We start from the raw sequence: 72,089 nt of genomic DNA, 5'->3' as shown, positions 1-72,089 counted from the left end.
TCAAGTGATACCCCTCACTTGAGAAAATTCCTCTCAAAGATATACAAAGATTGATCTCACAAAAATCCTAGTAATAGAACTTTAGGCTCAAAGATACAAGAAAAACTAGGATTGAATGGTGCACTAAAGATATGCAAGTTATGAAACAATGGTGCACTAAAAAACACTCTTCCAAGGCTCAAATATATTCAAGAATGATTTGGGAAGGTTAAGCTCATGAAACAATGAAGATTGGAGCCTTTTTATAGAAGAAAAAAGTCAAACTAGCCGTTGGGGGTTCGACCGGTCGAGATAGGGGTCGACAGGTTGACTAGCCGTTAGAAAAAGTGACCGTTGGGCCTCAACCGGGCCTCAACTGGACCTCAACCGGTTGAGGTTCAACCTTGACCGGGAAGAGAAGGCCACTGGGAAAGAGATAAACTTTTTGGCCTCCTTCAACCGGTTGAGCCATTTTTTTGGCTCAACACTCAACCTTTTTCAACTTAAAACCTTTTAACACAAGTTTGAAAATCATTTTAACACAAAGTTTTAGTTGAAAACATGAAATCATCCAATTCTTAAGATATTTAAAACAATATTACTCTTGGATGATTTTGGTGCATAAATAAAGAATGAAATGCATGAAAGTCCTAGTGCACCAACAACCTTACAAAGAGATCTTAAGAAGCTTTGGTCTTGAAAAACTCTTCTCTTTGAGGTGGCCTTCTTCTTCATGATTTCTCCTTGGCTTGATTTGTCTTTGGATTGCCACTTTGGAAGTCGTCTTGCCTAATCACACTTGAAATATGATCATTAGTTCTAAACCTTGTTTTGTTATCATCAAAATCAAGATTAACCAAACCTTGGTTTCATAGTAGGTTATATTATTCATACCTAATATATTATTTGTAATTTAGTATAAGGTCACATTTTTGTACCTTAATAATTAGGTCACTTTTTTTAGTATGTGGATCACAATTTTTGTACATTAATAACCAGTCACCTTTTTGTATCTTAGTACCTAAATCATTTTATTCGTATCTTAGTAGCTAGTAACATCTTTTGTACCTTAACACCTAGGTTAATTTTTTTATATCTGAATACCTAGGTCACATTATTTATACCTACATCACATTATTCAAACATTAATACTTAGATTATCTTTTTCATACATTAATAATTAGATCATATTTTCATAGCTAGGTTACTTTTTTCATGCCCAAGTCACATTATTCGTACCTTATTACATAGATCACCTTCAAGATTTGCATAAAGAAATAAAATATGTAAATGGATAAAATCATAACAATCAATATTCAATAATAAATACTCTTCCTATAAAAATATAAAATTGATCTTCAAATTAATAACTAACTTTTTAAAATAAATTACTCAAATTCTTAACTTATAGTATTTATTTAGCAATAGTAAGTGCAAAAATACCCTCTATTATTTTAGTCTTAATACTTCTTTATATTATAATTAATTTTTAAAATATTATAAATTTATACTAAATAATTGCATCATTAAAAATATTTAAAATTAACAATATGTTTAAAAATATTATTAAGGTTATATATATGAGATACACTTCAATTTTTTTTTTTTTTTAAGTAGAAGGAAATGTAAGTAGTTTCCATTTGAAGAAAAAATTATAGTATCAAATGTATTTAAAAAAATTTGCATAATTTTGAAAGACTTGTCTTGAGTTAACTTTCTTCTTATAATAATTTATTTTTATATCAATCATCTTATAGTAATTCATTAGTTTGTGAGTTCTTCTTAAGTTTATCAACAAAACTCTTTTTGCTAGTATTTATATAATTGTTTTTCTCTTAGAGTTTTTTCCCCCTAGATTTATAGAGTTAAGGCCATGTTTGGGACATGGAATGAGCATCCCATTCCTTTTCTTATATAACTCAAGTGTGGATATGAATGGAATTATTTTTTATTCCAAAAGAAACAAAATTTCATTTCATCCCTACTCCAATTTTCTAATACATATTATTTTTAAAAATAATTTTTATTTAAAATTTTTAAAAAATATTTTAAAATTAAAGAAAACAAATATGTTAATTTGATGACTTGAAATAACTCTTAAATTAAATTTACCAAACAACCTTACTACTTAAGTAAAAAAAATAAGTAATAAATTTTAATGTAACAACTTAAGAACAATTTAACTTAAAGTCATAAGTAAAAAGTATTGAGTTTTATCAAACATTCTCTTTTAAGCATTGATATGCACTATTTTGGTAAAAAAAAAAAAAAAAAAAAAAAATTGTGACTTTCTTTGACTAAAATTGACAACCGAGGTTAATGCCAAACTGGATTACTATTTAGCTTCTGTCGTTTTGTTAATCCATTGAATCCATCTGCATTAAGTTACATCAATATTATACTTGGATAAGCATTGATCTACACATTCATACTTTCTGTTGTCATGAGTAGTAGCGCCAATACATTATTTGAGAGGATCTACATATATAAAAGACTGAAAACACAAGTTCTTGATGTCTCTTACCAGCTATGATAGGTTATAACTAAGCCATTGATATGAAATCCATTTCACATTCTCACTTTTAGGTACCCTGAAGGAACATCTATAGTTTGTAAACACTTCTGTTACTATTGGATGCACCAGGGCCCTGTTATAAGCAATGCAAGAAATAATTTGCATACTTGCATACTTAGGAGAAAATTTAACTAAGCTCAGACATTATAGCCTTACAAACTGGTTATTCTGGAAATGATACTGGTACACCTAAAAGACTTTATAGAGGAACAAACCCCTTTATCCATGAGCATACCTTTTGATCAAGATCATTGCAACCAAGATTATCTTCCTACATTGAGTATCCACTCCACATTGTGGAACATTTTAGTTTTAGTCTCACACTGTTCAACCCCAATTTTATATGGTTAGCTTCAAAACCATCCAAGGGGAGATTGTGTGGCTTTGAACTTGAGGGAAAAGCAAAACCCTCCTGAACATATGGATTTGTGATGAAAGTCTAGGATATGGTTTCTTAATTGGAGACTTCATTGATGATAATGGTAATGGTAATGGTAATGCGAAGTTACATTGAGAGATCTTGTTAGAGTACCATCTCCTAACTCGGATGATGCATTCGGTCAAGTAGTTTCTTGTGACTTGCCTTCCATAGTGGAATTTTGGAGAGGGATATTTTTACACCCTATGCATATAACACATAACATACAATAAACACAGTTAGAAAAATATTTATGGAATTGTTAAAATATTCTTATGGCTTCAGAGTTTATTAATATGTTATTTCACTATTGGTTCGGTTAAAATACTAAAGGAAAAGATGGAGAGTGTCATGAAATATGGGATGAAAAATAATAAGTTTTGAATATTAAATCGACTATACACACAGTTTATAGAGGATACTACAAGAGAAGAAATAGGAAATTAACTTATTCCTAAATCAGAAAACTATCTAACTAAATCCTTCAATTTAAGGGATTTTAAAATAATTCTCTTATCCTATTTACAGCTCAATTACAGCCTATTTACAGCTCGACACTCCCCCTCAAGCTGAAGAATAGATGTCTTCCATTCCCAGCTTAAATACAAGATTGTGAAACATTGAACTATTCAACCCTTTTGTTAGGATATCAACTAATTGATGTTCTGATGGAACATAGGACATACACACTACTTCTTCTTCTAATTTTTCTTTGATGAAATGCCTATCAATCTCAATATGTTTTGTCCTATCGTGTTGTATAGAGTTATGAGCAACATTGATAGCTGACTTGCTATCACAATAGAGCTTCATAGGACCATTCCACTTGATTCTCAAATCATCTAGAATAATCTTCAGCCAAAGTAGTTCACACAACCCTTGAACAATGGCCCTAAACTCTGATTCTGCAGACAACCTTGCTACCGCATTCTGCTTTTTACTTCTCTATGTTAACATATTTCCTCCAAGAAAAGTACAATACCATGTAGTTGATCTTCAATCCACTAGGGAACTTGCATAATCAGCGTTGGTGTATGCTTCTAGAGCAAGAGTATTGTTCTTCTTGAACAAAATTCCTTTCCTGGGGTTGCCTTTTAAGTAATGCAGCACCCTGTAAGCAACTTGAAGATGAGGTTCTCTTGGATCATGCATGAATTGACTAATCACGCTCATCGAGTAGGTGATATCTGGTTGAGTGTGAGCAAAGTATATGAGCCTACCAACCAGCCTCTAGTACATTCTTTTATCCACCACTAGTTCTTCTTTAGCTTCTCCCAACTTGTGGTTTGGATCCATTGGGGTAGAGACTGGTTTACACTCAATCTTCCCTATTTCTGCCAATAAATTAGTCACATACTTTTGTTGAGATATGAAAATCCCTTGTGTGGAATATGCCACCTCAATATCGAGGAAGTACTTCAGTTTCCCTAGTTTCTTTATCTCAAACTCTGTTGCTAATCTTTGCTTCACTTCATGCTTTTCTCTCTCATCATTTTCAATCACTATGATGTCGTCAACATGGACTAGAAAAGCAGTTACTCCCCCTGTAGCCGAGTGCTTAATGAAGAGAGTGTGGTCACTTTGGCTTTGTTTTACCCAGACTCTTTCATGACTTTTGAAAATCTCCCAAACCAAGCACTAGGAGATTGTTTTAGCCCATAAAGGGCCTTTTTCAACTTGCACACCTGTTACTTGTGTTTCCCTTAAATCCCAGTAGAATGTTCATGTAAATCTCTTCATCTAAATCACCATGAAGAAAAGCATTCTTAACATCATACTGTAGGAGTTGCCAATTGTAGTGGGCAGCTAGTGATAGTAGGATTCTTACAATATTCATTTTTGCAATTGGAGCAAAAGTTTCCTGATAATCAACTCCCTAAGTTTGAGTGTACCCTTTGGCTATCAATCTCGCTTTATGTCTCTCAAGAGATCCATCAGCCTTATATTTCAGTGTGAAAATCCACTTGCAATCAATAATGTTTTCCCTTTCGGTCTTTCAACAATCTCCCATGTTTTTTCTCTTCTAATGCACTCATCTTCTCTCTCATAGTGTCCTTCCATTCCCTTTTTGTCAATGCCTCAGAAATAGTGTTAGGGACGATAGTGGTGTTTAGACTCACAATGAAATTCTTGTGGGTTGGTGATAGGTGCTTAAGAGACACATAGTGTGATAGTGGATAGAGTGGTCAATTAGTGCATTCTTTGTACCTTTTTTTATAGCAATGGGAAAGTCTAGGTCTAGGTTGTCTGTTGAGTCAGTGGAAGTTTCACTTGGTTGTGTATGTAAAGGTGGGTATGATCTTACTGAGATTTCATTCCCAAGGTCTGAGTTAGATTCTTAGACCTGTTTTTGATCTAGAATGGCCTTTTCCCTTGAATACACCTTAGGAAACTGTGGAAAATTGCAAGGAGTGACACTGGCTGGAACAGGGGATGACACGGGTTCAGTGGTAAAATTGGGTGACTCAGATGTGATTGGCTCGGATGACTCAGGTTCTTCATCACCATGGGTTGAGACATGAGGAAGGTCGAGAAGTTCAAATGACTCATAAGGACTATCTTCCATCATTGAAATCTTCCCCTGAAGAGAGGACTTGGGGAAAAAAATATTTATTTTTTGTGAAGGTGACATCTATAGAGATGTAAAAATTTTTGGCTGAGGAATTGTAACACTTGTATCCTTTTTTACTGAATGAGTAACCAAGGAAGACACATTTTATGGCTCAGGGGTCTAGCTTATCTCTACGTTGGCCATGAACATGAACAAATGCAGTGCACCCAAATACCTTAGGAGTTAGCCCATTTGAGTTCTGAAGAGTAGATAAAAACTCTTAAGTATCTTTATAGGGTTTTTGTTGTCTAACACTCATGAGGGAATTCTATTTATCATGTATGTGTGTAAACCCTTATTTTGGTCTAGGTTTTTTTATTTATTTTGGGACCATATTTGGACAACTTTTGAGGGTTTTTTTTTTGGCAGACGATATAAGAGAGTGGTTGGGGGGAGCAATGGCTTTTTCTGTAAGCAATCAGAGAGTGACACGTTGCCATGGGAATATTTTGAAACGGTTATGGAAAAGCGGGGTTGTTGCTGGAGAAGGAGATCTTGGGAAGATAGCTTGGGGGCAAGCTATGAGAGGGCATTGGAGGGACAACAACTGAGGAGAAGGATAGCTGAAAAACGAGGCATTAGCAAGGTGATTTAGGAGCAGAGGAGAGAAGGAATAAAAGGATTTTTGTTGTGAACTTCCAGGTAAGGTCACTATGAGCTTGATATTTTCTCATTTTTCTTAAGATTCTATTTTATTTTTTATTTTTTGTTGGCCTATGAGCATTGTTTTGTTGTTCAACTTGGATATCAAAAGTTTTTTTGGTTATTTTGGTTGAATCTCATTGTTTGCATGTAATGCTCTGTTTTGGTCCCTTTTTGTATTCTTGATTTTCCTCTGTAAATAGTCGAATTCATCTTTGGGTTTGGTGTTTTGATAGTCATGTTGTTGCTTTTAGTTTGTCCCACTAGTTTTCAGCCCATTTATCACTCATAAAACGAGTTTTTGCCTAATAAATCTTCAGGTCTCTCGTTCTTGCTTTGTTTTTAGCAATTTTCTTTCTTCATACTTTTTTTTTTGCTCCTATTTATCTAGTTGTGGAAATGCATTGGTCTGTGTACCACCATCTGAGAGTTCCAATTTAAAGAATAGCTCAAGCATGTGGTTTTATAAGTTTAGAACCCTCAAAGATTGTAGAGATCCTCAAAGATCGTCTATCTTAGTTCCGGGACTGTCGGAGCCTTGAAGTCTTTACCATGTTTCCAGCCGGAAATGGAGGGACTGTAGAACTCTTATACACAGATATATGCCCCAACTATGTTGGCTTCTGCACGAGAATCATGCATCCTTAGCCACCCTTCATACACACCATACCCACCATACCTATCATCATGTCCACATCCTCATATCAACCATACCCACCATTAACAACCCTTACACCCACCCCTCCCAAATCCAAATCTCTCATTTTATTTTTTCAGAGAGATAACGTTATGTTTAAGAGAGAGATGAACAACAAACCTCCTCCAGAGCTAGAAATTTTAATTTTGCAAGGAACTTTGGAGGTGGTGGAAATCTCGAGACCAAGAAAATATTTGTTGGAGGGTTGTCTCTTGCCTTGACTGAAGAAGGATTTCGTCAATATTTTGAAGCTTTTGGTCATGTGACCGATGTAGTAGTAATGTATGACCAGAGTATCCTGCGGCCTCGTGGGTTTGGATTCGTTTCCTTTGACACAGAAAATGCAGTTAATGGGGTTTTATACAAAACTTTTCCTGATTTGAATGGTAAGTAATTGGAAGTTAAGCAGGCCCTTCCTAAATATGCCAACCCTGGTGAGGGAATTGTTCCATGGGTGGTGGAGGATGAGGTGGTTTTCCACCTTATGGTTCTTCTGGGTACAGTGCATCTGGCTATGGATATGGTCCTACCAATAGTGGTATGGGATATGATGGCTATGGTGGTAAAAGGTATGGAAAATAGGTTTATGGTATTTTTTTATTATTTGTTTATTCCTGAAGGATATGCCTGTACACGTTTGGCCAATGATGCTAAGGCCATATTTCTTTTGTTTTATTATTTTCTTATTTTTCTTCAACTTTTCATGCCAAAAATTTAATTTTCAAAATTTTAATCTTAAGATAATTTTCCAAAACTCCAATTTTAATTTAATTTTTCAAAACTCCAATTTTTAAGTTTAATTTTCAAAACTTTAACTTCCCAAACTTTAATTATTTTCAAATTTAATTTTCAAAATTTCCATTTTCCAAATAATTTTCCAAAGTTCCAATTTCCAAATTTAATTTTTTTAAAGATTCCAATTCTTAAATTTATTTTTCAAAACTCTAACTCTCAAATAATTTTTAAAATTCCAATTTCTTTCAAATTTAATTTCCAAAATTCAAATTCTTAAATTTAACTTTCAAAATTCCATTTCAAATAATTTTCCAAAACTCCAACTTTCAAATTTAATGTTAAAAGTTTCATTCTCAAATAATTTTCAAAATTCCAATTTCTTTCAAATTTAATTTCCAAAATTCCAATTCTTAAATTTAATTTTCAAAACTCCAATTTTCAAATAATTTTCGAGATTTCAATATTCAAATTCCAGTTTTTCAAATAATTTTAATTTCACTTCAATTTTCAATTTTTTTTTAATTCTACCACTTTTCATCTTTCATTAGGGTTTTAAGTCACTAAAAATCCCGTTTTAAATAAACTTGTTACATTTCCTTTCAAGTAAGTACTTTCACAAATTTTCTTTGATTTTAAAATGATTTTCATGTTTTCCTTGATTTTTAATAAGCATGAAGACAATTCTCATAATTCCAAAACAATGGAATTTGTGGGATTAATTCATGCAAAATAAATTAGGCTTTGGTGGGAGCCCTACGTATGAGTTTTCTCTTTTGACTGTCAACTGCTATACTTAATGAATATTGCTTGATTGTTGTCCTGATCTTTGACATACATGTGATAATTTTATGCTTGAGCTAACCTTGTTTCCATGATAGCGCACTATTATTTGCTGCTAAGGTATGATCGCACTCTCGCTTTGCTTATTCTCATACATGTTTCATTTTATTATTTGATAATTTCATTGGTATTTATTGACTTCCTAGTTAATTGTCATGCTTGCTTCACCTTACTTAGTAGAAACCCATTTTTAGGGATTTAAAGGGGTGTTATGGCTTACTATCGTACCTTCACAATAAGTAACCTGACCCCCGGACCTAACTCGATTTTTCAAAGACCTGCTTTTTCAAATAAAGAGTCACACTTAGGGTTTTTTTTTCTTATTTTGTTTTTCCTTTAAAAATAAAACGAAAATAAGTGGCGACTTCAAGTCTTTTATAAAAATCATATTTTCACCAAATAAATGAAAAGCGAGTTGAGCCATTGAATGGGAACGCATTGAGCAAAAATACGGGGTCCACAAAATGGTGATTCCACTAAGGACGTTTTGAGGGTCAAACTTGAACTTAAGTTGAGGCAAATGTGGCGTTTGATTAGTTAGTTGATGGATACCTTCACTTTGTGTTTTTCTATGCTTTAGTGATCATAGCACTTTGAGGATTTTGATGTGGTGATTTTCTATGCTTGATTGCTATATCCATTAGCGACATTGACATGCTGATGATATTGAGTGATTATCTTGCTTGTCTTAGTGCATCGAAGCTGCTCTTGCCATGATTATCTTGCTCACTTTGACATGTATGTTCACATTGTTGTATGTCTTATTTATCCTAGTGTTGGCTCTCTTGCTTATATATTATCTTGATCATCTTGGAGTATGCTATCCTTACTAGATATTCATCTCAATTATCATATTTCTTGCTTAGCTTGTGCATAGATTTGGATGATATACATGTGTTTTGCATGACTGTCTGTTGCATGACTACTCTTCTTTTGTGTGATTGCATGTTGCTTGTCTATGTGGGTCACACACCTATCCCCTTACCTCCAACCCTCTGGTTTTGGTCATTTCCTTCATTTCAGCTTTTACTTTTGCAAATGTGAGGCCTTGTGTGTGTTTGTTTCTCTAACCAAGCTAGAGGTTAGGAGTAGGGTTTAGTGATGGGCTATATCTATGTTTGGGAGCATTCTGGACTTGTCTGACACATTGATGCTGATTGGAGTCCGACCTTTGAAGACCTGTATAGCCCGAAGCTAGGTTTCGAGATATTTGTGTGGCCAATGTGTTTTCTTTTAGTTTCATAGGATTTTCGGATGCACCTACACCGTTCACTGTGCACCTTAGATTACCACTGAGTGTTGAGAGTTGTGAAAGCTTTCATCATAAGAAACCCTTTGGGATGTCGAGGCAATGCATGTGTGGAGGTGATGACTACCTTGCATGGAAACGTCCCATCTCTTTGAAGGCATGCAGAGGGTTGCGTACCACCGGATGGTATGATCACTTCGACTAGGGATCTTTTAAAGTCCACCCTCCTTTTAAGGTCACCTTGACCTTGTAAGATGAGCTTAAATCCTTTTATTAGGATTCCTTCCTCACACGTGGGTGCATCTGAAAGCCTTCAGAGCCGCTTTAGTCACCATTTTGATCCAATGTTTTTTTTTTTTGGTTTCCAGTTAAGAGTGCTCAAAGATCAGTATAAGTTTGAGTATCGGTTAGATCACCTTTTGTCATGTCGCCTAAGATTATTTTTTCATTTGATGAGTTTAACATGTTTTCTCCTTAGGGCTTTCGTATTCCTTTCTTGGCTTGGCAGATCCTTTCTCTTTGTCGTCACTTACTTGATGTTTTGGGATATGTTCATTGATCATGATAATTTTTTTACACTTTGCACCTATCACGTGCTTAGTACCTCATTCTTCATTTGATCCTTGATTCAATTTTTGACTTGATGCTCATATTTTTATTACAGAAAGGTGAAAGGCACGTTTTTACATTCACGCTTTTTTTGAGAGATTCATCTTGACCACCTTATCATTTTTTCTCTTTTTGAAGCTCGAGTTGAAGGTTGAGTTAAGGATATGTGGTTATAGATGGAGTATCAATCTCATGATAGTGTGTTTCTCACAACTTTTTCATCTTGGATTATTGATAAGAATTCTCTAGTCACATTTGTAGCCATCTCATAGTGGACACCTTTATGACTCCAGAGTTCTCATCATACATCCAGCTTTCGGATTGCCACCCCAGGACCATGTACTTGCATGTTGTACGGTTGTCTTTTAGGGTTCTATCTAGTATCCTTCATCCATTTTGTTTGCATTGTAGGGAGTCAGTTTAGGAGTTGGTTGAGTCTAGAGTCACCTTCTTGAAAGAGAGTTAAGGGTCGATTGATCATAGCAAATTCACATCAGAGTTCAGATAGTTCAATTGAGATGTCAAACGAGCTAACTTCTTGATTCATGCCTAATTGGTGTCTCAGCTGATTCGTGTCCAGCTGGTGCTCCTTGATTGAGGGATTAATCAACAAAATTTATTACCTATTACACCATATACTAGGGTAGCAAAGACAAAGCTACTATAGCATAGTGGCTCTAGGATCGTTCATTGGGATGGGTTTTCACTTCACAAATGATATTAATTCAAAGCTGAATTGGTGCCTTTTCAATTCAAGGTTAGCTTTAAAAGAAAACATAAAGATGTTTGAAAAAGGATTGGTTTTAAGCTAACCAAAAATAGCAACTGATTTTACTTACAAAGAAAAGTGTTTCTTGGAGTTTCATATCACTAGGCTCAGATTCCTCATACAAAAATGAGAGTTCCGGTCACTTGTTTCTTTTCCTCGCATTAGAGAATTAACATATAGTTCTTTCTCCAACCGGTGTTATACAGATGCTTCCCATTAATGGGTTCAAACACTAAATCCCTCTCACTAATGCACCTTGCAATGACTCATACCTCTCACCTAGCACTTGCCATTCAAGGTGATCTTTAACCTTGGATTACCCGTCAAAAGCTCGCAAGAGATAACTAATAGATGTCTCCTTGGAGTCCAAAAGCTTACCAAGTGTTGGCTATTCTAGAAAATCCTACCTTCAAGTCACCTCCCAGAGGCTCGCAAGAGGTAAACTAGTGAATCTCCATGGACGGAGATCACTTGCCTTACCAAGTGTTGGCCCAGGTGATTTAAAAGCGTTTTAAGTTAACTAAAAAGATAAAAACCATTAACAGGTCACACTTTCTTTTCATTAAACACTAAAACAACAAAACTTCCAATTTATGCATGTGGAAACTTACCCGGTTACCTTAGCTCCAAGAGACGAAGAGCCTAGCCTCTCATCCTCTGAGGAAAAATCCTCAAAGTTTGATTGGCTAGAAAGAAAAAGAATGAGAAAACAAAAATATATATGAAAAACAGAGCAAGTGCTCTGTTCGTTGATTCTATATATGATATATTATATGATGGATTATATATTTTACAATGGATGCAAGGGAGTTTATATAGGAAGGTAATTTACCCTTCCTTGGATACTTCCTAGCTAAGGAATTACATGAGTGGCTGAATACAAGGAGAAAATGGAAATTTAGACACAAAAATATCAGAAGAAAAGATCTAAAAGAGTCGGTGCATAACTATCGGGAAGCTTCAGGACCGTTGCACTGTGCAAAATGAGGTCTGCGAGATTTCGCAGATGTACAAAAAGGGTTGCAAAATCATTTCGCAGCAAATGGCTGATTCCACACCGCTGCGAAATTAGCTTTCATCTTATGGTGTTTGGCCTCCATCGCGTCGTGAAACTTCAGGAGGAATTCCAAAGCATTGTGCAAAAAGGCTGCGAAATATCTCGCAACAAAAGGGTGATTTCGCAGCACTTTGCAAAATCTTCCTTCAACTTAGAGTGATCGGCTTCCAACGGCTGTAACTTCCTCATTTCAACTCCAAATTGTGCACCGTTTGAAGCATTGGATTGTTGACTTCCTAAGCTTTGAAATGGTATATAGCATGTAGAAAATGAACTTCGGGAAGTGCTCCAAAAGTGCAAAGGAAAACTGCAGTTGTTGTCCTCTGTTTTCTTCACTCTGTTTTTCCTCTCTCCTTGCTTCTCTCCTTTGTTCTTTCCATGCATACTTTGAACGACTTTGGCAAAGGGCTATGGAGCTCCAAAGCTTGGTTCTTCATGAATTTGAGCTCTTCATTGCTTTGCCATGGATTCCAAATAACTCTCCTCAATCTCATATTGCTTTGGTGATCAAAAAGCTATCAAAAACACCAAAACTTACACAATTTGATTAGAATTGATTGCAAGGGTCCTTAACATGTTAATTGGGTTAAAAGGCAATAACTACTACTCAAAAGTGGTTAAAAGAGTTAATTACAAGCTACGAAATAGCACTTTTTGAGTAGTAATCACTTCTACACTTTCTTCTATCCAGGAGTTCATGGTAGGAATCAGTAAACGCTTGGATCAGATAGAGAGTTCTCGCCAAGATCCTCATCTAGTTGGCATGGTCACTGAATAGACAGTTTCTCATGCATCTCAAACAACACATGCTCTTCCACCTGGGGCTTCACTTGGTATTCCATTCCATCTGGCAGATCATTATGAGACCACTCCACCACCTACTATCACAATACCACCTCTCATTGTTAATATTACTGACAATACTAGATTGACTAAGCAGGAGGCCAAGGTTGAGAGGCTTGAGTCTAGGATGAGACAGATCGGATTGTAGGAAGGAGGTTGACTTGGGATGATAGGGATGGCATACCAACGGCTAGCTTGCCTGCTAAGTTTCGCATGCCAGACATTGAGCGTTATAGTAGGATTGGTTGTCCCAAGATCCACTTGAGACTATATAGCACGGTCATGAGAGCACACGAGATAGATGATGCACAGTTGGTGGCCCTCTTTCCTATGTCTCTTAGTGAGGCGGCTTAGAGATGGTTTGCCTCGGTTGAGCTTTCGAGACTTCGCACCTAGAAGGATGTGGCTCATGAGTTCTTGACTTAGTTTGCTTTCAATGCTAATATTGATGTATTTAGACGAGAGTTGAAGGCCACCAGACAAAGGCCAGATGAGTCTATTTCTTCATTAGTCAGTCGTTTGAGGGCAAAGATGGTTGGTATGATAGATTGGCCTAAGGAGCAGGATCAGATTGATATGGTTCTTCAGAACCTACAGTCGAGGTTTGCTAAGCGTCTTGTGGGCACTCCATTTCAGGATCTTAAGAGTCTAGTTCATGCAGCTTTCAGTGTTGAGGAGGTCATTGCTCAAGGATTATGGATAGATATTGCTCCTTTCCCTAACAGTAAGGGGAAGAGGTCGGTTGGATCATCTAGTAGATATAGAGAGGTTGGCGCTATTAGCTATCAGCATTAGAGGCTCGCACATCACTCACCTTACAGGTCTCCTACAGTCAGAACTCATTTCTCTCATCCACAGTATTCGTATCATCTGGTTTATGTTCAACAGCCTTACATTGCTCAGATTAGCATGCAGCCATGACTACCACATTCGAGAGCCACTACTCTCCCGCCACCTAGACCATATGCACAGAGGCCCACGAGACAGTTCACTCCATAAGGCATGACTTTGACTAAAGCTTTTGAGAAGCTCATAGATGTTGGTTTGATTGTTCCTTTGGCACCACGCCCTTTTCCATGTCCTATTCCTTCTCATTTCCACTTACATGAGCATTTCTTATATCATCAGATTCAGGGGCTTGATACTAAGCGTTGTGCGGCACTCCATCATGCGATATAGGACTTGATTGATTTAGGGTTGGTCAACTTGTTTAAGCCAAGTGTGACCACCAATCCCCTGCCTACACATTCTACACATGCAATTCTTCCTTCTCCTAGTCTTCAGTAGATTAATTTGGATATTGATGGTATTGATGGTCATATGGTATTTTGAGATATTCTAGGTTGAGGACTTGGTCCAGTCGACATGGGTACATCACTTTGCAGCAGTTCAGCTCAGAGCACTTTTCATTTTGATTATAGTCGTCATCAAAGTCATTTTCACTTTGTTGAGTCTAGTTTTTAGTTCATTAGAGTCATTTTTGCCTTGTTGGGTTCGATTTTGGTTGAGTCGTGGTTTATGGTTCATGTTGAGAGTCCCATCGTTTGTATTCCTTTATCATTTCACACATGGTGTACTCATTGGTTCATTTAGTGATATGATATTTTTATTTTGAGTATGTGTTCTTCTCTTTCTCATGAGTATGCTTTACATATATTGTGTTGATGTGCGTTATGCTTTTGATATGAGACTTCTTTTCACTTATACATCATGATCACTTTGGCTTGACCTATCATGGAGGATATTGAGCCTATTGACCTAGGATTAGGAGATCGACCTAAAGAGTTCGAGACTGTGACCCATTTCATCTTTTGATTAGAGTAGCACTATATCCATATCCATATCCATACCCTGACTTTGTGGACTTGATGACCTACCCATTTTGAGCCTGACATGATACCACCCATTGGGACCATTATACGACTTTACTACCCTTGTTCACCTTAGCACACTACAGTACCATTGCCTATTCTTTCCATCATTTCCTTGATCTGACCAAGTAGAGTCTGAGATGGTTAAACCTGAGGTGGGCTTTGCATGATGATAGATGGATCATGATGAGAGAGTGGTTTGATTGCTTGATGATATTGTTGAGACAGAGGAGTTATCATGGAGCATCCAGATCTGAGCCATTGCACATGACTTCAGAGAGTCGGGACGACTAGAGATTGTGATCTTATGAGACGATGGTGAGTGGCTTATGATGATAGAGTGAGGTGATTGTCAAAGGGCTTTGATGATTATCACAAAGCATCAGTGGGTTGTGTTTGATGGATGCCAGTTTTTAGTTTGACCATGTGAGATCTTAAAAACACGATGTTCGAGGTTATGGTCAAATGATGGGTGGCCATCATTTCATGAGCCCATTTACCCTATCACCCTTATATATAGAGTTACCCGTTGCTAGCCTATTGAGCCTCACACGAGCACCATAGCCTTTTCTTATATCACCTCATTTACCTATTACATTGGGTTGGGGACCTTATAGTGCTTTCATGCTTTGACTAGATACGTCATGAAATCTAGACCTGACATACATGTTCAGGTCTCATCTCTCACTCTTCATTGTGATATTTTCCACTTTGACATCATCTCATCACTTTTTCCGGCATCACATATCACCACTTGTGATATCCTTGTTTCACTTTGAGTGATGGTTTTCACACATCACTATATGGAGGATTGCCATGTTCTTTCCCTCCGTTCATCCCATGGGTAGTGGTTCAAAGATCTCAGTTTGAGATATTGTCTTGTTAGTGAGGATTCATGTTACATCTATATGTGGAGGGGGTTTGATCATTTTGGTATATATTTTCATGGGAAGTCATTCATTATTGATCAGAGTATGCGCAAACAAAAAAAAAATAAACAAACAAACAAAAACACAAAAAAAAAATAGTGCATTCTTCATTGTATCATTTTCCATTGGGCATACGTATGGACACACCAGTTTGCTTCATTGAGTTTATGTGTTAAAGAGAGTTCGTATGAGGGCTTCTTTATGAGATTCTATCTTGGTATATATTTTGGGTAAGAGTATGAGTCGTCCATTCGATTTTTGTGAGAGATGCAAGCCGACCTTTCTTTAGGATTTCTGGATATTTGCTCTATTCATCATTACATCCATTTTTATGTGACTTATCTCTATGCTTTAATGCATGTTGACCATCACTCACTTTTTTATCTCTTCACCTTCTTCTATATTTATTTTATTCCTCCATTTCACTCTACCTTATCGGATTTCTTTCTTTTCTCATCCTGCATAATGTTTGACTTGGGTTTAGTATCCACACTTTATTCTTGATTATTCGATATGTCCATTCCTTTATCATCACTTTTCGTGTGGTAACCCCTAGGTCCGCGACTCGTGACGTTTTCTACACATTGCATCTCATGCATGAGGGGTATGGAGATTATATCATTGGGATCTTTGAGCTTAGTTTCCTTTCATTTCTTTCACCCTATGACCTTAGCTTATGTTACGTCCCATGTCTTAAGACCACCTTGAGGCCATGACTTCACATTATGTTTGACAGCTCACACATAGGCAATACTAGAGATTGGTTAGAGATGATTTCTAAGAGCATGATGGATGAGGAACTATGATATGATTTACACTAGGGCATACCCCTCTTATCAGTGATGGATTTCAGAAGTGATGTGATCTACACTGGGGGCATATCCCGCTCATCGATGACATTTTCTTTCAGGATGATGCCTTGCACTGAGGCATAGTCAGTTCTTTCTTCACTTGGATTATAATGGATTAGGAGTTGTGGGATGACCCTACACTGGAGTATAGCCATTTCAGAGGGTACTTTTATTGGAGATACAGTCACTTTACTTGATATTCTACATTAGGACACACTCCACTCATTGATGGTTGATTTTTGAGATGATGGTTTATTTTCAGACACAGTTGCTTCATAGATTGTACATGTTGAGACATAGCTCTCTCATTGACGATGGACTTTGGTTTATCTTGGAGCATAGTCACTTCAGATGGTTTATACTATGACATAGTCACTTCATTCACACTCATAGAGCACGGGGATTCTGATTCGTATGGATTATGTTGAGATGTTTCCATTTTTTGGCACTAGAAGTAGAGATTGATTGATTTGTTGACCTACACTAGACATGGTCTTCCTTAGCAGTTGTTGACTCAGATACACTAATTTATACTAGGGCATAGCCGGGGTAGAGAGCATTTTTCATTGGAGTATAGCCACCCTATCGGATCCTTTACACTGGGGCACATCCATCTTATGGAAGGAGATCAAATTGATTTTTTACAGTAGAGCATCCGACAAGTGATATAGAGATCATTGGATTGTTTCATGTTATCCTCATTACATACTTGGGCATAGCCACCTAGTCAACTGTTTTGGACATCAAGACTTGACTTTCTATTTATGATTGCTGCTTTCGATAGATTATGGAGCTATTAACACCTTGGGTTTAGTCTTCTCGACATACTTGGATGATCTCAGATACCTACCTACCTTTCATTTCATGCTCAAACATTTCACATTTGATACTTTCATGCTTTCTATCTTACCAGAGCTTGATAATTACCTTCTTTTATCCCACACATCTTACCATGACACATGACCTCACACGCCTCTCTCGATTAGGAGAAGATGTAGATCAGTCCTCGATTTCTTTTATTGTGCTTTTGTACATCTTTTGGACTTTAGGTTCAACATCTTCCATGATGGCAGGGCCTAACAGATTGTTGATTTATTAGTGATGATGTTTTCATTTTGGCAATTGGCATGTTGGGTGTCGATCTGCCCGCTCTTTGCATTTTGAGCACTGGTCATCATTGTTTTTATTCATCAGTTTGTTTTGTTTTGTTAGTATGGTATCATGATACATCTTATTTGACATTACCTATTCAAGGGTGGACATTTTCATCACATGATGGATGAGCATATTTCATAGCACAGTAGTTTTGAGGCATTTCATATCTCAATTTGTTCACCGTCACATACTAAGGTGTACCACATTTTCTGAGAGCACCAGACCTTTCAACAGACTTTAATTCACATTTTAACTTAGTTGTTGACCCTTGTGAGTTGCATATTGGGGCATACTCTCCTTCCCTCGGATCATCGGACCTTTCATAAACTTCATTATCTTTTGACCTAGTTGTAATACTAGGGTATATCCCCTCATGCCGAGTTTGCTTGCATCATTATCCTAAGTTATCATTTGGCTTTGAGCCACTTGATTAGATCATTCTTCTTGTCAATATGAGATTGAGTCGGGGTCGCATATATATCGATCAATCATTCATAATGTCAGTTCAGTTAGAGTTTTAGGATCGCACCTATATCGATCGGTCATCGTCTTGTCGGTTAGAGTTTGCATTTTTGGGGTCGCACCTATATCAATCGGATATTCATCTTGTCAGTATGAGTTTGAGTTTTTGGGACTGCACCTATATCTATCGGTCATTCATCATGTCAATTCAGTTAGAGTTTTGGGACTACACCTATATCGATTGGTCATCTTTCGTGTTAGTTTGATTTTTCGAGGTTGCACCTATATAGATCGCCTATCTTCCTATCAGTTTGAGTTCAGTTAAGGTTTTGGGACCGTACCTATATCGATCAATCATCTTCCGTGTCAGTTTAAGTTTTCGAGACCGCACCCATATCGATTGACCATTTTCCTATCAGTTTGAGTCTAGTTTGAGTTCTTTTTCTGTGCGTCGATCACTTTTTGTCTCAGTCATATTTATACTATTCATTGTATCACGGTCTAATGCTATTCATTGCAGATACACCCCTCGCATTGGTTGTATCTTTGGTTAGAGTCTCACCTCCCTAGTATGTGCCCTTGATCTCAAGATTATCATGTTATTGTGTTTAGACCAAAATTTGGGGTCTTTTCTATTCTTTGATATAGTTCACTTCATTCCATTCATCTCTCACATATTCGTGATCCATTCATCTCGTGATCTCTACCGAAGAGGGGCATATTTGTAGACCCTTATTTTGGTCTAGGTTTTTTATTTATTTTGGGAGCACATTTGGACCAATTTTAAGGGGTTTTTTTTTGCAGCCGATATGAGAGAGTGGGCTAGAGGGAGCAGTGGCTTTTTCTGTAAGCAACCAAAGAGTGACACGTTGCCATGGGAATATTCTGAAACGGTTATGGAGGAGCGGGGTTGTTGCTTGAGAAGGAGAGCTTGGGAAGATAGCTTGGGGGGCAATATATGATAGGGCATTGGAGGGGCAGTAGCTGAGAAGAAGGATAGCTGAAAAACAAGGCATTAGCAAGGTGATTTAGGAGTAGAGAAGAGGAGGAATAAAAGGATTTTTGTTGTGGACTTCCAGGTAAGGTCACTATGAGCTTGATATTTTCTCTTTTTTCTTAAGATTCTATTTCATTATTTTTTTTTCTAGCCTATGAGCATTGTTTTGTTTTTCAGTTTGGATATCAAAAGTTTCTTGGCTATTTTGGTTGAATCTCATTGTTTGCATGTAATGCTCTGTTTTGGTCCCCTTTTGTATTCTTGATTTTCCTCTGTAAATAATCAGATTCATCTTTGGGTTTAGTGTTTTGATAGTCATGTTATTGCTTTCAGTTTGTCCCACCAGTTTTCAGCCCGTTTATCACTCATAAAACGAGGTTTTGCCTAATAAATCTTTAGGTATCTCGTTCTTGCTTTGTTTTTAGCAATTTTCTATCTTCGTACTTTTTTTTTTGCTCTTGTTTGTCTAGTTATGGAAATGCATTGGTCTGTGTACCACCATCTGAGAGTTCCAATTTAAAGAATAGCTCAAGCATATGGTCTTGTAAGTTAGAACCCTTAAAGATTGTAGATATCCTCAAATATTGTCTATCTTGGTTCCAAGACTATCGGAGCCTTGAATTTTTTACCATGTTTCCAATCGGAAATGGAGGAACTGTAGAACTCTTATACACACATATAGATGCCCCAACTACTTTGGCTTCTGCACGAGAATCATGCATCCTTGGCCACCCTTCATACCCACCATATCTATCGTCATGTCCACATTCTCATATCCACCATACCCACCATTAACAACCGGCCTTACACCCACCCCTCCCAAATCCAAATCTCCCATTTTATTTTTTCAAAGAGATAACGTTAAGTTTTAGAGATAGATGAGCAATAAACCTCCTCCAAAGCTGGAAATTTTAATTCTGCAAGGAACTTTGGAGGTGGTGGAAATCTCGAGACCAAGAAAATATTTGTTGGAGGGTTGCCTCTCGCCCTAACTGAAGAAGGATTTCGTCAATATTTTGAAGCTTGTGGTCATGTGACCGATGTAGTAGTAATGTATGACCAGAGTATCCAATGGCCTCGTGGGTTTGGATTCATTTCATTTGACATAAAAAACGTAGTTGATAGGGTTTTATACAAAACTTTTCATAATTTGAATGGTAAGCAAGTGGAAGTTAAGTGGGCCCTTCCTAAAGAAGCCAACCCTGGTGGGGGAAGCCGTTCCATGGGTGGTGGAGTAGGCAGGGTTGCAGGAGGTGGTTTTCCACCTTATGGTTCTTCTGGGTACAATGAACCTGGCTATGGGTATGGTCCTGCCAATAGTGGTATGGGATATGATGGCTATGGTGGTAAAGGGAATGGAAAATGGGTCTGTGGTGTTTTTTTATTTATTGATTTGTTTATTCCTTAAGGATATTTCTGTACAGTTTGGCCAATGATGCTAAGGCCATATTTCCTTTGTTTTATTATTTTCTTATTTTTCTTCAACTTTTCATGCCAAAAATTTAATTTTCAAAATTTTAATCTTAAGATAATTTTCCAAAACTCCAATTTTAATTTAATTTTTCAAAACTCCAATTTTTAAGTTTAATTTTCAAAACTTTAAATTCCCAAAGTTTAATTATTTTCAAATTTAATTTTCAAAATTTCCATTTTCTAAATAATTTTCCAAAGTTCCAATTTCCAAGTTCAATTTTTTTAAAGATTCCAATTCTTAAATTTATTTTTCAAAACTCCAACTCTCAAATAATTTTTAAAATTCCGATTTCTTTCAAATTTAATTTCCAAAATTCCAATTCTTAAATTTAACTTTCAAAATTCTATTTTCAAATAATTTCCAAAACTCCAACTTTCAAATTTAATTTCCAAAATTCCAATTCTTAAATTTAACTTTCAAAATTCCAATTTCTTTCAAATTTAATTTCCAAAATTCCAATTCTTAAATTTAATTTTTAAAACACCAATTTTCAAATAATTTTTAAGACTTCAATTTTCAAATTCCAGTTTTCCAAATAATTTTAATTTCACTCAAATTTTCAAATATTTTTTAATTCTACCATTTTTCATCCTTCATTAGGGTTTTAAGTCACTAAAAAACTTGTTTTAAATAAACTTGCTACCTTTCATTTCAGGTAAGCACTTTCACGAATTTTCTTTGATTTTAAAATGATTTTCATGCTTTCCTTGATTTTTAATAAGCATGAAGACAATTCTCATAATTCTAAAACAATGGAATTTGTGGGTTTAATTCATGTAAAATAAATTGGGCTTTGGTGGGGGCCCTACATATGAGTTTTCTTTTCTGATTGTCAACTACTATACTTAATGAATATTGCTTAATTTTTGTCCTGATCTTTGACATGCATGTGATAATTTTATGCTTGAGCTAACCTTGTTTCCATGATAGCGCACTATTATTTGCTACTAACGTACAATTTCACTCTCGCTTTGCTTATTCTCATACATGATTCTTTTTATTATTTGATCATTTCATTGGTATCTATTGATTTCCTAGTTAATTTCCATGCTTGCTTTACCTTATTTAGTAAAGACCCGCTTTTAAGGACTTAGAGGGGTGTTACAGCTCACCACCGTACCTTCCTAATAGGTAACCTAACCCTCAAACCCGACTCAGTTTTTCACAGACCTGTTTTTCCAAATAAAGAGTCACACTTAGGGTTTTTCTTTCTTATTTTGTTTTCCCTTCAAAAATAAAACAAAAATAAGTGGTGACTCCAAGTCTTTTCTAACAATCATATTTTCACCAAATAAATGAAAAACAAGTTGCACCATCGAATGGGAACCCATCGAGCGAAAATACAGGGTCCACAATGTGGGAGTAAGAACAACTTCCCCCCAATAGGACTTAAGAACATTCCCTTGAAAGAGTAAGGTTCGAGTTGTGTTGAGTAAATGCCCATTTTTCCTCTTGGCTACCCCATTTTGTTGGGGTGTGTTAACACATGATGAGTCATGGAGAATGCCATGTTATTGAAAATAGGGTGACAAAATCCGGTTAAAGTAATCTCTTGCATTGTCTGTCCTAAAGCTTTTTATTTTAACCCCAAATTAGTTTTGAACCATTGAGTGAAAATTAGGTATAACAATGTTAACATCAGATTTTTGTTTAAGAAGAAAAATCCATGTAACCCGAGTGCAGTCATCAATTAAGGATACAAAACAACGAGCCCCAGAAACATTAGGTATAGTCGAAGGACCCCATATGTCACTATGAATCAAATGAAAAGCATAAGAACATCTTTTATTGCTAATAGGAAAAGATACACAAGTATGTTTTGCCAATTCACAAGTTTCGCAATGAAACTCAGAAATATCTAATTCTTGGAACAAATGAGGAAACATGACCTTTAAAACCCTAAAAGATGGCTGACCTAAACGTAGGTGATACAACCAAATGGTATCTTTATTTGAGGAACTGAGAAAAGACAACAACAAATTATTACTAGTTTTTTGAGATGATTCAAGGTGGTAAAGACCATTCCTTTCCTTAGCAAGTCCAATCCTCCTCCCCGAGCCTTGTTCCTGAAAAACATAATAAGAAGGGAAAAAAATAACATAACATTTAAGATCATGGGTAAGCTTTTGAATGGAAACAAGGTTGGCCGACAATTTTGGTACATGGAGGACATTTTTAAGAATAAGGGTAGGTGCGATGTATATGCCTCCAAAACCTGCAACAGTAGCTAAAGAGCCATTGGCCATTGCAATTTTCTTGTTACTTGGGCTTGGGGTATAGGTATGGAAAAGTTGAGATTTGGAGGTCATATGGTTTGTGGCATTGGAGTCTATTATCCAAGAGTCATCATAAACCCTGTGTGAGGCATTTATGTAAGAAGAGAATGAAGGTGTACCTGAAAGGGCCAAAGAACAAGTTCCAGTAGGTTTGTCAAGGGATCCCAACAAGTTTCTTAGCTTCTCAATTTCTTCACTATTGAACCCACCTATTACTGAATTTTCCTCAGTTTTGGGCTTCTATGCCATGTGTGCTTGAGGCCTTTGCTGCCCTCTACGGTTTCCTCATTCACGACTTGGTGGCTTACCATTCAGCTTCATTTCTCTTTTGTGTGCCTTGGTTTCTTGCAATAGGTGCATCAAAGATTGTCCTTGTTCTCCTTCCACTGATTGTCTCCACCTAAGTGCTTAGGCAGATCATTCTTTCCTTGCTTTAAATATTCTGTTTTCGCAATTAGGGTTGATCCATCTAAGGTTTGTGGTTCAAGCATAACACCCATTCGGCTTCCTCACCTCGAATCAATGCCACCACCTCATTAAAGCACGAAACCTCCTGCTTGCCAAGAATCCAAATTCTTACTTGATCAAATTCTGGGTTAAGCCCAACAAGAAAATCATATACTCTATCTTGTTCAATGAAATCCTTTAGAACAATGGCATCCTCAGGACATTTGGTTTTTATCACCCTATAATGATCAAGTTCTTGCCACAAAGCTTTCAATTGATTGGCATATTCAGTAACTGTTTTCCTTCCCTGTTTTGCAACAATCGTCTTCACCTTAACCTCATATACTTGAGCCGCATCTCTAGCTTTTGAATACGTCTGTTGGATTGCGTCCCAAATATCCTTAGTCGTAGCCAAGAACATACATGTGTCGCTAATCTCAAGAGTCATAGAATTCCACAGCCACGCCATAATCATAGAATCTTCTTCATCCCATGCTTCAAAACGGGGATCTCCTAGTTTTGGCCCTGTACCCATAAGATGGTTGATCTTCTCTTTCCCTTTCAGCATAGTGCGAACAAGTTAAGACCATTTAAGGTAATTTTTTCCATCCAGCCTATACGCAACCTGAATGTTTTGCAATTCCTCGGGTTGTTGAGATTGAACAGTCTCCTCTGATTGTGTTGTAGTAGTCGTATCTGCAACCTCCAACATCTTCAACAAAAAAACCTAATCTATTTGGAATTAAGGTAGATCTCCGACATCTTCAACGAAAAACCTAATCTATTTGGAATTAAGGTAGATCGTGAAACAAAAAACTAGTAGCAATGAATGCTAGTAAAAGAACATGTGAAATACTCCGTTTTGCCTTCAGAAAACAGAGCAAAACAAAGCAGAAAAAGAAAAAGTGAATAAAAAAATCCAGTTATGAAGGCTAGAAAAAATAGCGATGAAGACCAGAATGATGCCCAGGATTTAAAAACCTACTACTCTAATACCATATCACGAAATATGGGATGAAAAATAATAATTTTGTATATTAGATTGACTATACACAGTTTATATAGGAGATTACAAGAGAAAAAATAGGAAACTAACTTATTCCTAAATCAGAAAGCTATCTAGCTGAATCCCTTAATTTAAGGTATTTTAAAATAATTCTCCTATTCTATTTACAGCTCGACAAAGAGCATTAGCTCAAACGAATGACAAGATTTTGATTATTGTTTTCTAGTCAACTACACTTATCAGTATGTAAGCTATGTTATGTACAGTACTACAAAGTATGAACTCACTCTCTTGATCTCATGATGTAATTGATTTTAAGGAATGGGTTATATTTTGGTGATTTGATAGCTCGATAAATGGAAAGCTTTTGTAGTCATCAATTATATATTGTAAATATTTTCTTATTTAAATGAAAGAAAAAGAAAGGGAATGATTTATGAGAAGGAAAAAAAGACTTAATGAGCTAGTTCTCATTTTTGCACTTCTTGGAGTATAGGAGCAATTTTGCGAATAGCAGCATTGAATGAGTTCCTTGCCCCGCAAGGAGTGATTTATTCATCTTTGCTTTAAGACATTTCACATAAAATAAAGATATTTATGGAATCGTCTAAGGACTTTCTTCTATACTTATATGGCTTGTGGTTTACTAATATGTTATACCATCATTGATTTGGTCAAAATGAGAACCTAATCCATCCTAAGATAACTTGTTTTAGATCATCTACAATGTTATGATGTAGCATCCTACCTTTCATTTCCAGTTGTAATGCCTACAAGAACATGAACAATAAATTGCATGCCCCTAAAAACATTCAACGCAAGGGAATATAATGTCAAATTATAAACCAACGAGACATCAACTAGAACTTCCAACTAATACCATATCATCTATGTTTAACATGATCCAAAAATTATTCATCATAAGGGATTTTCTCTGAGATAGAACCTTTTTAAACTTCCCTGCAATATATATATAAATATATAATCAATTAAGAAGTGTTAGGATAACTCAATAAGATCAAAACTCAAATTAGCTCTCACATAATAATAAAAGGTGAAAACAAGTGAAACAAAAATAGAACATTCTATTGTTGTGAAAAATAATTAATATTCCAACCTTCCATTGGATCTCCTAGCTTAAAGTAAACCTTTGACAGATGGTTCTTTTACTTGGAAAGAGAATGTAGGCTTATAAGCTTAGTAGTTGGATTCTAGCAAGTTCTTGGAGACAAAAACTTTGGGCTCTATGGCTTAAAATGGGAGTAGAAATTTTAAACTTTTTCATAGGATGGCTAACATATAAGGCATGATTTCATGAGTAGATTGAGAAAGGACATAAAGTCACTTTCTGTTAGGTTAAAATTAAAAAGGGGAATCTATGGTTTTTCTTGAGTTAATTTTTAAAACCAGGGGTTAACCAACTTGTTATTGAGGATATGGTTTTCAAGCAATTAAATCAGTTTACAGAGTAGGCTTTGTGGGTGATCTTAGTGAAGAGTGGGCTTTGAAGGCCTTATATAATACAACCCTGAGCTGGACAAGTTGACTATTGCTTTTATGAAAATTTATTGGACCACAGATTTAGATGACATGATGCATTTTCACTTGATTTCCAGTGGTTTGGGGAATTCATTTGGAGCTTGAAGGCTATGTTTTTTAAGTTGGATGCAAGAGAGGCGAAGAGGGCATCAAGGAGTTTAGGCCCATTAGCTCAATGAGAGGCTTGTACAAACTTATATAAGGAAAAAATCTTGGCTAACAAGCTTAAGGAGGTTATTGAAATAGTGTTTTTTGAGTCATGAAATGCATTTGTCAAGGGGTGAAAGATTTTGGACGCAGTTCTAAATGTCCAAACATGAAAATAGATTAATGAACTTTTTAATTTTTAAAACAATTTGACAAAACTGAATAATAAAATTCTCATTCACCTTTAGCTTAGCATTTAAATGTTATACTCTTAATGATTAACAAAATTAAAAAAAAAATAATACATCTGCATTAGCATTTTATTCCTATTATAATTTAATCTATTAATATTAAAAATAAAATATATATATATATATATACTTTTAACATTTATTTTTAATTTGATAACATATATAGATTATATACTTATGATGTGATGCTAAATATTATAGTTCAACCATAGTTGAATCATTAATTCAATCAATAAATCCTAATTGGATGAGTAGTTCTGAAAGCATTGCACAAAACTTTAATTTCTATATGTATACATCTAAAATGATTATTTTGAATTGTTAATAGAAACAATCTATTAAAATAGTGTTTTTACAAATCCCTACCTTGATAAGTTAGATCGACCTAAAAGGAGAGGATGTGAGTTTCTCTTTTCAAACTTGAACCCTTCTACCAAATTCATAGATTAATCTAGTTAACCTGCTCCACCATTCCATTGCAACCCATAAAGCATAAAATTAGTAGCGAGCAAGATGCTAAAATTATGTGGAAACCCCCTTTTTAAGGCACCTACACATACTAGGAGAAAAAAACTAGAGACCTAGGACCACAAGAATTTCTAATAAAACAAACAAACAAAGATTAGAAGATTTTACTAATCATTGGGTACCTACATTCCAATCTTGGATGCAACTCAACTTCACATTTTGATCCTCAAATTTAGGACCCCACTAGAGCCTATGGCCTTGGAGCCTCCTTGGAACTCCAATAAAAACCTAACTCTTCTCCAAGAAGAACATTCATGAAGTACATTGTGATGATGAGATTGAGTGGGGTGAATTGTTTTTCAAAATCTAGAGAGGCACACACTAAAGAAGATTAGGTTTCAAGGGAATTAAACACATTTGGGCACATTAAAATCCTAAGGGAATTGGATTAGGAAATTTCATAAAGTTTCTATCATTGTTAAATTACTTTCTAAAATAAATGTGCTGAGAGTTGATCAATTGAAGACAAATTTTCGATCCATCAGGCACCTAACTTAGAAAAATATGGTTGGGTATTAACACTTTGATTGACCTCTAAGCTCAACCTAGTGTCATGGATTGTTTGTTTGGTGCCCGTGACAATGGTGGAAGTACTTATCAAGAAGAATGTTGGTTGGTCAGAGCATAATGAAGTAGGGATCATGCTCCATGGATTGGGCGTGTAGGCGTTATTGGAAGATTCTTCAAAGTTTAGGCATGCCAACCCAATTGAGTTTAGCGAGTTTGTCGCTAATCGAGGACTTAACAATGAAGAGGAGATTTGGCCACCTACACAAATTGGTCGAGGGTTGGAGTCGTTCCCCTACTGAGTCCATGGCATGACAAAACTAGTTAGCATAAAACCTTTGGAAAGTATGGCATGTAGGCTGAGCCCCTTGAATAGGCTTATAGGGGTTGCCACACAGGTCGTGCCACTACAACAAAACTCTAAGCCCGTGACAAGTGGTATCAAAGCAAGGCAGAAGTGGTGAACATGGTGATGTTCCCTTCTAATGATCTTGGTCGAAGAGTTATCTCCCTGATGGGAATATAAGTAACCAATGAAGCCTCACATTGCGACAATGCAATCAGGTGGACATTGTGGCGTGTATCAAAGCTACACTTATGGGGACCTGTGAGGGAATATGGGTGCCTTTGGATTGAAAAGGTTTCGTTTGTTGTTCTAGTAGCATGCAAGGTCTCCCCTACTAAGGCTAGAAGTTTGTGTCTAGGAGCACACTTCTGGGGTGTTACTGGGATAACACGACGAGTGGATGTTGCATCCTAGGGTGAGAAAATGTCATCTTTGGCCCATTGGGTGTCAACTACAAACCTTGGTGATTATTGGCTTATAGGGAGCAAGCAGTATTCGAAGGGCATCATTTGGTGAAGACAAGAAGCCTTGCACGGGGGCATGCAAGAGATTAGGTGGGGGAGAATGTCACAAACTATTTATATGGTGTTTGTGATAGTAGCGGAAGTGCTTACCAAGAAGAATATGTTGACTGGTTAGAGCAGAATGAAATGGGGATCATGCTTTAGGGATTAAGCGTGTAGGTGTTGTTGGAAGATTCTTCAGAGTTCAGACATGTCGACCCCATTGAGTTTAGGGAGCTTGTCACTAGTTGAGAACTTAACAATGAAAAGGAGACTTGGACACTCCTACACAAACTGATTGGGAGTTGGAGTCGTTCCTCTTATCAGCCCATGGCAAGGCGAAACCAATTAGCATGGAACCTTTGGAAAGCATGGGGTGCAGGTTAAGCCCCTTGAATAGTTTTATAAGGGTTGCGCATGGGCGGTGCCACTAGGACAAAACTCTAGGCCTATGATGCTAGGGTTTCATAAAAAAAATTTCAACACAAATTTTATAACATAAGCTTCAAAACACTTGGGCTATGTTTGGTTCCCAAAAAATGCTAAGGAAAGGAAAAAAAAATCATGTGGAAAATTATTTTCTTTAGTTTGGATGACATGAAAAATATAATGAAAAAAAAATATAAAGGAAAATATTAAAGAAAATATCATGATATTTTCCCTACCATTTTCCTTAAAAAATAATGAGGAAAATAAGAGAAAAAGAGAAGGGAAAAGTTGGGAGAAATTTTATCGGGCTCGTGTATTGTCCTCACCGAGCATCTCCTCCCTCTCCCCCACTCCCCTGGTTAGCTCCTCCACCTTGGCCTTTAGCTCCGCCTCGAACCGCTCTAGCTCCGCCACCTTGGCCCTCAGGCAGGCAATTTCCTCTGCGGCAGCGTAGATCTAGTCCACCATACACTTTTCCTCCCTGCGCCAGGCTTTGCGGTGGCCGACGAAGATTTCAACAACTCTGGCGTTTTTCAAATCAAGTTCCCATGGATGAAATGAATTCTTCAAAATAGATGGTTATTTTCTTTTCCAAATTTTCTCATCTCCCATTGTTTTTCCCATGCTTTTCTCAACAAAAAAAAGTACAGTGTTGGCCTAATTTACCAAACCCTCAATCCATTTAAGTTCATCACCATCATTTGGCTACCTGGAAATGAGAGGAAAAATCCTCTTTTTTTACATTTTTTCCCATTCTTCTTCTCCAAATCTCCTCACTCCCATTCTTTACCCTAACTTTTTCTCACGAGACAAACAAAGCATCAATACAGATATTTTAAAGAAGAGAGATACATGCTTCTTCGGTATAAGGGCTCAGGAAATTTCGCAAGGTTTCGAGCGAAACTTCTGAAACATCTCTAATGGGTGGTGTTATAAAACGAAAGTCGATGTGAAATCTCGAATATCAACGAGTGTTTTGAACGAAATGCTTTCATTTTCCGTTCGGTTTTTGGACAATCCAACAGTAAAATAGTTAAAAGCAAATTTGAATGGAAAAGCACATGCCCCCCTGTAAGCCCACTCTATTTGGCCTTCTTTTTTTTTTTTCTTTATATATATATATATATATATATATATATATATATATATATATATATATATATATATATATATATATATATTATTTGTACCGTATATTTTTTTCAATAAGGGTGTGTTTGCCAACTATTTTTTAAAACAGTTTTTAAAAACTATTTTTTAATGTTTTTGGAAAACAAAAATGGGTATGGAATTGTTTTAACCTACATTTGATGTTTTAAAATATATTTTAAAAATAAATTTATATTTAATATTTTATTTTTAATTATTTTTTATATTTATATAATTATTTTTTAAAACAATCAACTGAAAAAATTTAGATTAAATAAAAAAAATTAAATTAAATCATTAAGTCACTTTAAGTCATTATGCCATACTCTTATATGCCAATAGAGATTTTATCTGTTTCTTTATTTTATTTTTCATGTGGTTTGCATTTTCTGTTTCTTTGTTGATGTTGTTTTAACATTACTTCAATTCTCCACGACTATAATTTAACAATAATAAATGTAAATTCTGTACTAGGTCATGCTACTTCAATCTAGATATATCATATAGATTATCGAAACATTAATATAGCAACAGATTTTTAGAAAATAAGAGCACAAAATTTATTTTATTATTCAACAAATTGATAAGCATCTAAGACAAATTGTTGATTTTATTTTTCTTCCATTCTTCCTTGACTTTTTTTCATGATTAACCAAACAAAAGAAAATGAATTCTTTTTTTTTTTCCTTGAATTTTCCATGGATAACCAAACAAGTGAAAAAATTTATATTCATTTCCTTAAATTTTTCTTTCCTTCCATTTCTCCCAATTTTCTTTCTTTCGCATTTTCCTCCCAATTATCTTTCTTTTGCATTTTCCGGGAACCAAACATAGCCTTGGGTAAAATGTTTTTCCAATGTCCATCTACCATGAATTTTTCAATATTAGCCAAAGTTTTGAGAAATTTTTAGTTCAATGAGAAACAATTTTTATGAAGTTATGAACGCTATGAAATTAAAAAAAAAAAAATTAATCTCAACTCACTCTAACAGCCAACTTTAGAAAGAAGATGAACTTTTAGAACCTTGAAGGAGGACTACCAAATCATAATGACTTGAGACAAAATCCTTAACAATGCTTTTCAAATAACTCAAGTCAATTTTTAATATAGATTTTTCCGGAATGATTTTTATAATCATTTGAAAATATGGAGAAGAATTGAAAAAATAGACTTGGAAAGGTGGGTTATACTCTTTTCCATGAAAAGATAATAGAGAATAGAGAATATCTCTCAAACAATTTTTGAAAAATGGTCTTTAGAACATGAAAGAATTTTAGTGAAAAAGATGTACAGAACAAAAGAGTTCATAAAAAATAAAAATAAAAAAAATAAAAATAAAATAAAGAAAGAAAAAAGAACCCTTCAGACAAGCAAGTTTTCTTTAAAATAATGTAAGGTAGTGACTAATGAGATTAGTTTTTCATGGTGATGAAGTCTCAAAATGACAATCACTAATGCCGCATTATTTTAATACAAAACGTTAGAACGCATTAACAAAGAGTTTCTCTTTTCTACTTGAAAAGTTTTTTAACAGGTTCCTGTAACCTATTTTGTTTCACTATTTCATCCCACTAAACACTTGTTTTTGATCAAAAATCATAAAGATTATTTCATGGTCTCATTCTAGAAAATTGGTTTTGATAATATACAATCAAACATGCTCACACGATCTGTCCAGAAACTAACAGCTATTGACCCTCCACCTTGAGCTCTATCCATCTTTCCCCCACCAAAAGAGTTCAAAAATATAAAAATGCAACATATCTTGCAATTAAATTTAATATGGGCTTGACAAAAATAAATAAATAAATAAATAATCAGAATTTCTTATATCATTTATTTTCTTGAGCTAATAAATCTCTTCCAAAATCGTGGGAGGAATTGTTTTCGTCATGTGGAAGGACATAATTTCAAATTTTTGACAAGGTTCCTGTGACTTTGCTAAGCTTATTAGGGTAATCTAGTTGTAATTTTTCTTTTCATTTTTTCTAGTAGGCAAATTGGGATAATTCTATTAGTATTAGTGTCCAACAAAAGGGGGTTCAAGCCAAGTAATTTAATTTTTCTTATCATAAATCTTCCTAGGATATGGAAGGTTACTACAAATGTGAAACACAAGGCTATAGAAAAAATCATTTAAGCAACACAAAATGTGCTAGTCAATGTGGTACAAGTTATCAATATCTTGTAAATGTTCAAAAACCTTACTCTGGACATTGTGACACAATAGTGCATCCATCAGGCAATTTATACGACTATAATTCATAAAACTATACAAAGAATGCAAGGACATTACACCAACTTCGAATAGAATGATGTTTAGGCATATATCAAGAATCTACAAAAGCAAATTCAACGATTCATATACTTGCAATATTCGTAGAATATAGTAAGAAAATTACAAAGAATTACAAACTAACAGAAGAAAGCTCATCAACTGAGATTATGCAACTTCTGCAAACAAAATATAACATTCCTCATAAATATTTTCCATTCAAATAATATATGAAATTGTCAAAACTGATAATTTTCAGACTAAGCATTTTAGATTTCTCTATTGTAAAAGAAGCATAAGCAAGAAAAAGGACTGCTTGAGAAAAATAGTAAATACTATTTCGTAAGGTGGCAAGTTACTTTGATTTCTTGTTTCTCTGTAGAGATGAGGTTGGAGGAACTACTCGCTTCTTGCTAAATGATTTGGTTCTGCTCTCTAGATCCTCATCACTATCATCACTATTGTCACTTCCATTTCTTGCAGATAGAGTAGACTCCTTGCTACTTTTGGAAGATTTTCTTTTCCCAGCATCCAACTTAGCATATAATTTTCTTTCAATGGGATCATTTGAAGGCCCAATTTTGGATTGACGTGAAACTTTAGCACCCAGTCCAAGCCTGTAGAAATATATTCAATACATCTTTTGAAAAATAATAGGGAACCAAAATAATATCCAATGTGCAGTTACTAAAGGCAGATGACTCACCTAGAAGGTCGGGCTTCTAACTTAACTTCAGTTGGTTCATCCTCTAAAGGTGTGGACATATTCTTAACCCATTGCTCAGCCTGCATATACAAAAAGGCATAAAATCATGCACAAAGCACACTTTAAACCTAATAAGTAGGGGGAAAAGAAGTTGGTAGTGAATACTGGTACAATTGAGGCATCTAATATACCTTTAAAGAGTAGCTAGAGTAATTTTAATTTAAGCACACACACACTCTCCCTCTCTCTCTCTCTCTCTCTCTCTCTCTCTCTCTCTCTCTCTCACTCACACACACACACACACATACATATACACACACTTATGGGATTATGCCTACAAGGGCATGCGTATGAGAGAGAGAGAACAAAATGCATAACAAATTGATATAAAGAAATAAAGCAGCCATAAATGGAGCAAAGCAGTTTAGTGCTCAAAGCAATTTCAGTTAGAACACCAAAATTTTCAGATAGGCCTTCCTCTATCTTCCTTTCATTGTTATCAAAGTTATCAACACAAGCCACTATTATATCAGATTGGCGGGATAATAACCTTAGAAAATAGACACAATAACATACTTTAGGCCTTCAATCCAAGAATTGTTTGAATCATGATTCTCATAGCAGCACCATGGCAGTACAAGTTCAGGGAGGTCCAATCTTGCAGAGATTGGTTGGCAAGGTAGAGCCTCAGTTTTGTGCTGGTTTGTACCATGTTGAGGGATTCTCCCAAAGGGATTCATCCTCTTCTGCATAATGATATTAGCAGGTTACTTTGCCTTGTTTGAGCATGGAGACAACACCTCCATAGAAATAGATAGACACACAAATAACACACATACACAAAGTGATGTCCTTTTGATTCGTATGATGTGCAATCAGCTGATTCCCTCCCCTGTCATTAGAGACACGCCTAGTCTCACTTCTCTATATTGGCTAATACCAATTGATCCACACACCTTCAGATATTTCTTCCTTGTTTGGTTTCTCTTTTTCAAGTTTCAGTGAGGCGCTGAAGGTAGATGCTTGCAGAGAATAGAGGAATAAAGAACTGTAAAAGATGTCCATTGAAAAACCAAATTCACTTGTATCTTATCAGGCTTTAGCATCTTCTAACTTCAAGGATATCTTCTCCTCATCTCTTATACATGGGGATTCTTGCTTTCAGTTGTTAAAATGACTCTTTTTTTTTTTTTATGTTGTAGGCAACACCATTGAGAGGTCTCCTGAAAATATCCCATTTTCAGCAAATTTTTCCAATCAACCCAAAGACTTTTGTGCTAACTATAATTTTAAATGTTTTCAGAATAATAATAAAAAAAAAGGTGGGTGGGGGGGAGGGGGAGGGGTGGTGTGGGAATTTACCAATTTGAATGCCTTGTTTAAAACGACCAATTGAGAAGGACAAGTCTTCGGTGGAGTAGCCGTGCTCATTGAAATTTTTTTGTCGCCCTAAACAATCAACACAGGACAGAACTATGAGGGAGTATAATCAAACAAAGCCGTGAGATGTAATCAAACATCATTCATATTTCATGGAAGAAAGGAACAGGGAAAAAAAAAACCAAATAAGAAGAGTGTCATTGAAAAGCAAAAAGGAAAAAAAAAAACAAAATAATTTTCAGAATCAGATCTTCAAACATTTGGTGTGCAATTCAATCAGCCCCAACTCTAGGCCTTAAAGAATTAATGGGCATCATATTCATCTTAGGCACTTCAAACTAACCCTAACAGTAATCACTTTCATCAAATAACAACTACTACAAACAAGTGGACTACAGCGCACCAATTAGACAATCAGCACCAAGAAAGGCCCAAACCCAAACCTGGATCATCAATGTTCAGTTTTTCAAACCAATCTATATCTACACTAGATATAATAGTACAAAAAGTTTGTAGACTTTTTCTTTCCCAAAGTGTCCATAATATTATATTCATTATACTTATTTTGCACTTTAAAGTTCTTTATGTTCCTTTAAGATAAAGATTTTTTTTTTTTTGTTGCATTTTTTTTTTTCAAAGGCTTCCATTTACATGAGGTATCCATTTATGTTTCCATGGTAAAATTTGCCCCTTAGTGCTCTTGTATACATCTTGTGCACTTTGTGCACCCTTCTTTTGGTGCTTTTTAATATATTGTTTCCTTATCAAAAAAATTTTTCCATGTTAAAATTAGTGAACGTCAGTTCAACCTAATTTTTTTATATACAATGGTACAAGATAATGTTCCCAAAATTATAGCCTGAGCAGTAGTCCAAAATGAAATCCTAGAATTCAAAATTTTTAGCAATAAAATTGAGGAGTTAAAAGCATTCAAAAAGAAACCCTAACCCTATGTTTGGTTTCCAAGAAAATAGGGCCAAAAAAGAAAACAACATCTTCATTATTTTGCTATCTCTTATCTTTTGCTTCGAAAAAATAATAATAAAAAATAAATAAATAAACCCATTTCAACAAGGCCAAATAGTACGTGTGAGTTTTGAGTAAGAGGCACTTTTTCTATATTCCCTAATTCTAAGTGGTGAAAAATTCCCAATCAAAACTTTAATTACTTTTCTCATATTTTCTCTGCATCTAAACTGAATCTATTTTTTCAGAAGAAAATATTCCCAAACAGCAAATACCCTCAATCTAACAAAAATTTCAGTCTTAGCTATGATCCAAACCACGTCTGTTCAACCTTAGATTTCAAAACTTCCAGCAATAGCATTCCCAAGTCATAAATCTCTAAGAATGAAATCTGACCCTCTGCTCGGGTACTAAGAAAAGGAAGAAAAATAAAACAAAACCACATTTTTATTCCTCTGTTATCTCTCTCACTTTCCTTGCTGCCAAAAATCCAAAATAATAACAACAACAAAAGAGAAAAAAATCAGATCAACTAAGCAAAAAGAGTCATACGATTCTTGAGTAAATCGTCGTTTTCTGTATTCTCGAGCCCTAGATGGTGAAAATTTTACGATTCAAAAAAAAAAATCAGCATCCAAACGATTGTATCTAATAACCTAGAAGTCGATTGATTGAATTGAGAATAGAGACTGGAGCAGTACCTTGAACTCAGAGATTGATAGAAAAGCAGTGTTTGGAGAAAAATGTCGATTGCTTTTGTGCAGATGGAGATCGGGCCTTATGCACTGCTAGCAAACCCTATGGGGTGTACAGAGCCACTTTAGCATTAGTCAGGTGATCAGCCAATCGCCCAACATCACTTTGCTATGGAGTGTTGATTTTAGAGTGTGTTTGGGATTCATTCTTGAACTGTATTTAAACTTTATAATACTTCAAATATTAAAGTTTTATATTGTTAGAATTAGAATTATCAGAAAGCACGCTCCTAATCATACTAAGTTATAAATTTGATAAATAATTTAATTTTCAATTCATGGTCAATTTAATCAACTTTAAGCCCGAATCGAGCTTCAAAAATTTGATAAATAAATAATTTTTTAAATGTATATAACAATTATATTTAATGTCATATCAATTTTATAATTAATTAATTAAGTATACCTTAAAATAATTTAGATTAATTTTATATCATTTTATTTACTCAATCAATACTAACCTTTCAACATTTTTCTACCTTAAAACAAAGTTCATATATAAAATATTTTGAATTTAATAGGAGCTTCCATGGACAAAAAGATCACCCTAATATGATTTATATATAAGGATGACAATGGGGTGGGTTTTTTCAGGTACCTACTTTGTCATACCCCTATTAGGAGGAGTCCAAAATTTAAATAAATCGGGTTGAGTCGGATTTGATATTTTTTTAAAAACCCAAGACAGGTTCGAGACGTGTTTTGGTATTGTCTTGTTCCACACACTTTAATTTAATTTTTATTTTCCTATTTTTTTATATTTATTATATAATAATAAAATAATTTTAAAATAAGTTATAAAAAATTATAAGGTTTTAATTATTTATAATATATTTATTTTAATGTAATTAAGAAAATTTAAAAATATTTTTAAAAAAACATTAAAAAAATTCAAAAAAAGTGTTAAACGCGATGGGGGCAAGTATGAAAATTTTTCATACCTACCTCGTCCAATTTAATTTTTTAATGGGATGAGGATGAGAAATATTTTGAATAAATGAGACACGGTTGAGATGGGATTGATTCGTTCCAAACCCTCCTTGTTGTCATCCCTATATATATATATATATATATTTCATGCTTTCTTTTTAGAATTAAAATATTACTAATTCCATTAATTTTGTTTTCAAACTTATTGTCTTTTTTATAGATGTATTTAATTTTTACTATTCTATTTATAAACCATTTCTTTTGTTCCATCCTTCTTATATAATCATTTTATATATGCGTAAAATATTTCTTATTATATTACATTTAGAAGAATTTCATTTTACTAATAACAATTAAATTGTAATTTTTTAGTAATTATAATACATAACAATTAAAATTGTACTCTTTTTTTTTTTTGTTCAATTTGATTCCAATGGTTATTGTACAATTTTTCATTAGTACATATTTTTCATCTTCCTTATTTATACATGATGTATTCATGTAAATTCTTAAAATATTGGTTGGAAACAAGTTAGTACAACCTAGGTATACACCCAAATGAGGGAGGGGTGGGGGGAATTGAATTTGATGTTGGGCAATTTTCAAAAACCTTGATCAATTTTTAAATTATAAGTTATATGGGTGCAATGCAATAGTTAAAATAAATAGTAGATAAAGGGAGGAAAGGGGAGAGATTGCAAAAGATATTTATAATGGTTCGACAAACTATATACATCCACTCCCTTTCGCTGCAATCTCAAGTTAGGAGAGGCCATCCACTATTCTTCAAAACCTCTTATAAGTAAGGTTCTTTCTTTACACTTAGATTTGCTATGTAGAGTTCACCTAGGAGCATCCCTCAACCCCCTAGGCTATGTTTAGTTCCCGAAAAAATTAAGGGAAAATGCAAATGAAAGAAAATACAAAAGAAAAGTAGAAGGAAAGAAAAAATGAACAAAAATAAAAAATAGATTAAAAGTCGATAAATTAGTTTTATTTGTTACTTCAAACTCATTGATATAAAGATTAAATAATTTAAACATACATAAAAATTTTAATTAATTGTAATTATATTTTATTTTCTTTTATATTTTTCATAGGACAACAAAACATGAAAAAATCATATTCCTTTGTATTTTTTTCTTTCCTTAGTATTTTCTAGGAACCAAACACAACCTAAATCTCTTTTTCACAATTCCACAATGATAAAAGTGAAAACAAATTATTCCAATGTGATTTTTCAAGACCTAATAGTTAGACAAGGGTCACAAGTATGGAAATGAGGTTGGGATTTTAAAGTACAATCAAGGAAAGAATAAATCCATTTTTGGATTGTTTTTGCACTCTCACAATGAATGTAATTAAATGTTATGTTGTTGGAAGAACATAAATGTGGGTTAAGAAGTCTTTTTATATGAAATGGAAGTCAACTAGCCATTAGAAACAATATCTTGAAGTTTGACTACTTATTTGGCCTCCTAACTAGTTATGCATTAAGCACACTTGCAAGTGACCTCAAAGAAACAAAACTATACAATAGTTTAACGTCCTAGTTGAATCAGAAAAGTCTCCACAACTCACTACCAAGAGAACAATAAATAAATTTTAGGGACCCACCTAAGCAATCAATTGTTGGAATACCTAGAAAAATCTATTCTAGCCTGGGATCTCAAGTGTGTATGCATCTACAATATTCAGATGCTATATCTAAGGCAACAAAAATATTTAAAGAGAAAAGTTTAAATCTAGGACTAAATAAGGCTTTACCTTCCATTTATTTGTTTTTAGATTAAATCCAATCAATGAAGGGGATCTTTAAATCCATGAATCTTCCACTTGGTAACTTTAGAGGAAATTTGACATATGCTCGTTGGAGCTAGAATATATCAATTGATTACATAACAAATGTGATTTGTAACTCAAATATTAGAGAGGTAATCTTGATAGGTTATAACACTACTATTAGCCCAAGGGTTCTCTTAATCAGGTTTTGATGATAACAAATCATGGTTAAATGACTAATTGGTTTGAATGGTAAAGAATCTCAGGTATAAATTCGGAAATTCATCAAAAGATCAAATGGATACAAGATCGAGACTTTTGATCATAGGAAACGAATGTAAGATGAATGCATGGGTGCACTTAGGTTTTTCATACCTTTTCATGCATCTTTGAAAACTCGGTTTATTCTCTAAAATTTCGATTTCATTAAAACTCGAGTTTTATCAAATATACCTTAGGCAAAAACGTTTCAAAATTGACATATTAATTTACCTAAAGACCTTGCCTAAGTGTTAGAAAAGAAAGGAATTGAAAAAGATAGCTTTTCGGGGCCAAAAGGCCGAATCGGTCGAAACTCTGGCCAACCGGCTCAACCGATTGGAGAACCGGTCAACTAGTTGCCCTTGTCTGATCAAGGTCCGATCGAGGAGTGCCAAAAACACTCTCTCTCATCCAGTAGCTTCCTCTGCCCGGTTGAGGTTTCCTTCTTCCCGGTCGACCTCATGTCGAGGTTTGGTCGAAGCAACGATAACCTACCAAAGCATTAAATGCTCTAACGGCTAGAAAACCGGTCGACCCCCAACTCGACCGGTCGAGGGTGCCTTTGGCTTTTCTTGGCTCCCGAGCTTAGAAACTTATAAATTGAGAGCTCCACTTCATTTATGACATAGAGAACACTTGCAATCAATTGTCTACTTACTTGTTCTTGCTTTCAAAGCTCTCATTTCTTTCATAGTGCATTAAATCCTCACTTGCATATCTTTTAGTGCACCCTTATGAGTCATCCTAGCTTTGATTTGTATTTGAGCTATCTTTGAGCTAGGTTGAGGGATTCATTCTTATAAAACTTGAGTGTTAAAGCCTTCAAGAGGTTTGAATCTTGAAGAGATTGTGTAAGAGCCCATTTGAGTCGAAATCCAAGTGTAAAGGATTGGAAGCTTGATTGAAGTTTTAAGCTAGTGGAGCCCTCACTTGCTTAAGAGCTTAAGGAAAGTGGACGTAGGTAAGGAAGTGTTGAACCACTATAAAATCCTGAGTTTAAATTCTCTAACTCTATCTCTTTATTTTTTTATTATATTGTGCTTGAATTTGTTATGTTGAAAAAGTTTTTTGAAAACCCCAATTCACCATTTTCTTGGGTGTTTTTCTCATTTAAGCATAGCCTTTATTTTTTCAACTACCTTGTTAGATTACAAACACCAATTTATGGGGAGTTTGCCTGCAATGAATAGTAGGTCATAGGCCCCAACTTTATCTCATTGTTATCACATAGGGTATTGGAATGTAATTTATTCTCTTTAGTTGAATGTTGAATCAACTTCAGAATTGAATTATGAGGGAGTCAATACTCCTATGAGTCATAATGCTCCTTACTCTGAGCTCATATACCATGATAGTATGATTTTTTAAGGTTGGATTAACTCTAAGTTCACTCTTGTGCATAAGGGCATTTTGGTAATTATATAAAATTGCACAAAGGATAGTGAATATGTTTTCTGGATTGGGTTAATTGATTAATTAGATGGTCCTATACGGTTAATTAATCAATTAAAATAAGTTTTTTACTATATTAAGTGACCCAAGCATTGGTGGGCTCAAGTCATTTAAGCGCAATAGGGGAGCCCTATAAATACCCCCTTAAGGGTTAAGGTTTCCATTACCTTTTGGTGTGAGTTGTCTTCCACCTCTAGAGAAAAAGAGACTCAAGGATTCTTCCCTTCCAAAGTGCACACTTTGGAATGCCAAGATTATGGTTCAAGTTATCAACGGGAAGAGCTTAGATGTATGAGACTCTCAAACTCTTCAAGCTTCATCTTCATCAAGCAAAATTGATTTGGGAACATCCAAATCAAATGTGAAGTTTTCTAATTTTTTTCATCTTGATCTGAGATTGTTAAAAATATGAATTTGTTTTCATTACATAGGATCCAACGCCCTAGGGTAGTTTGTATGCACCTATATGATTTAGGTTATGTGAACAAAGAAATCAAGGGTTCCCAACAAGTTAAGCATTAACATCGCTCATAGCTTCATCATAATATATGAGATCAGTCTCATGTTCCTCTAGAATTGACTTGAAAGACTTTCTTAAATACATGAACCTATCTAATTGTATAACAACCCTCTCACTATGACAAGACTCTTATGTACTAGAACTGCATGTAAAGGTAGGTGTAGAAACCTTTAGATCCATAGTTTTTTATGCTATTGTGGGAATGTCTTCAGGTGTTCTCCGATCTATATCACATTTGGCCTTATTACTTATCATATATTTTTTTCTATAAACTTGACATTTGTGCTAACAAATATTGTTTGATCGACTTGACTATAAAAGTAATGACCTTTTGGTTCCTTTTAGATATCCTAAAAATTGACACCTCCATATGTGAGAATATGCCACAAACTAGGTTTATGACATGTTCACATCTCTGTGGGAGTCAAAGGTACTAACTTGGAAGGCATTAGGTTAAGCAAGTAAGTTGTAGTCTCCAAGGCATATCCCCAAAAGGATATCAAAAGTGATTAAAAACTCATCAAAGATTTCACTATATTCATTAAAGTTCGATTTATTCTTTTCGCTACACCGTTTTGCCATGGAGTTCTAGGCGCACTCAACTAGGATATAATCACATCCTTCTTTAATGAAATAATATATATATATATATATATATATATATATACTCACCACTTTGATTAGATAGAAATGCCTTAATATGTTTACCTAATTGTTTCTTTAATTCTACCTTAGATTCAACTTTATCTAAGGATTCAAATTTCCTATGCATTAGGTAAATATATTCAAACCTAGAGTAATCATTTATAAAGGTGATGAGGTACTCATAGTGCATTAACTCTAAACATTCTTTGGCTCTATATCCTTTAAGAGTAAAGAACCTTTTAGTTATTTTACTTCTATATGGGATTCACAAGCTAGAAGTTCTTCTAGAATCAAAGTGTCTAATGCCCCCAAACATCCAATTTTTGGATCCTATTTAAATTAATAACCTAGGCTTTGATGCCAAATGTTTAATTAGAATTAGGTTCTTTCCTTTTTAGTGAGATAGGACTATTCTTATTACCTGAAAAAAGTGGCAATAGAGTAATAGACAAAAGAAGGTTATACCTCCCACTAGCTTGTACAACTAACTTTGTAACTAAAGTTAAGGTAAGTACATCCTCATCATGTAAGCTTCTCACTTGTTGAAAACCTTGTAAATAATCACAAATAGTGGGATCAAAATGTATCCAACACTATATATTCAACAATAAGAATATGATGTGTACTTTCCTTTTCATTAAGTAATCCAAGCATTCCTTTTTCAATGTTTTAAAAGGCCACAAAAGAGTTTCTTGCCCCTAAGCTTGTTATCTCATTTCATCTCTTAAAACCTTCCTTATTTGGTGTTCTTTTTTATCTTCTTGGTAGAAGAACCTAAAGAATCCATGACTCCCATATAAACACTCTTCTAATCTCTAAGAATCCCCTTAGTCATCCTGACGGAATCCAGTAAGGTCTGAGTTACTTATTTTAACTCATTTGATGTGAGAACTATATCCAAATTTCTTTTTTAATTTGCATAGTTAGATCTAGTCAATTTATTACTTGTGAGAATGAGGGTGATTAGATTATACAACATGATTGTCGTAATATTAAACAATAACATGCTTTAATAATTGAGCATTCATCATTAAATAAAATAAGAGTTTAGCAAAAATATAGAGCTCTTAGTGCCACATGTCTCTTGCTAGGTATCCCACTATTAATATAAGAGTAAAGCTTACATTGGGTAGGTCATGATCTTATCTCTACATAGAGATTGTTTTAGTTTAGAACTTATTTTATGAAAATGCCTACGTTAGGTAAGTCACTTTCATATTCCAAGTTAAGTGTAGAACCATAATCCTTGACATCAATGTTACTAAGTGAAGAATCTCACCGTTGAGATGGTTGCTCCCACTACAAACATGTCTAGCTAAAATTCTCAAAGAAATATTCTATTTTGGTAAAAATATTATTTTCCATACATTATTTCCAACTTAATAAATATTCTATTTTGGAACTTATTTTCAAAGAATTATATTCCTATTACGTTGTTAAGTTTCCAAAACTGTTTTGGTAACCATCCAACAATAAATCACTATCATGAATTCCCCACCCCAAAAAAAAAAAATTAAAAAAACTTCTCTTGAATTAGTATCTTATGCAAAAGGAAAACTTCTATTCTTAAAAGAAGACTTTAAAAATAAAATCTTTAAGAATTAATTTTGAAAAAAAGAAAGAATATGCTCTTAGTATTTTCATAAAATCTTTCCATAAAAATTATTTTCATGAAAATTTATTTTCCTTTTTTTAAGATAAAGCAAAAACTTGGTTATCTGCCAAACATGTCATATATAACAAAATATACATAAAAGGGCATAAAAGCATATACATGGAAATTTTATTAAAAAAAAAAATCTCATCGCATTTAGGGATCTTGTTACAAATTTGGGTAATAAAAATATGACATTTAAAAATTCCAAAAATCATCAAAATGACGAAATGACCCTACAACAAAAATTAAGAATAAAAAATAAAACAAAAACCTTAAAATTTACACATAAAAAAAAAAAAAAAAAACAAGGGTTTTCAAATGCACATTGCATAAATTACATGCAATTTCTTACTATTTTGAAATGGTTTTCCTCCATGAATGCCTTTAAACCATTTGAGCCTTTGTTTTCTTCTCTAAAGTCACCACATATGGATTAAAAAAATTACAATAAGACAAAAAACTTGTGCTCTTCAAACCAAGCTTACAATCCATCTAAAAAAAATTATGTTGGAATAAAAAGTCTATACTCATTAGGGAGTTTACAACCCAATCTAAGAAAAAGGAAAACAAATTCAATATTCAATATTTATATTATAAAAAAAGATAAGCATCCAAACATTCATCCATTTTGGCTATAAGATGAATCAAATTGCCTTGAAAAATAGAGCTAACATACCTTAGATTAGATCTAGCATGTTTTTTCTATTCTAGGACTCTGATACTGGTTGTTGGGATAAGCCCTAAATCATAAGTGCATTCTCTCTACCAACCTAGGAACTCTAGATCTATGAAACAAAAGCAAATACTATTCTAAAACTATAGATCTATGGCTTAAAAATGTATCTTTGATCTAAACGCTTCTAGATCAAGATTCCAACCAAAGGAAGAGGGCAATATTTCATTTATCGTGATGATCTTCCACCTAATCACTTGTTTGCTTAACCATGACACTTGTGTAGAGTGGCTACATAACCTTCTTGAGGGAGAGGAGGGTGAAAGCTCCCTAGAAGTTAGGTGTTTGAAAGATCTAAACAATAAAATCCTAAACCCTTAACGAGGTTTATATAGTCCTCCTAATGGGATTAAGTGACATGAGCCCACCTTGGGCTTAGGCTAATTAATTTAGTCCATTATGCCCTAATTAATTAATGGATTAATTGATTAAAATGGATGAAAAGATCCTAAATTTGTAAAACTAACCTCTCTCATTTTTTTAACTTGAAGTGTAACCCATTTTTGACACAAATACCCTTTACCACTTCCATTATTTACATGTGTGTTTTGAAAGAAATAGTTATTTTTGCAAGAAAAAGTGAGAGCATTCTTGTCCAAAATGGGTATTTTTTTAAGGGTGAAAAAAAGTGGAGGGTTAATTTTACAAGGTAGGGATGATTTCATTCTTTTTATTCAAGTAACCCTTAATTAATTAGCCCAATTAGGTTTCAATTAATTAATCAGTCTAATATATATAATTAATCATAAAATCTTGTGCAATCGTATATTTTTTACTCTTATGAGCTCAAGTGGAGACCATTAGAACCCATAGGAAAATATTGGTTTACTTTGAATTGAATTTTAGAGTTGACTCAACACTCCACTAAATATAATTAATTGCACTCTAGTATCCTATGAAATTACATCAAGATATTAACCCTGAGTTTGTGACCTACTAATCAATTGCATGCAAACTCCCAATGATTGGTGTTTGCAATCTAACGAGGCGAAAGTTATCAACTTCTCAAGATTACCTTTATAATTCTTAAGTTTTAGGCCTTTTTATTATGTAATCAATTGACATAATCTAACTTGCAAAGAGTGTATGTCAAATTCCACGAAAGGAACCATAATTTACATGATAACAAATTTTTAAGATCACCCAAAATGACACACTGTCTTAATCCCATGAGATATATCATGATGTCTATCTTGAAAATATCTATTGTTACTAGCCTTAATCAATGGTGACCTAATTTGTAGGGAATATTTGATCACTTTAAGGTTTCACTCATAGGTCTAAGTCACTGAAGACCTTAGGACTAACTCAATATTCTCTCAAGGTTTAGAGTTTATGCAATATAGTAGCTCAGTAAATCATGACTACCCGATAGTTAATGTCATGATTTATCGTAGCTTCTGTCTAATGTATAATCATACACACTAGTATACTCAACATTGGAAAACCATCTTCATGGCCAAGAAAAGTCATTCCTCTAATTAGAAAGTAATGCATTATAATCTCTACTGGATTGTTGAATTTCATGAATCGATTGTGAACAATTTATCATCTTGTAAGGAACCCAGGACATGTATCTTTTATGCAAGTCTTAATACACTTAAATCATGTATAATGCAATATAGATATGAATGCTCAAACAACAAACAATGCAATCAAGGATATAAGTGGGGCTAAAAATCATAATAAAGAAATTTATTAATGAAATCTTATTATGTTACATCATGTCATACTTTTTAGGGCTCTATCTTAACACTTAGAAACTTCTTTTAACCCTTGCTTTTCTTCAATGCATCTTTGAAGCCTTGCCACCAAAATGGAGGAGAGAAGAACTCAAAAGAGTTAAGAGAAGAAGAGAAAAAATGATGATTTTTTTTCATTTAGTGTATGCCCTTCTCATCTCCATAGAGTACCAAAAATACCCTTAATAGATACAAGAATAACAATATTGACCTTAAAATCTCTACACTCTAGATGTTCCATGTATCCCCTAAAATTATTTATTTTAATTTAATTAACTATATCCTTGATTTCCCAGTTACTTTTAATTACATAAATTAAGTTTCAAATTTTAATAAAAGTTATGAAATTTATGATTTTAGGAGAATTAATTCAACTATAAGAGTTAGAAAAATTTACTAAAATTATATTTAGAAAAATGTATTCAATTATTAAAATCTAATATAATACTTCAATCCTCTACATTAACCTTCCTTAACAAAAATTTAGTCCTTACATTTTCTCCAAGCTTTGCTATACAACCTTGCTAATGTAATTAAAGTTTTTTTCCTCACTTGTTTTGAGTTTATTTGAATTTTTAATTATTTTATTTATATTTTTTATTCAAAAAAAAAAATCTATCCAAAAATCTAGGATGTTAGGGAGAGAAACCCGGTAAACAAGCACCTAATTGCTACAATAAAAGAAGTCTCAAAATGATTTGAAAGATAGAAAAATTTATAAGGAAAGCTTGCAGCAATTGCCTTTTTTCAAAATATACATCCTACATTAATAACATTGTATGACAAAAATAGATTTACACCCTCCACATCAACAAGGTTTCATTCTAGTGATTACTTCATAAATAATTATACTATCGATTCAATTAACATATTAATATATTTATATTTATATTTATATTTATATTTTCTTTTGTTGTTTCTTTTTATCCCCTTAGTAAAATTTATTGCTTCATATGCGTTGTAATAAATGTTATCATAATTTTTGAAAGTAAAATAAGGTAATTAATTGAACCAACAAATGTCATGTTCTAAAATAAAAATAAAATATAAAAATTGAATTTGGGAAAAAAAAAAACCCTGAGTGCACAAATTCTTCTGCTATTATAAATTTATAACTGAATTTTCTTGTTTCCCAATCGGTTTCTGCGGAAACCCAGAAATACCCCAAACAAGGTAGTTCACAGAAAGGAATATTGACTCAATTTTCACCCAGAATTATTTTTTCATAAGCAATTTCACATAAAATTATACCAGAAGGCGTAATACTTAGCCAAAGATGTGTGTAAAAGATTTTAAGTTTTAATCATGCAAGATAAAAGCTCAACCTCTGGTTCTCTACACAAGTTTCGGAAGCAGTGAAAGACACAAGCTGAGTTGATTTAGTATTTTCTAAGCAGATGCTGGGCCTGTCACGCCTGCACGAACTCTCAACATTTCGGTTCTCTTGCTTCTCTCCATAACCTCCACCAGCCAGTCCATGCTCTCTTTAATCCCCATCCTGCAATCAAGTTGCAATTCTCATGTTACTCTATTGTTTGTCCCATTTTGGTTTCAGGAACACTTCAATCTCAGATATTGTAAGAACTTTTATTTCTATAGTACTTCTATTATACTAGGAGAAATAACAATCATAAACATTTTAGCAGGGTGAAGAAAATTCATAAGTTGTCTACTGACCCATCAAATGTTGAAACAGCTTCAAATATGTAAATCCTTTCATCCAAATTTTTGAGATCTAGATACCGAGCTAATTCGTCAGAAGATGCAGCATTATCAAGATCCTGCCATATTATTTAAAGCACAATATGAAAGCTGTATAAGAAAACAGTATCACGAAGTCTGGTTCTCTAAAGTGATTGACAATAATGTGACTATTTTTGTTTGAAGCACAAAGGAAAGACATTAGAAAATGGAATCACATTGTTTGGTTTTCAGAAGAAAAGAAATGAAAATGATTAGAATATTTAACAAATAAAGAATTTGTAACCATTTGTTAAGGACCTTCTTTTCCATCTCATCAGCCACCAGATTACCGGGAGTATAGCAGATTTAAATAAATGTTGCAAATAAAAGGAAATAAAAATATTCATAAATGTGAAAGTAATATATTATAAATTCCTAGTTAAGGTTTTGGTGAATTGAATGAAAAAGGTGATTGGTAAGGTGGGTATTTCGGGGCCTCAAAATGCATTTGTGGATGGCAGACAAATCTTAGAAGCAGCCTTGATCACCAATAAGACTATAGACTCGAGAAAAAGAAGCTCTAGGCTAGGCTTAGTGTGCAAGCTCGATATAGAAAAAGCCTAGTCATTTAAATTGCAATCTTCTCCAATCAGTCATGGAAAAAATGGGTTTTGGGTTAAGGTAGTTGAGGTGGATTCACTTCTCCATTTCTTTAGTGAGAATGTTTGTTCTAGTAAATGGTTCCCCTATGAAGTTTTTTCACATATCTAGAAATTTAAGGCAACGGAACCCTCTCCCCCTTTACCTGTTTGTTCTAGTTATGGAGGCTCTCAGTTGCCTGATCCCCAAGCAGTCAAGGAGCTTATTAAGTGGCTTCAAGGTATAAGGTAAGGTGGAGTAGAGATGGATGTCCCTCATTTACTACTTTCAGATGACACTTTTTTTGTGAGGCTAAAATTAAGCAGCTGAGATATTGGATATTGGTGCTCATATGTTCTGCACACATATTAGGTTTGAAAGTCAAATCTGCAGAAGGGTGACATGACTCTGGTTGGTGATGACAAATGGGCTTCCCTGTTTTGGTTGTAAAGTTAGACACCTCCCTTCCACCTGCCTTGAGCAACCTCTGGGAGCATTTCATATGTCTTATATAGGGTGGGATTCAGTTGAGAGATTTAAGAGGAGATTGACCTCTTAGAAGAAATAGCACCTGAAGAAGGAAGAAAGATTAACCCTCAAATAGAGTACTCTCTCAAGCTTTCCCATATATTTCATGTCCTTTTCGTGATGACCAGGAAAGTAAGGAGCAGATAAGAAAAATATCAAAGAACTCTGTGGGAGAATCATTCCAAGGAGAGAATTGTACTTCATGAACTGGGGGGACAGTGAGCAAGGATAAGAGGACCGGAGGCTTGGGCATCAGAAAGATGGATGTTCTTAATAAAGAATTGTAAGGCTAATGGAGCCTGTGGAGGAGGATAATCCAAGGCAATTATGGAGAAGTGGAAGGAGTAGGCTTATGGAAAGTAATTAAAGGAGGACAGGAAGAATTCAACCTCAGAACTTCTATTCTAGTTAGGAATGGTGTCAGACTAAATTCTAGCTGGATAGATGGGTGGGTGAGTGCCACAATGGAGGCGTCCTCAGCTGTTCAAGCTTCCCTCTTCCAAGAATGCAACAATAGCTAACTTGTGGGTGGCAGGGAAGGGGGTAAACTCTTGGTCCCTTCTTTTTAGAAAATGTTTTTAGGATTGGGAATAAGGGGAAGTGGATCAGTATAAGGAGCTCATCAATGAGGTGAGATTGCAAGAAGAAAGGAAGGATAATTTACTTTGAAGGGAGGAAAAAAAGAGGATTGCCCATGTGCAATCTTTCTACAATTTGTTATGTGATAAGAATCTGGTGCTATTCCTTGCCAAAGAAATTTGAATCTAGTTCTATTCCTTGCCAAAGAAATTTGGGCCACCTGTGTCCCATTGGAACCTGTTTCTTTACTTGGGAGGTAGTGCAGAGAAAGATCCTAGCCATTGATCCCCTTATAAGGAGAGGATGATCAGTGGCAACACATGCAGTCTTTGTAAAATGAGAATATGTAAATCACATCCTCATCCAATGGTTTAGGGCTAGAAAGTTGTGGGAGCCATTTTTTTTTTGATAAATAAAGAGATTGTATTAAAAACCACCAAAGCAGTGGCTAAAAGTACAAGAAGGAGAAAAGAGAAAGAAAGAAAAACGCCCCACGCTCCCTAGCAGCCTGCCAAGGGACGAAGAGCCACCCTACCCACACCCTTAACGGGAAGCCACCCACCCAGCAAAATCAACTAAGGTCGAGGGACCATCTTTTATAGACCTCTTCGTCTCCGACCAAAGAAAATAAACAAAAGAAGCCTTAAGTCTTTGGATTGACAGCTCCTCTTCCTCAAAAGCAACTTTGTTCCTTGTCTTCCAAACCGTCCAAAAAAGGCACAAAGGACTTACTTTCCAAACACCCTTCCTCTTCTTCCCCACAAAAGACCCATTCTAACCATGGCTGGCAGCACTCACTGCACCCCGAACATTGAGAAAAACAGCACCCAAAGAGTTCTAGCCTTATCACAATGTAGAAGAATGTGATCAATTGATTCTTCATGTCTTTGACAAAGGTAACATCTGTTCGCTAGAGCCCAACCTCTCCTTTGAAGCTGATCCAAGGTGAGAGCCTTTCCCCACGTTGCTTCCCACCCAAAAAAACTCACTCTAGGCTGCACCGTAACTTTCCAAATAGCCGACGATGGGAAGGAGATTGGATGGCCTGATACTAATGATTTGTAGAGAGACTTAACCAAAAACTTCCCACAATTAGTCTCTCTCCAAATCACCCTATCATCCACCCCTTGCTGAATTTGCTTCCTATTTAAGGCCACAAAAAAACTGCACACCTCTTCCAACTCCCAATCATTAAACGGTCTAGAAAACAGCGGGCTTCAACTTCCCCCATCCTCATTGCATCTCTAAACATCCTTAACCCAAGCATCCTTGGAAACAGCCAATGCAAATAAAGAAGGAAAAGAAACACAAAGGGGTTCATCCCCACACCAAATGTCTTTCCAGAATTTTATCCTTTTCCCATTCTCCACAACGAAAACAAGCCTACTTTTCACGACTTCCCATTCTTTCCTAAGAGTTTTCCACAATCCCACACCATGCCCCTCCCCCCTTGCTTCCTTTGAACTCCAACCCCCTTGCTCCACTCCATATTTTCCCCTAATCACTTGATTCCAAAAAGCCTCTCTCTCCATAGCAAATCTCCAACTCCATTTACATAAAAGAGCCTTATTGAGGATAGAAAGACTCTTGACCCCCCACCCCCCATTATCCTTCTCAAGACAAACCAACTCCCACCTAACAAGATGAATCTTCCTCTCAAGAGCCCCACCTCCCCAAAAGAACTCCCTCTGAATCCGCTCTAACCTCGGTCTGACTTTTCTAGGCATAGAGAGCATGGACATAAAGTAAATGGGCATATTCGCTACAGTACTCCGGATCAAAGTAATCCTACCTCCTTTGGATATGTATTGGCTCTTCCATCTAGCCAATTTTTTCCTCATTCTCTCCTCCACACCGTCCCAAACAGCCAGCGACCTATACTGCGCACCTAAAGGCAAGCCCAGATAAGTGGTTGGGAGACTTCCAACCTTACAACCAATAGCTGCAGCCAACTCCTCAACATTATTCACACAACCCACCAGAATAAGCTCACTTTTGTCAAGATTAATTCTCAAGCCCGAGATGGCTTCAAACCACATTAAAATCCAACTTAAATGCAGCAATTGAACCTTGGAAGCTCCACAAAAAACCAAAGTGTCATCAACAAACAAGAGGTATGACACATTAACTCCCTCCCCACCCCTGCTCCTTGCCTTACAGTGGGAGCTATTATTAGCAATTTTTGACTGCAGTGGGCATTCCCAGATTTTTCGAAAGAGCTCCTTTTAGATTACAAGGTTATGGGTATAGGTAAAAGACGGAGGAAGGAATGGAGCATGGCTCCATACTGCTTGTTTTTGTGCATGTGGTGTGAGAAAAATAGAAGGATCTTAAACAAGGAAGAGCTTCCAAACCAAAACTTGTAGGAGATCCTTATTAAATCCCTTTTGGAGTGGTCTGAAGTCCCATTGGGGAGGAAGAATTGTTCTTTATAGAATTATATTGATAACATAAATTGTAAATACTGGCTCATGTTTTTGTTGTTTATATCTAGGTGTCACTGGGTTTTTCTCTTCAAGTGGTGCCTCTTGGATACCCCTATATACATTGGGTGCATCCCCTTTTATTGATGGCATTCTTTAATACTTTTTTTGTTTGCCTACCAAAAAATAAATAAAAATAAGGATTTCTGTAGAAAGAACAAAGAAACTATAACACACACACGCACGCGTATAAAGTTCACCTAAGAAGATTCATGCACACAGAAGAAATGCTCACTACAAAATAAAATCTCGATATGGTTCAAATTCTTGTCTTGTTACACACTCAAGTTCAAATTCACCATTATATATGATTATATTAGCATAAAGATTCATAATGACTTTCTTTGATCCAAAAAGGTCCAAGAGTTTATTTCACCTGCTTGTTTGCCAGTATTAAAAGTGGAGCTCCTTGCAAATCCTCATGCCGGATAACTTTTTCTGATAATCAAATTGAATATCTAATGCATCATTGTAATTTCAATTCAAAACTCCTAAGTAGTGGTAAAATTGATCAGTATTAAAACAGCACCATATGTTCTACAGCATTAAATAATTGCAAATTACTTACCCAATGCTGATTTTGAATCTTCAAAACGTGACGGGCAAGAAGCATCAATTACAAATACCACAGCATGTGCCTCTTCATAATATTTCTCCCAAATTGAGCGAAGACTGGGCTGACAAAAAAAAAAATCTTGTATCAGTGAAAAGAACTTCAAAGTAACCCCAAAACATAGTACTTGAAACAGTTTTTTTCGTTTAGCTCCGTGTTTTGAATCATAGACATTCAGAAACCTAGAATCTAGCAGATACAGGCTTGCTGAAGCCTGGAATTTTTATTGCTCACTACATTTCAACAGTTTCTAGTAAAGGGAGCTTATGCAGATCAAAAGAAAGAAATTGTCTTTGAAGAGTATAAGAAAGACCTATGTAGTACATACATTTTCCTTTATATTGTCTTGAGATCCAAGGCCCTTTTGCATTGATACAACCATTTCTCATCCCTCCTTTTCATGTGAGCTCATTTTCGATTATACAACAAAAGCAGTTAAGTTTACCATGAACAAACTAATCATTTCCTGTTACTCAAGGATGAAAATGTTGCCCAATATTTGACTATATTTCTACAAAATATTGTATGTCAGTAGACCTTGACATAATATACAAATAGGAAATATCCAATGACCTATTTTTTGGGTTTTTTTTTTTTTTGGAAATTTCAGCAAATGATTTTCAGCAATTTTATCACCATGTTTGACTAGTCATTGCAGGCCAACACTAACAAAATTTGTTCAACACCATAAAATGAAAGAATAGGAGAGAGCCAGGACCATGAATCAAACCCAGTCTTCTATGTGATCAATGGGTAGCTAACCAATTGACCAACTTAGCCCTTTAAAATATGTATTAATAAAATCATATGTATTATTTGTCCCCTAGGCTTTGGATTTAATTAAATCAATTTCAATAAATATGTAATTGGCTGAGTCATGCCTTCGGTGCTATTACTTTGAAGAAATTAGAGTTTTCAAAGCAAACCTATTGGTACGGACTTAGGTGTTTCCTAAACTCACAAGTGACACTTAGACAACTCAAGCCACTCGACATTACTAAGTTAACCTTCCCCAATCCTTAGCTTGTTATGCTAAGCAATGCATATGACTTGGAAGTTAAGAACAACAAAGGGAGCAACAGTTAGAGAGTTTGGAAGAATGAAACTTGAATTCAACAAGAATGCTTTACATTGCTAGGAATGCTCTCAAGTGCTTGGTGTCTTGGTCAAATGAGGTCATCTTATATTTATAGACACCTATGGAGCTCTTAGACCCTCAAAGGTTCCCCTCTACTCTAGAATTCTCTAAAATATCCTACACAAAAGCTATGAACATGATATGTACAAGAGATCTTTGGAACTTTCTAGACTACTTCACACCTTTCCCTTATCTTTCCTTTTTCTATAGAGATGTATGGATGTCTTTAGGCTTCTCTAGAATCTTCTACACTCCACCAATAAAGATGTGTAGATGACTCCACATAATTACAAACTTCCTACTCTCCTTTAAAAGCTAAGCAATGGTTATTTTGAGCAGGTTGTGATATTATGCTTTGGATACATTAGAAAAGAATAACATCATAGGATTTCGGTCCTATTATGTTGACCTCCAGGATCGAAGTAATGATTATTAAAGATAATCAGGGGCATTTGTATTTAATAGTCAAGATGAATTTTTAGATTCATGAAAGACATATAACTACAAAATCATTTTCCAAGGATTTTTTCATTAATCAAAAACGAAAGTTGGGAGCTTAAAGACAATTAGGTATCATCCAAGTCTCAACCATATATATATTGGGATAAAGCCTTGAAAAGCATGATATGATGTAACAATTTTAGACTCATTAATATATTTATTTATTTATAAATCTTATTCCTTTTATTATCCCTTATGCATTAATTGTTTATCTAAGCATACACGTTCATATTTCTTACATTGTGTACATGACTTGGATACATTATGTATTGTACATAAGATATAAGTCATGGTTTCCTTGTAAGTTGATACGTAGTTCACAGTCGGTTCTGGACTTGGACAATCCAATAAAGATTGTAGTATACTACCTCCTAGTTGGAAGGGTGGTTTGTCTTGGCCGCCGAGATAGGTTTTCATGGTGAAGGCACTAGTATATGCGGTTATGCATTGGATAGGATCTATGGTGAATCATGATGTAAGACTATCAATTGTCATGATTCACCAAGATACTATGCTAAAAGGACTCTTAACCTTGAAAGGATATTAAACTTGTGCTAAAGTTAGCAACAGATTTTGACCTATGGGTGAGACTCTAATGTGGTCATATATTTATATGAATTGGGTTACTGTTGATTGAGGCCAGTGGCAATAGATATTCTTAATAAAGGCACTATGATATCTCATAGGATTGAAACTGTGTGACCCATTGGGGTGATCCAAAAGACATGATCTAGAAGACTATGGTCATAGCATTTCATTTAGTGGAATTTGATATATGCTCCTTGGAGCTAGAGTATGTCAATTGATCACATAATACATGGATCTTGAATTTGTAACTCAAGGATTGAAGAGGTAATCTTGATAGGTGATAATACTACCTTATTAGACTATGGACACCAGTTCATGGAGAGTCTGTATGTAGTAGATGGTAAGTCACGAACCCAAACATTCGCTTCGTTGTAATTATATAAGATACTGAAGTGTAGTTGATTCTCTTTGGTGGAATGTTGAATCAACTTCAAAATTGGATTATGAGGGAACTAGCATTTCCTTATGGGTCCCAATGGTCCTTGCTCGAGCTCCTAAATCATAGTTGCACTTTTGTTTTGAGGGATTTAGGTTTTAAGTTCATAAGTGTGCACAAGGGTGTTTTGATAAAAATGCAAGGTTACACTAAATCTTATGAATTGTCTTTTTGGATTGAGCTAATTAATTAATTAAAACCTAATACAATTAATTAATTAGGACCAAGTGGACTGGATTAGGTAACTCAAGCTCAATTTAGGCACAAATTACTTAAGCCCACAAGGAAGTCTATAAATACCCCCATAGGGGTTAAGGCTTCAAGTTTTTGCCATTCTATCTTCCAAATAGCTTCAAGAGAGAGTAACCCTAGCCCCTCTCTAGAAAGAAAAGCCCATCCTTTTCTCGTGCCTAGATCCTTGTGAGGAATGATCGAGTAGAAGAGCATCAGGTAGACAAGCTCCAAAGAGTTTTCTACAGTTTCAGATTCCTCTATGACGTCTTCATTGGATTAGAGACAATCTAGAAACATCCAGATCAAAGGTATGATCTCTATACTCTCTAAATCTATTGTTTTTGGTATTTATAGCCATGTTATTCCATTGTGATATATTTAGAGATGCCTATGGTAAGAAGCATACACCTATGATCCAGGGCTAGAGAACAGAGTAATTCAAAGTTCCCAAAAACTAGTATCAAAGCCTTAGGATATGTTTTTGCATGTTAGATCTGCTCCAAGGTATGCTAACTCTGTTTTGAAGGGTTATTTAACTCATCTCATGGCCTTAGGGATGAATGTATGTGATGGTTAATGGTCCACATATTGAATGTAATTGTTGTTTCTTATGAAAAAATGTTTATTTATCTAGATTGGGTTGTAAGTTCCATGGTTAGGAGCATAGGAATATCTTTCATTTCTAAAAAGTTTTTCCTTTTGATAGATGGATTGTAGGCCCCGAATGGATGGAGCATAGGTTTTGTTTCCTATGTAAAATTTGTATTTTTCCCATCTTTGTAACCCAAAAGAAGATGAAGAAGCAGCCCATGACTTCAATAATGTCCATGGTGGAGAAATCAAGCAGCCAAGGTATGTTTTCTGAAGGAAAAACAGCTGGAATCCATGGCATAAATAACCACAAGTGTGCTGCAATAGGGAGTAGGGCTTGAGCGCTTAGATTAGCCCTTGAGTTGTCACTTTTAGCGCTAAAGTGTTCAAGGCGCTAGAGGCAACAATAAGGAAAGGGGCAACAACAAAAATGGCAATTTTGGATTTTTGTAATAGTTTTAGAGTTTTTGGTTAACTAATCCTAATTTTTTGTTACAGGATTATTATGGTAATTTTAGTAATTTGGATTTTGTTAAAATCTAATTACCAAATATGCAACTGGGTCCCTAAGGGCATCAGAAATATTTTATTCTATTTCCTTTTGTGATTACTATGCTAAATATATGTTTTTGGCATAATTCGGACATTTTGGTATTCTCAAGGAGATAATTTTTCATGCAATTTTTCCAAAATAAGTGACTTGTTTATTTGGAATGTGCATAGTTGGAAATCCTTAAAGATTTTAATTAATCTTTTTAGGAAAAGGATAAGAGCTTACTTTCTTTTTTAAATTAATCCTTAAGGATTTTAATTTTACTTAGAATCTTATCAAAATTGTGAAATCTCTAAGAATAAAAATTTTCCATTTTATGAAAGGGCTCTTATTTTTCTAAATCTTTATAAAACAATATTTTCCTTTTTGCACAAGATTCCAATTTAGAAAAATAAGTTAATTTTAGCAATTTCATGATAGACAAATTATATATAATATATTTTAATTTTATGATTAACAAATTATAATTAAGAAGGATTACCAAAATGGGTAAATAGTAATTAATAGAAATAAAATATTTTGAAATTTTTTTCAATTTTTGTAGTGTTTATTTAAATTGTAAATAATGAATAGAAAAAGAAGACTTTTCATTTTGAAAAGGTTTTTCTAAATTATATTCTCCTCTTTACATTAAGCTTCTAATTTAGGAAATAAACATATTAGGGAAATTTTTCATAGAGAATATTTAATCCATTAAAGATTTACTATTTCTAAACAAAGTTCTTAACTCTAAAAGATTAAATGGGAGAGGGCCCTAGGTAAGCCCATGGCCTTCATAGTCGAACCCGTCTTGATTTTGGTTCATCATCATCCCACTGATGGATTAAACCCCAGGAATCAAGGGATATGGACTATACATTAAAATGAGACTAGACATGTCTGTAGTGGGAGCTACCAACCCCCTAGTGGAGTTCTTTACTTAGTGACATGGATGTCAAGGACAATGAGTACACACTTAAGTTGGATAGTCCATGGGCTAAATGAAAGGCATGTTGATCTTGCCTTAAAATACCTTTATAGCTAAGGCAATGAGATCAATTTGAAGGGGTGGTGTCTAATAACAAGGTCATGACTACCCCACCATAGGCTTGATTCTTATGATAGTAGGATACCTTGTAAATAGATATGTAGTTTTAAGAGCTCTACATTTTTGCGAAATTATTACTTGCTTGTTGTGAGTGTTCAATTAATTAATGCATGATTTATTTTTGTTATAGATATCATGTCGTACAATCCAATTAATCTGATTCTCATTACTAACAAATTGATCGGACCAAATAATGTGGATTGAAAAAGGAATTTGGATATAGAATGCATTTCAAATAAGCTAAAATGGGTAACTCAAGAATTTGCTTCATCTCCCTCTAATGAACATTCCATTTAGGAGGACAAGGATGGTTATCAGAGTTGACAAAAGGCAAATCAGAAGACCAAGTACATCATACTTGGGTCTTTGTATAATGTGTTGCAGCACCGACATGTGTCTATGCCAACAACTTATGATATTTTTGCCAATTTCCATGAGATGTTTGGGGGTAAAGGTAGGCCAATTAGACAAACTGCTCTTAAGACTATTATGAATGTTAAGATGTGAGAAGGAACTCCTATTAGAGATAATATGATTCGTATGATTGACTCTTTAACGAGATGGAGATCTTTCAAACTAAGATCAATGGGGAAACCTAAGTTGACATGGTTCTAAAGACCTTGTCGGATTCTTTCAAGCAATGCAAGCTCAACTATTCTATGAATAAGTTGGTGATGAGCATACTTGAACTAATGAGAGAACTCCAAATAATAGAGGAGATTCTCAAGAAATAAAGGGACATTCATATGGCAATCATGGGTTCTTCAAGATCTTCTAGCTAGAAGAAGAAGACCACTTCAGAGACTACAAAGGAAAAAGGAAAGTTCAAGGGCAAGGGGAAGAAGAAAAAGAGCAAGTGCTTCCTCTATGATAAGAAAGCTCACTGGAAAAAGGAGTGCCCAATTCTCCTGTAGAGACAGTCATGCATCCATTAATCTCTTTTGGCTGAATCATGTTTAGTGGTGGATTCCACTAATTCTTAATGGATACATTTCGAGGCCACTGACCATGTCTATAATTCTTTATAAGGGTTTCAACTAAGGAGTAGGTTGAATGATGGGGACATGTACCTTACATTAGCTTCTAAAGCGAGGATTGTTGTGCAGGCAGTCGGAGATGCTACCTTTATCTTAGATGATAGTTATTTTCTGGAATTCAAAGATTGTCTTTATGTTCTTGAATCTAGAAAGAACTTAATTTCGGTTTCTAGTTTATGTAAACTAAATTATTCAATGGTTTTTTCTAATAAACATGTTTTTATTAATTTAAATGATTCATTTATATGCTTTGGATTACTGATAAATAATCTTTATTGTGTGACTCCATTATCTAATTTGTTAAGTAATGAGAATTATCATAACTCACTTAAGAGAAAGAAACCTATCATTAATTTTTTTTTTTTTTGATAAGTAAAAAGAAACCTATCATTAATCAAACACAACTTTGACACTTGATCCTAGGTCATATTAATCTAAATAGGATCCAAACTGGTTAAATTTGGAATATTACCCTCTTTGATTCCAAAAGATCTTTTAATCTGTGAATCCTGTATAGAAGGCAAAATGACCAAGAAGCTCTTTACTATTAAAGGATATAGAGCCAAGAAGTGTTTGGAGTTGGTGCATATTGACGTGTGTAGGCCTTTTAATGTCTATGCACATGGTGGGTATGAGTACTTCATCACCTTTACGGATGATTACTCTAGGTTCAGGTATGTTTACCTGATGCATAGGAAGTTTGATGCCTTGGATAAATTCATTGAATTTAAGGAGGAATCAGAAAACCAATTGAGTAAACACATCGGGCACTTTGATCTTATCAAGGTGGTAAGTACATGTCTACTCAGTTCAATTCTTTCCTTAAGAAGCATGAGATTATTTCCTAGTTGAGTGCACTTAGAACTCCACGGTAAAATGGAGTAGCAAAAAGAAAAAATCAAACATTGATGGATATCCTGAGATCTATGATGAGTTTCTCATCACTTCTTGTATCCTTTTAGGGATATGCCTTAAGAGCTGGAATGGGGCCCAGTTAGGAAATTGGCGGCTAAAAGCTTGGTTAGCTGCCCCTTCGTGTCTTTTCTAGCCCATTTGGTGCAAAAGAAATTGAAGGGCTTTTGAAGACGTGGATCTTTTGCTAAAATCCTCTTTTCTACTTTCCTTTATGGATTATGTTAGGCCTCTTTTAGAAGAAAAGTCTATGTCCATCAATTTTATTGATTGGTTAAGTGCTAAGTAATTGTTGGGCAGGTGGTTTTTCCATTTTTTGTCCTCTCCACTCCTTTCTTTTTTCACTTGAAGCCCTTTGTATACTTCTGGTGTACTTTAGCGAGCTTTAGCTATTCTGCTTTGTAAAAACCTTTTTATTATATATATATATATATATGTATATTGCTTATAAGAAAAAAAAAAAAAAAAAGGTCAAAAGCGACACTAGTTTGAATAGTTGTAAATATCACATATATTCATAGTCCCACTCATGTTTGTTCTAGCGGCTATTAACAGTAAAATAACAAAGCACTATTATGTTGCAAAAGAACCAAGTGCTAGAAAAATGGTGTAATATTTTAACAATAATTATTACAAAAGTGAAAAAACCTAGTTAATAGCCTAACCCAGAAACTGTTATCAATGCAGATGATTACATGAGACCCTATTGTTGTAGTTCAAGAGAACAGTGTTGGGACTTTTATAAAGTAATAAGAGAAACTCTAAGAGTATCCACTTGATTGTCAGTTGTAGAATGCCTTTTACATACCTGACCTCCCAGGTCCCAGAATACAAGTTTTGTATTTGACAATTCAACACGACCAATATTGAGTCCCACAGTTGGAACAATTCGATCAGGGGGGAGACCTTCCAGGTTCGTGTATAGGGCCTTCAACTTCTCTAGTAAAGTCTACAAATTCATATATGTTAGTAGGTACTAATAGAGTTTCCAGAGATGTGTGCAACATTTTAAAGAAAATGAAAAAATAAATTTATTAATAATATTAAAGATGAATCAGAAATAGACAGTTAAAAGAAGACTTTTTTGAACTTATATGCTTCAAACAAGAATAATGCTCCTTTAAACTACAAACAAAAAGGAAAACTCTGCTCCTTTCTTAGCAAACACAGAGAGCACATACTACAGATAAAAAATTAAAATATTAAAAGTAATGAAGAACTTAAAAGCCAAAGTCATCTAGCTTTTGGTCGATCAAGGGCCTAAACAGTTTGTAGAAAGGTAACCAAATTTTAGCAATTAATGATAAAGCTGAGCTTTATGTCATTCCACACAAGACAAAGAAGCATGCATAGGCAACTTTTCATTTCCACATAAGAAGATAAGATGATGATATATTACTGTTTTCCCAGCCTTGTCAATTCCAAGAATAAGAACATGAAACTCTGCCTTACTGAAGAGATACTTCCAAAGTCCATGAAACAGGGAGAACATGTCTGGCTTTTAATCTTGTTTATTATTCGTTCCCTTTAACGTTCAAGTGTAGCAAGAGGATTTCCTGATGTCTAACTTGGTCCTTCTCATGCTCACCATTTTAAAATCCTGAAAACACAAAAAGACAAATCAACATTCAAGACAGAGAAGATGTCCAATTTAAATGGTTTGATTTCCATTTCTTTTTCTATCTTTTAGTTTTAACAGACTAGAATGTGATTAGATGTAATCTTTGCAGGTACAGTAGTAAAAGTAAAGCAAATTCATGATCTGAAATAGACTATCCCATTTCTTCAACCATCACAGTTTTCTTCTTGCTAATTCCAATTTAGATCCATTCTACCTTAATCAATTTTCCTTCTCAATCCTTGAACTTGCATGTTGATAATGCATTTCAAGTTGGATAGCTCATCATCATACTTAATTTTAACATGTTTAAATCACCCCAATCACCACTCATTTTCTTTTAAGGAAAAACACAATACACCAGAAAATGTTGCAGTGGCCTGAAGCAATGCACATACAAAGCATACACCTAAAATAGGCAAGAAAGAGAGTTTTTTTTTTTTGGTCAATATTAAATAAATAAATTTAAAAAAAAAATAAAAAAAAACATCGCCCCCTGCTAACAACACAGGCTATTGATTCAATAAGGAGCTCCTCTCATCTGAAGATGATCTCACCAAACATTTCCTCACCATTCTTATTCTTTTCTGCTAATCCATCTTGACATCCGTATTGTGGCCAATTGTTTTCACGAAACATATAAGATTAATAACAGAGTAGAATTTCTATTTCAGAAATGAAATATGCAAAATTATTCACCGAAAAAGAAAAGAAAAGAAAAGAAGAGAAAAGAAAATGAGTCCCTCAAAGTATTGACAAAAAACTGGTGTCAGATATAAATCTTAAAATATCAAGATACCCTTTAATGAAATCATAGACCTAACTTTTTAATGGAACATTCACTTGAATACGCATCAAAATTTCACTTTCTCTCAAATATTTTAGTTCACTGAAACACATCTAATCCTCGTAGACAACAAAAAATAAATAATTCAAAATTATGAATTTAAATTGCTAAATACAATGACAATCAATATCATAATGAAGTGTTGTGATTTTCTTCAAATTACATTAAGTCTCAAAAAAAACCAAAGACAACTTTGAAGTAACTTTACATATCACAAAAAGTAGATAAATAAAAAAGAAAAAGGTTGTTGTCAATGTGTATCACACACAAGAAATTGTATGTCAATACATCATGCATAAGTGGATGCTCACTCATACTCTAAATTACACACTTTCTACTGCATCTGCAGGTCATTAGTTTTAGTATTCTGTAACACATTGAATTTTTCAGTATTGCTATTTGTTTCAATGATTTCTAGAGTTGAACCACCACTTAATCTTTACAAGCCTTAATTTGTCGGTACCCATAAAAAAATAGAAGGCTGTATCTAGTTTTGCCAATAACAGAAAAAGATAAAAATATAAAAATAAAAAATAAAAAGATGCCCCCTTTCTTGTTTTTAGTACCAAAACACTAAAGAACCAGCCCCTCCTAGTCCATATGTCAAGCCTCAATGGCTTTCTATTAGACTATTGCTGCTTAGGAAAAAAAACCATTTCATTTGAATACCTTCATCTAAAAGACCTATATTTGCAATGAATGATATGATATGGAAATGGGACAACAACAGCAATGGATGCATGTGACATAAAAAAAAAAATTAAGAATTCAGAGGTTTTGAGCTAGATTTTACTTTTTTTGATGCAAGGTTAAAGAGGATGCTGCATTTTATGCAATCTCGAATGGATTGAGTTCCTGCAGTAACAATCTAATACTCTGCTCAGGCCTAGATGGACTTTGTCATTTTTCCTTTTTCTCTTTTCTAACTTTCAATAGGTGATGTGAGCTAGATGAGGTTTGTAGAACTTACTTTACGTTCACAGGTCCCACATCATTCACACCAGTGAGAAATGGTAGCATGATTGCTGATGATTGCAGAAAAGGATCTAGTTCTCATCCAAGATCCAAATAAACGGCTGCTGCTTGCCAAAAATTTAAATGACAGCAAGGATTTCAGAGGTGAGATGACTCAGAGTGGAGAAGAAACATCTAACATAGAATGATGGTTTTAAGGATTAAAATGACAGGAAGAATGATGGTTTATTGTTGGAGATGGAAATGAATGAACCACACATATTATGACAAATACTGCATTGTTGTTGACTTAGGAAGTCAAGGGAATTTTCCAGAAGAGCAATAAAGGGTAGAGATGGATAAGGTTCCTATCTTTTGCTAGTGGCATATTTGCATTGTACAAAATGATAAGTTCCCAACAAAGAGAAAAGGAAACCTAAATACCAAAGCCCATCAAATATTCAACAACCTAAAGCAGTTCCCAGAGCATTTTCCCCTTTTAGCTCCCAAAACTCAAGCTTATAAGAACCAAAGACTTAAGCATTTTGTGTAACTTCAGAAATACTAAGCACCAAGTGCCATGCACGGGCCTGGGCAGGTCCATTAATTTTTGCATTAAAAATGTTTATTTTAATTTGTATAATCCCTTTAGGAAACAAATGGTTCAATGTCAAACAAAATCCGAAAGATAATCAAGAAATAAAAATCACAGACACTGAACATAATTTAAACTACATTCTGTATAAAAAAAAACCATTCAAAGATAACCAGGGGGCTAGAGAAATTTAATGAACCATAAAATTAATAGATTTGCAAGGGCATATCTTGACATCAAATGAAAATTATACTGCCTCATTATCTTTTATCTACACTTCTACATACAAATACAACACCTGAAAATAAGAATTTTCACAAACCAGAATCTGCCAGCACGACTGAGGATAAAATTTCAAAATCGTGCCTCTTCAGTGAAATCCCTAAAACTGATTCCATCAACGTATGCAACATCCCCTCAAATTGCCTTTAACAGCAGGTAGCATGCAATGGGCCACTCAATTTTCACAGGATGACAGAATCTAATATAATTTTTCAAGAATTGCTATTGATTTTGAATATCTAAATCTGAATCACCCACCAGATCCAACAGTCATTTTTTCCTAACAAAAAGGATCTATATAAACTAGAGTGTAAACCAATTAAATTCACAAATTAAACCCCACTTAACCTTCCATCAATAACATAACACCAATTTCATATACGAAACTTCAAAACTATGATATTGCACAAAGCATAAGCCAAATCACAACTTATTGACCAATAATTAGCAACCGAATAATCCAATAATCAAATATTCTAATTTAAATCACAGATTTGGAAACCTTTATCACAAAAACGAATCTCACAAAGTGGAAATATCAGAAACTATGACTTTTAAATTGATGACAATAACAGATCCTAAAACCTTCGTCTGGTTCACGAGAAAATGAAGAAAGTGAAAGAAAGTTGCAATCTTCGCAAAAGCCAATTCAATCATAATACTACATTAGAAAAACAAAGCCTTGTTTCATTTTCTAGGAGTTTCTCGGCAAACAAACAGCATGAGAATACTAATTCGAAAAGGAAAATTGTTCATGCCTGAGCGATATGGACTGGGGGACTCTGAATTCTGAGTCACATTGGGGAGTTCCTGATGTTTTGTGCGTTTTTTTTGTGTTTTCCAAGAATACCCTTGTGAACATTTCAACTTGATTACGTGCAATACAAGGATCAAAGTTGGTTTCATGGATGTATCGATAACTCAATTTTATTTATAAATATATGTCAAAATTTTGGATAGAAATTTTAGTACAAAGTATCCATGGTTGAAATTTGATAAAAAAAAAAAATTAGAAATATCAAAAAAACTTCAAAAATAATAATACATATATAAGTTATTTTAGCAAAAAAAAAATTGATATATATTAAAGGATATACTGTATATAATTATGATATATTAAAGAATATAAAATAAATAAATATATATTTATAAATTTATGTTTCTCTTGTATTTGATTATTAAAATTAAAGTTAATTTATTTATATTGCCAAAAACTTTTAACATTAAATCGGAATATCATCAATATATCAACAAAAAATTTGATATTTTTGCCCTTGGTACATTAAGCCAAGCGTACGTTGTATGCCCTCGGCGTCAATCTTTTAACGAGCTTTTTGCACAAGTGCCATAATTATATATGCTAGTAATAGCTTTTTGTACATGTGCCATAATTATATATACTAGCAATAAAACATGTTTGGTGCACGTGGATGATGTTACTTAACTTGCTTTTCACAATTTAATCTCTTATTCAAATGTAGCTTACATTCATTTTGTCATAGTCATGTAAATTTTTAGTTTATTTCTTATAGCTCTAAAAACCAACTTCATAGAATATCATTTTTTTTTATATATAATATTTAAAAAAAAGTTTTTTTTTCCCTTTTGACTTTATTATTTTGAATCTCACATATGAATTTATTTTTAATGGTTATCCAAATTTTTCCATCTATCATGATTTCATGTAAATTCTTTTAACTTTTCTTATGACTAGTAAAAAGCACATGTAATGCACATGAAGGTGTATGTAGATTGGTGATTGTCGGAATTAATGGAATATGAGATATAACACTTGGAAAGGTAATTAGTGAGCAAATTTAAATTTGTTTGATTTAAATTATTTACAAATAATTTTACATTGATTAAAATAATATTTAAAATGATGTAACATACCTATAATTTAATTAATCCATAAATAGAATATATTATTATATATGATTATAGCAATAGATAATATATTATTTTAATATAATATGATGTTTATGGTTGCTTTAAATTCTTTATATCTTTTATTTAGTAATTAGGTTATATATGAAACTCATCTCAAAGGTCATATATTTGTTTTTTGAATTTGTTGTTCATCACAATTTGAAATATATTATTTAAATCAATATTTACTATTGTAACTCTAAGATGTTATACTTATAGAAAAATAGATAAAATATAAAATTGCACAACGAATATATTTGTATCATAATCTATATGTTTTGTAATCCACCTTGGTTGTGATGTATCATTTGAAATAATTAACTTAATTGTCCTCTTGCAAAAGTTTGGAGAAATCATCACTATAATAATCATTAACTACTTGTTTGTTTTTGTAGTAGTCTAGGTTATATTCTTTTCTTTTTTTCTCTTATAGAAAAGTTACACACATTTGAAAAGGTATTTGTTGAAATACAAAAATGATGTTTCAAAAAATATGAGTAAATTTTTTTTACATAAGCTAAGGGTACATTACCTTATATTATTTTTTAATATATATTTTTTTGTTCATTTTTCTCTTGATATTTAAAAAATCGCATAATTTGCATTGAAGAAATAAGTTTTATTATTTTGGATGTGTTCATATATGAATACCCACATTTCGCTATTTGTTCTTTTCAATTGGAGGTGCAATCTCATGGAAGAGTATGAAGTAGTTTGTCATTATCACACCCACTATGAAAGTTGAGTTTGTGGCATGCTTTGAGGTCATTGTTCATGGATTATGACTATGAAACTTTATTGCAAGACTTGAAATTATCAATAATATTCCTAAGTCAATGAAAATTTATTATGATAACTCCACAACCATCTTCTTTTCAAAAAACGATAAGTATTCAAAGGGTGCTAAACACATGGAAGTGAAATACTTTGCCCTTAAAGAACAACTTTTGAAACAAAGGGTATCAATCAAACACATTAGCACCAACCTTATGATTGCAAATCCATTAACAAAAGGATTATTACCAAAGACATTTAATGAACATGTCGAAAGAATGAACATTATTAGGTATCGTTATTGACATTATGTTATTATTTTATATATGCTTTTATGTATTTAACACTTTAAGCTCATTTAAATATTGTTTATGATATTTAAATATCCAGTTTCTTATTATTAGCATATACGTGAATGATTTATGTGAGTTTTGACTAGATTGTATCTGATAAAAACATTATTATTGGATTATTATAATATATCTCGTTACGAGTCATGTTAAGTTTGAAGCTAAATATTGTGATACATGGAAGAGACTGTGTCAAGATAATGACATATGACTATTATGACCCTTATTAGTGTTTACTTGATGATAATTTATAATGTGACCAATGTAAGAAAGGTTTTAGCTTATACTATGCATATTATGTTTTATTATTAAACCAAGATATTGTCACGTGAGCTAAGTATGAGAATGTTAGTTTTTTTTTCTTTAACGGGGTCACTTAGCTTGTTTTATTATTAATAATCTTTCCTTTAATTTAATATTTTTTTATTTAATTTAAAAGATAATTATGGTAGGCTTATTTTTTTATTAATTATCTTTTATTTAATTTAAAAGGTAATTATGGTTAAGGTGCTAAAATCCTATTGGTCCGTTGAGAATATGTTTTCTACACAACTGTTCATGTTGATGGAATGTGAAAGGAGACTATTTGGATTTGGTCCTCTCTTTACCCAATATATATACAATTTTCTCACCATTAAGATACGTATGGAGGAAAAGTTGCACACGCTACATTGGGAGGGAATGAAAATGGGGGACGTAAAGTTGTACAAAAGTAATTGTAGGGAAACTATTTTGTCTTAATCACTTAACGTTTGTTTTTTTGAAGACATCTTTATTTCTTCTTTCTTTTATTTCAGATTTATTTGGGTGGTCGCCATATTATTACAATTTTGCTAAATTGAATGTAGCATACAAAATTCAAATTTAAAGAAAAAATTACTAAGAAAACTAATTTTCTCATGTTTGGTTTTGTTATAAAATAACATAAAAAGAAAATCTAATATAATATAAATTAGGTAGGTGTTTGTGCATTTTCAAATTATTTAAGTTATATTTGGTTACCAAAAAATACTAAGGAAAGAAAAAAAAATCGTAAAGGAAAATAATTTTTTCATATTTGGTTATATTATGGAAAATATAAAAGAAAATCAAATATAATTAAAGCTAGTTAAAAACTTATATATTTTTGAATTATTTAATCTTTATATCAATGAGTTAAAATAAGTAAAATAAGTTTAAAGTAGAAAATAAAAATATTTTTTTGACTTTTATTCTATTTATTTTTCCTTCACTTTTTTTTATTTTTATTTTTTTTTATTTTTATAACTTTTCCTTTGTATCTTCTTTCCCGTAATTTTTCCAAGAACCAAATATAACCTTAATCTTCTATAAAAAAAGTTATAAAAAGAAAAATGAATCTAAAGTAGCATATTAAAATAATTTATTTACTTTAAATCGTTTCTTATTTTATTATTTTTTATTATTATTATTATTTTTACTTTTCTTCTTTATTTTCTTCCTTTTATATTTTTTCCTCAATTTTTTCGATAACCAAGCATAACCTTAGAGTGGTGAAATGGTGAAAGAATCATTCAATAATTTTTTCACCCTATAAGATCCTAAATACAAAATGATTGGCTAGGGATAAGAGGACTCATGAGAGTGAGTTTCACTAAGGGTATATTGTACTCACACCTTTCTTCAATGTTCTCGTTATTTGATTTATATAGGGCCCATATGTAACAAAAGAAAAGTTAAGGTCAAAGCCTATATGACCATAGCATTGTATTAAGGTTGACGCAAATTTCAAATTTAATTGAGATATACATGGGTGATGAATCAAGTATAAAACCTACCCAAATTTAACATAGATCTATCACTCATTTACATTGAACGTCTAAAATAAGGTTTTCATTCTCTATCTTACATCCATTCCTTTTCTCATACTGAAAATGAAGTTTAATTAAGACATTACAAGAAGGTATAGGATAGGGTGCATATGTTAAGTTACTATCTAATTAACAAAGCAGATTACTTGAAAGAATCTTGTTTATACCCCAAACTAATCACATTAAGTCAAATTTTAATCTCACGAGTCATAACTTAAAAGACATGTTTGTTCTCCATGAAAATATTTTGTATTCATCATCATATCAAAAGCAAATCTCGTTATAATTGTCCATATTATGAACTATAAAACAAGTGTATTAATGACAATCTTCTCTAGTAACTCGGGTCAATCCAATCATACCGCTAGCTTCCTTAGCACACTCCACTAAATTGTATCAATCATTACCCTTAGATATCATGCTAAAGGAGCAACATCTAATTCTTCATGGCATAGTCTTAGGTTTAAGTATATAGTATGAATTATCTAGTGGTTCACTAAGACTCACATGGGATAAAGAGGAAACAATACGAAAGGAGAGAGAGAGTTTTGCTATTTTTGAAGGTCTTAAATAAAAAGGTAAAATGTTTACCCTAGATTTAAGCTTCACAATTCTTTACTCATTTATATGACAATAGAAAGTCTTATTTTCTTGCATATTCTTAGCAATCAAACATTCATAACTGAAAATTTATGGAGAAAAGATATTTACCTTTTTCCTTAGTTCAAAGTAAACTAAAGTCTATGAAAGTGTCATGGTTGTAGAAATGTGTAAAAATAATAATGTATCTTAAAGAATTAAAGACATGTGAAAAGAAGCATGGAACATTTATCAATTTTTAGTAAATAAATTACCTAGTTTGTACAAAAGTTTAAGATAAATATGAAAATAGAAGGCCTAAAAAGAATTCAAGGAATATATTAGGAATTCTTAGTAAATAGATTTTTACTTTTTTATACAGATTAATGAAAATATATATTAATATATTAAATAATAAGGAAATATGGGAAATAAGGTTCGATAAATAAATTGTTTAAATATTAAATAGGGAAATAATAGGTTTAGAGCAGTATGGAAATAAAAGGATAAGTAAATACAAAAAAGGTTGACAAAATGAGAAAGATGCATGAAACATTAGGAATTTTTAGTAAATAAATTATTTAATTTTTATAAAAGGTTATGAAAATATTTATCTTAATGTATTGAATGATAAATAAAAAAAGAGAAAAAAATACAATAGGAGTTTTTAATATATAAGTTATTTATTTTTTATAAAAAATAGTATAAATTAAAGAGTAAAGAAATATGGACAAAAAATAAAGTAATAGAAGATTTAGATAATTATGGAAATGGAAGAATAAGAAAATAAATAAGTAATAAAAGGAATAAAATACTGAAGATTAAAGAGATATGGAAAAAGTTAAAGAAAAAAAGGGAAAGAGAATGAAGGCATTAGGAAGTTTGAGTAAAAACATATTTTGCTAGCTATGGAAATGCCATGGTGATTTTCAAAGTTTTTTCTAATCATAGGAATGCCTTGGCGATGACCCTTTCAACCATAAATGCAAAATGAGTATGTAAGATTAATTTCCTATCGTGGAAATGGGGCATATCTTGTATAAATGTGGGTTTTAGGGTGCAAATTCTTAACATACATTTCTAAGAAAAAGGTTTCAAAAATGGCTCAATCTTCCAAGCTTCAATCTATTTTCCTCCTCCTCCTTGTTGCTTTCATGTTGCTTGTAGATGTCTCAATTGTAAGTATACTATTTGCTTGTTATCCATGATAATTTTCTTGAAGATTTCAAATGATTCTCCAAAATTTTTATAGAATTTAAAATACCAGTTTGGATCTATCGATTTTTCCTCTATTCATTTAAACTTTTTAACCATTTTTTCCAAACAAAAAATAAGAAGTAACAAAATATATGAATATTTAGGTTATGTTTGGTTCCTGAAAAATACTAAGGAAATAAAAAAAAAATGTAAAGGAAAATGATTTTTTCATGTTTGGTTGTCTTATGAAAAATATAAAAGAAAATCAAATATAATTAAAACTAATTAAAAACTTATGTATTTTAAAATTATTTAATCTTTATATTGATGAGTTAAAATAAATAAAATAAGTTTGAAATAACAAAAAAAATTATTTTATCAACTTTTAATCCATTTTTTATTTTCCTTCACTTTTTCTTTCATTTTATTTTTTCTTTGTATATTTTCTTTCCTTTGCATTTTCCCTTAAATTTTCTGGAAACCAAACAGAGCCTTAATTTATTTTTTTTATTTTTTATAATTTTTCCTTTTACTCATTCTTTATACTTAAATTACTTGAATAACAATTCAGAAGAATTATCAAGTTTAAAGAAAACATTTTCTACCAAACATGTTCTATGACTTACATTTATTTCCTTGTGTGTTATATTGACAGGCTGGTGGGGAAGGATCTCTTACCAAAGCAGGTATATATATTTATTACTTTTTCTTTTTGTTTTTAAAAAACACTTTATTTGTTTTAGCAAATGCAGAGCTGTTAATGGAGAAAAATACTGAATCTTGGATATGATTTAATTTTCAGAATGTCCTAAAGCATGCAAGTATCGATGCTCAGACACACAATATCGGAATGCATGCCTGGAATTCTGCAACTTGTGTTGTAAGAAATGTCTGTGTGTTCCTTCTGGAACATATGGTCATAAAGAGGAATGTCCATGCTATAACAATTGGAAGACCAAGGAGGGTGGTCCAAAGTGCCCTTGAATCAACCCATCCATTTGGTTGACTTTATCAACATGATCTTAGCCTATGGTGCGGATGTTTACATGCGAATAAATTGTTCTCTATTCCTTCTCAATTATGAGGATCTCATGCTTCTTTCTCAATTGGATGATAATTTTCTAAAAATTGTAAGGTAAAGTGTTTTTGAAAGATATGCAAGAAATCCTATTTTGGTGTAACTTGATCTCACATTACATCAATATCTTAGAAAAATAAATTTAACTTAAAGTCGTTCTCTTGTAGCATGCTCTTACATCCTTTGCTTCATTTAACCTTCGAAGAAATTGATTTATAACTTTATAACCTACTCAAGGAACTTAAAAATATGATTAAACATTTTTTCTTTGTTTTATGATCATGAAAATATGTGGGATGAAACCTTGAGCTAATATTCTACCTATTTTTTATGATAATAAAACTAAGGATATATAAACGAAGCTCTTCCTCAAAATATGTAGTAATGTAACTAGTGAAATTCACACATAATAACTAGTAAATGATCATAGAACATGAAACCATAAGAATTGAAGCTTATGACACATGTAAGAATCAACAATCCAAATTATAGCATGAAGTATACAAAAAAGAACTACATCTAAAGCATATCATGCCCAAAATAACCATGAGAACAATAACATGTTAAACTCTAACTATATCAACATGCATGCTTGTAGTAAAGTCATAATAACATATCCAAATGTAAGTGTAAATGCACTTAAATGTCCTAAAATATCTCCTCCTTTTTGCAAACTTTAAAGAGTGAGAATGTAGCATGAGCTATGGCAGGGCTAAGAAGGAATGGAAGTGGAAAATTATAGCAAAGCAAAGTTAGAAT

At 33.6% G+C, this 72,089-nt stretch overlaps 3 protein-coding genes across 5 annotated transcripts; 1 reads left to right on the top strand and 2 right to left on the bottom strand.

The window, feature by feature from the left end:
• Positions 1-32,231: 32,231 nt before the first annotated feature.
• On the bottom strand, positions 32,232-36,126 carry LOC117917737. Of its 3 annotated transcripts, XR_004651753.1 has the most exons (6): positions 35,921-36,125; positions 34,236-34,322; positions 33,713-34,096; positions 33,450-33,619; positions 32,874-32,953; positions 32,232-32,784 (listed from the first exon to the last, which is right to left on the bottom strand). XR_004651753.1 is itself a non-coding variant. In XM_034834108.1 (4 exons), the coding sequence occupies exons 2-4, from the start codon at positions 34,302-34,304 to the stop codon at positions 32,523-32,525; spliced, it is 411 nt and encodes a 136-aa protein (XP_034689999.1). In that variant the 5' UTR covers positions 34,305-34,322; positions 35,921-36,109; the 3' UTR covers positions 32,232-32,522. The 3 variants fall into 3 exon arrangements, 1 of the variants encoding a protein (XP_034689999.1); XR_004651752.1 differs by having other exon boundaries at positions 33,450-34,096; positions 35,921-36,126; XM_034834108.1 differs by lacking the exons at positions 33,450-33,619; positions 33,713-34,096 and having other exon boundaries at positions 35,921-36,109.
• A 10,652-nt stretch (positions 36,127-46,778) lies between these two features.
• On the bottom strand, positions 46,779-62,962 carry LOC117919412 (ADP-ribosylation factor-related protein 1-like). The gene is made up of 7 exons (XM_034836609.1): positions 62,734-62,962; positions 60,698-60,898; positions 60,107-60,247; positions 52,177-52,285; positions 51,985-52,046; positions 47,374-47,477; positions 46,779-47,194 (listed from the first exon to the last, which is right to left on the bottom strand). Exons 2-7 carry the CDS (start codon positions 60,788-60,790, stop codon positions 47,086-47,088), a joined length of 618 nt encoding a protein of 205 aa, XP_034692500.1. The 5' UTR covers positions 60,791-60,898; positions 62,734-62,962; the 3' UTR covers positions 46,779-47,085.
• Positions 62,963-70,155: 7,193 nt separating this feature from the next.
• LOC117918063 (gibberellin-regulated protein 12-like) lies at positions 70,156-71,236 on the top strand. The gene is made up of 3 exons (XM_034834591.1): positions 70,156-70,233; positions 70,908-70,938; positions 71,055-71,236. The coding sequence occupies exons 1-3, from the start codon at positions 70,156-70,158 to the stop codon at positions 71,234-71,236; spliced, it is 291 nt and encodes a 96-aa protein (XP_034690482.1).
• Positions 71,237-72,089: the final 853 nt, after the last annotated feature.

The sequence above is a fragment of the Vitis riparia genome, chromosome 7 (assembly GCF_004353265.1).
Source record: "Vitis riparia cultivar Riparia Gloire de Montpellier isolate 1030 chromosome 7, EGFV_Vit.rip_1.0, whole genome shotgun sequence".
In the NCBI taxonomy this organism is placed as follows: Eukaryota; Viridiplantae; Streptophyta; class Magnoliopsida; order Vitales; family Vitaceae; genus Vitis; species Vitis riparia.
Note: the sequence above shows the minus strand (reverse complement) of the source record. Positions and strands in the feature narration are given on the sequence as shown.

Excerpts from the sequence above, each read along its gene's own strand:
- LOC117917737 (XM_034834108.1), bottom strand. The coding sequence starts at position 34,304 with ATGAGCACGGCTACTCCACCGAAGACTTGTCCTTCTCAATTGGTCGTT. Across the intron at positions 32,954-34,235 it reads TAAACAAGGCATTCAAATTG|GCTGAGCAATGGGTTAAGAA; the intron begins GTAAATTCCCAC and ends TTGTATATGCAG. Across the intron at positions 32,785-32,873 it reads TTAGAAGCCCGACCTTCTAG|GCTTGGACTGGGTGCTAAAG; the intron begins GTGAGTCATCTG and ends ATATTTCTACAG.
- LOC117919412 (XM_034836609.1), bottom strand. The coding sequence starts at position 60,790 with ATGTTCTCCCTGTTTCATGGACTTTGGAAGTATCTCTTCAGTAAGGCA. Across the intron at positions 47,478-51,984 it reads TAATACTGGCAAACAAGCAG|GATCTTGATAATGCTGCATC; the intron begins GTGAAATAAACT and ends ATAATATGGCAG. Across the intron at positions 47,195-47,373 it reads GCTGTTTCAACATTTGATGG|GATGGGGATTAAAGAGAGCA; the intron begins GTCAGTAGACAA and ends ACTTGATTGCAG.
- LOC117918063 (XM_034834591.1), top strand. The coding sequence starts at position 70,156 with ATGGCTCAATCTTCCAAGCTTCAATCTATTTTCCTCCTCCTCCTTGTT. Across the intron at positions 70,234-70,907 it reads TGCTTGTAGATGTCTCAATT|GCTGGTGGGGAAGGATCTCT; the intron begins GTAAGTATACTA and ends TTATATTGACAG. Across the intron at positions 70,939-71,054 it reads AGGATCTCTTACCAAAGCAG|AATGTCCTAAAGCATGCAAG; the intron begins GTATATATATTT and ends TTTAATTTTCAG.